The sequence below is a fragment of the Grammomys surdaster genome, unplaced genomic scaffold (genome assembly GCF_004785775.1).
Source record: "Grammomys surdaster isolate TR1022 unplaced genomic scaffold, NIH_TR_1.0 125889, whole genome shotgun sequence".
NCBI classification, from domain to species: Eukaryota; Metazoa; Chordata; class Mammalia; order Rodentia; family Muridae; genus Grammomys; species Grammomys surdaster.
In genome coordinates, this window is record NW_021620714.1 from 828,145 (window position 1) to 899,460 (window position 71,316).

At 42.7% G+C, this 71,316-nt stretch overlaps 4 protein-coding genes across 7 annotated transcripts in view; 1 reads left to right on the forward strand and 3 right to left on the reverse strand.

Moving 5' to 3' along the window:
- Positions 1-14,218: 14,218 nt before the first annotated feature.
- On the reverse strand, positions 14,219-34,059 carry Ccdc58 (coiled-coil domain containing 58). 3 transcript variants are annotated; one of them, XM_028752241.1, is made up of 5 exons: positions 33,465-34,059; positions 23,584-23,709; positions 21,246-21,392; positions 16,434-16,493; positions 14,219-14,498 (listed from the first exon to the last, which is right to left on the reverse strand). In XM_028752241.1, the coding sequence occupies exons 1-5, from the start codon at positions 33,513-33,515 to the stop codon at positions 14,448-14,450; spliced, it is 435 nt and encodes a 144-aa protein (XP_028608074.1). In that variant the 5' UTR covers positions 33,516-34,059; the 3' UTR covers positions 14,219-14,447. The 3 variants fall into 3 exon arrangements, with proteins under 3 accessions (XP_028608074.1, XP_028608075.1, XP_028608076.1); XM_028752242.1 differs by having other exon boundaries at positions 33,359-33,466; XM_028752243.1 differs by lacking the exon at positions 33,465-34,059 and adding an exon at positions 32,279-32,374.
- On the forward strand, positions 34,023-59,540 carry Fam162a (family with sequence similarity 162 member A). Of its 2 annotated transcripts, none has more exons than XM_028752240.1 (5): positions 34,023-34,129; positions 52,442-52,564; positions 53,918-54,026; positions 57,949-58,057; positions 59,281-59,540. In XM_028752240.1, the coding sequence occupies exons 1-5, from the start codon at positions 34,096-34,098 to the stop codon at positions 59,371-59,373; spliced, it is 468 nt and encodes a 155-aa protein (XP_028608073.1). In that variant the 5' UTR covers positions 34,023-34,095; the 3' UTR covers positions 59,374-59,540. The 2 variants fall into 2 exon arrangements, with proteins under 2 accessions (XP_028608073.1, XP_028608072.1); XM_028752239.1 differs by lacking the exon at positions 34,023-34,129 and adding an exon at positions 49,709-49,811.
- An 855-nt stretch (positions 59,541-60,395) lies between these two features.
- On the reverse strand, positions 60,396-62,252 carry Wdr5b (WD repeat domain 5B). Its single transcript, XM_028752238.1, has one exon. It carries the CDS (start codon positions 61,882-61,884, stop codon positions 60,898-60,900), a length of 987 nt encoding a protein of 328 aa, XP_028608071.1. The 5' UTR covers positions 61,885-62,252; the 3' UTR covers positions 60,396-60,897.
- A 4,699-nt stretch (positions 62,253-66,951) lies between these two features.
- Kpna1 (karyopherin subunit alpha 1) overlaps positions 66,952-71,316 on the reverse strand; it is a 54,689-nt gene continuing 50,324 nt past the window's right edge. Inside the window, exons 13-14 of the mRNA XM_028752245.1 lie at positions 70,699-70,877; positions 66,952-70,379 (exon numbers count right to left, since the gene is read on the reverse strand). Coding sequence (XP_028608078.1) covers positions 70,192-70,379; positions 70,699-70,877 — 367 coding nt within the window. The 3' untranslated portion in view covers positions 66,952-70,191. The remainder of the gene's footprint in view (positions 70,380-70,698; positions 70,878-71,316) is intronic.

Sequence of the window (71,316 nt, forward strand, 5' to 3'; positions counted from 1 at the left end):
TATTATCTACACTACTTTAGGAAATGAACTGGTCTTTCACAGCCAAGGCATCGGACATTCTGAGCTCTCACACTTTTAGCAATTGCCTGACCTATCATAGCAACATTGAATGCAGTAGGTCCAATATCTACAGTAGCTTTAATGCATTCATAAATACATGCAGATCTGGCCTTGGTCTAACAGCCTTTTTGAGTTCATCATTAGCTTTCTTAAAAGCCAAAGTCTCAATTAATCCTTCTCTTGCACCTGGATCTGATACTGCTCTAGCTACCATTGGAGTTAATCTTTGAAAAAACAACTAAAAACTTCATCTGAGCCCTGGGTTATCCTGGTAAATAATTCAGATTGTCTTCACTGTTGTTTAACCATGTCCCAAGCATTTAAAGCTCCTGTAAGACATTGCTCTAAGGTGACATCATCAAACAGAATCTGCATTTGTAACTCAACATACTCACCTTCCCCTAGCAACTGATCTTTGACAATATTAACCCGTCCAGTCTTATGATGTTGCCCCATGGTCAAAGCCTCCTCTGTCTACCATGTCAGCCACTGTAGATGAAGGTCAGATTCAAAGATAGCTGTTATTAAATCTTTCCAATCTATTGGAATTATACAATTATGCATGGCCCATTTATTCAGTGCCCATTTCACATATGTTGAGCACACACCATAGGCTACAATCACCTCTTTAAATCTCCTGAGATCTAGCATCTCTATGGACTGCCATCCAAATTCATCACAACCTTGTGGGTTACTCTTCTGTAGGCAAGTGTTTTACGGTAGCTGGAAAAATTATTGTAGCTTTTCTAATAGTCCTGTGTAATGGCAATTTTGAAAGGTGTCTAGTTTTTCTCTATCCTGGCTAGCTTCCAAATGAATGAGACTAACACTAATTTGAGGGAGAAGGACAAGGAGATTATATCCTTTCTTCTTTACTCTGATGTTTCTTAGCGAGGACAGAGAAAATGTGGTTAATATAATTAATTCTATGATGATAATTAAAATGAAACTATACAGAATCCAGATGTCCTCTGATATATTATTCTCCATTTTTAACACAGAAAATATTTTCTTTTTTTTAATCTCCCAAATTGTCACTTTGCTTTGAAGACTTTACTTTATTATATTTGAATTTAATATTTCTTTCTATGACTATTACTGTTTCTTTCCTTTTTACAGCATCTATGAAAATTTACAAAACATTTCTATTTATTTCTCTTTTACTGATTCAAAATATAATACTTATTTCAGTACCTAAGCTTCTCTAAACTGCCCTCTGGGGACTGTCCACTCTGAGCATTACTGACTCTGAGGTCTGGGATTTCAGCTTCTCTGACTCCAGCTGATATCTCTTCTCCATGCTGGATTCTGTCCTCTGGGTCTTCTGTCTGGAATTCATGTCTTTAGCCTGGATCTCATACCCTACATTGGTGTACCAGATACTGCAAGGCTTTCATGGGATCCTGTTTGAAATTTAATAAAGACATTTAAATTACATAGTTTAAGGCTGTTGGCCTTTTGCTGGGGCAGTCTCTCAGGTAGCCTCTAATTTAACCCAACTTCTCCACTACTGTGTCTCTCCACAAGGTTCTCATTATATACTTCTCAGCAATCTGTGTCTCCCTTCAGTGCTAAGGACCAGTCTCAGGTAGGTCCAGACTTCTGAGAGAAGGGTGTTTGGGAGCAGCTAAAAGAAATGACTCCAAGTCAAATCATGGGTCCAAGCTGATGGCCTCATTCCTGCTGAGATGGCTTTCCAGACTGTTCTCTCTCTCTCTCTCTCTCTCTCTCTCTCTCTCTCTCTCTCTCTCTTTCTCTCTCTCCTAGTAAAAAAAAATTCTAAAAGCTATCTGGATAGCTTATGTGTTTTCTGACCAAAGTCAGAAAGAAAAGCTGCTATAAAAAAATTCTTGGTGGCTTGGAGAGATGGCTCAGTGGTTAACAGCACTGGCTGCTCTTCCAGAGGTCCTTAGTTCAATTCCCAGCAACCACATGGTGGCTCACAGCCATCTGTAATGGGATCCGATGCCCTCTTTTGATGTGTCTGAAGACATCAACAGTGTACTCATATACATAACATAAATAAATTAATTTTTAAAAAATTCTTGGATTTTCTGACTAAGCCAGAAATACTTTTAGAAAAAGTCTAAAAGTAATTCTTGGGTTTTCTGATACAAATCAGAAATCCAGAAAAAAAAAATTTCTAAGAGAGCTATGTTGGCTCTTTAGACAGCTTTCTCTGGATAGCTACTACAAATCATTCTAAGAGCTGTATCAGCTCTCCAAGTAATTCTTGGGATTTCTGACCAAGAAATCCTGTTAGAAAAAAAATCTTGAAGAGCTCTTCTCACTCTCCAGAGATCTCCAGACAGTTCAGCTCTCACCAGAGAAAAATTCTAAAAAAGAACTGACTGCTATGGCTTTCTGCATCTCATGCAGACCAAAAGTCCAGATTTTTATTTACATATCTATCCAGTTATTTATTCGAAGTTCCCTTTTGATTATTATATGAATCAACATCCTGTGACCCGCCCCCCCCAGCCCCTTAAGCCTTAGGAGACAGCAAGCAAAAGTTTTCTTTTAACATTGCAAAAGAATCCAGAGAATTAAGCACAGATGCTAAACTAGCTGGGTGGAATCCTGTTCTATAATTACCATTTCTACCACACTTGAGCCTGGACTTGCAGTGTCTGAGACTGACCTTGAACTCAGGAACCTGCCTCCCTTTGTATCTGCCTGCCTTTGTATCTTTCTGACAAGCTGACTCATTAATGCACCTACCTCTGTTCCCTTAGATTCATGAAGCCCCTCATTCATATTTCATCCTTATTTTTTGCCCAGCTGAGAAATTATATATTTTCTAACTCATGTTTCCAGAGTTATTTCCCACAGCCTTAAGGCTGTCTTGAAGGTCTCAGCATTTACCATTTTGCTGAGACATTAGCCAAACCTTCGCCTCCCAGACTCATTCTGTCTCTTGCCTGAGCCTAATGGCTACCAAACTTGGGGAAACTTACATGATATCTATGTAAAACCAATGCTAATACCCTCACAAACTATACAATCCACTGAACAATTAAGTTGTTCAATAATCCCTTGTCTTCCTAGTCCCCACCCTTCATTATACCTCTGGCTTATGTTGTATTTTGTTTTGATACTCCCCACCCAACCCAAATTTTTCACTACAAATAACATAAAAGACAGACACCTCACCGTTATAAAAAGAAAAGGAGAAGCTGTGGGACAACACTAGGCTGAGCAGATTCAGAGTCCCTGGCACCTAGGCACCCACCTGAGATGGTAGGTGGCTCCCTTCTCCCTGACAGATTCCTGACCTGGAACACATGACCACACTCTCCATGTCAGACAAATAACCCAGAACAGAGTTCTCTATGTTAATGAGGTATCTAGAGGTCCTGAAAGTTTAACCAGTAAGCTTCCCTTCCTGGACATTCTTTCCTTTGAAAGGTATTTAACCTCTGGTCCACCCTGAGGAGTTAGTATGCATCTATTTTCCATGATGAACAGTCAGTAAACAGTATGGATAAACTTGAACTGTCTCTTCCATTGAAACCACCTTGAGGAACATGGAGAAGGCATTTTCCCTCGGAACTACAGCTTACGGCTCCTGTAGAGGGCCTCTCTATGTTTCCAGACAACTTTCACTAAGCTAAGGACGATTATCAATGGGTTAAGTTGGAGCTGCCATTTCCCCCAGGCCTGGGCTAGTTGCTGTTCTCAGCCTGTGAGCCCCCAATAATCCTGTCCTTGTCGCAGGCCTATGTACCCCTGATCCTTTGTTCCCAACTCCTCTATGCAGCACCCCAGTGGCAACTGGATTCCTGGGAGTCAAGGAACCCCAACTTCAGCCTGGCTCATCTTACACTGTGCTCTCCCAACCCTGAGCACTATCTTGGTCCTCCCCTAAAGCCCAGCACCCAATGGCAGCAGTACAGTGAGACACAGTCAAGCACTGAATCCAATAGAAGAGAAATTGAGAAAAAGCCTTGAACACATTTGCACAAGGTATAATTTCCTGAGCAGAACACCAACGGCTTAGGCTGTAAGATCAAGCCTACATCCAACAGAGAGCTAATATCCAAAATATACAAAGAACTCAGGAAATTAGACTCCAGAAAACCAAATAACCCAATTAAAAAATGGAGTACAGATCTAAAGAAAGAATTCTCAGCTGAGAACTCTTGAATGGCTGAGAAACTCCTAAAGAAATGCTGAACTTTCTTAGTCATGAGGGAAATGCAAATCAAAGTGACCCTGAGATTCCATCTTATACCAATCAGAATGGCTAAGATCAAAACTCAGGTGACAGCAGATGCTGGCAAGGATGTGGAGAAAGAGGAACACTCCTCTAATGCAAGCTGGTACAACCACTCTGGAAATCAATCTGGCAGTTCCTCAGAAAATTGGAAATAGCTCTACCTGAAGACCCAGCTATACCTCTCCTGGGCATATACCAAAAGATGCTCCAACATATAGCAAGGGCACATGCTCCACTGTGTTCACAGCAGCCTTATTTCCAATAGACAGAAGCTGGAAATAACCCAGGTGTCCCTCAGTGGAAGAATGGATACAGTGTCTCCTCCTCTACAGCCTTATTAACACTTACTGTGTGAGGAGACAGCTCACAGTCATTTTGATTAATGGGTTCAACCATAATTTTCATGTGTCTGTTAGGCACATGCACAGGGCCAGCTGTTCAGATCTCTTGCATATTCCTTCATTGGGCTATTTGTTTTACTAGAGGGTTGATTGAGTTCCTTATAAATTTTGCATATTAATCTCTTATTAGGTGTGTGTCTTGTAGACATTTTTTCTTAACCCATAGATGTCTGGCACTGAGAGGGACAACTTTAATATGTTCCAATTTGTATACTGCTTCTGTTGCCTGTGTTTTGGGGGGATCAAATCTAAACAATACCCCCCCAGGCCAAAGTTGTCATATGCATGTTTTGTTTTATTTTAACTTTGAGAAAGAGCCTCATTGAGTTTCCCAGACTATATTTGAATTCACTGTGTAGTCCAGCTGGTCTTAGACTTACAGTCCACCTGCCTTAACCTTCCAAGTAGTTGGTAATGAAAGCTTATGCCACCAGGTATGACTGATATTTTAATTTTGACAGATATTACATTCAACTTGTAGATATCTTTGGGCCACAAGACCATTGTGCCTCATTCGTGAGCCCAAGAGACCAACCAGGAGCAGATTCCAATGCAATCACATTAGGGTCTCTTTGTTACAAATTTGAGCATGGGCTTACTCACTGCCTTGGTGAAGCAGCCCTGAACTCTCATCAGGACAAGGATTTTTAGGAAATTGGAGCCAGTGAGGGGTGTCCATCCTGGCAAACAACTAATTGAATGAATATTGTAAGCTGACAGGCAGGTGCTCTGAAGCAAGACCATGAACATTCAAAAATGGTCTGAAAGTACATCTGAAACAATCAGACTAATCTTTAATTAACTGTTGCTAGGCAGTAGCTAGGGATAACTCTCATGTATGGTCCAAGGACAAGCCGTGGGGTCCTTCCTGATACTTGGGTGCAGCTTGGGTTCAGCTGTGGATCAAGTTCTCAGGTTTTCCTTTTCTTTTTTCTTTATTTCTTTCCTTTTTTTTTTTTCTAAGATGAAGTCTGGTCCCAAGATGGAATAGGTTTGGCCTTTCAAGACCATTTTAACATTAGTGCTTCGAATGTATGGATATTTATACATTCTTGCCCCTGCCTGTGGGGTCTTCAACAGGATACCCTAAGAGAGATAGGGAGAGAATGAAAGGGACAGGAGGCGCAAATAACGAGACCAAGACAAATATTTTGATCAAGGTCTGTCGAGCTGTATTTTCTCAGGCAATTTATACAGACAGAGAAGGGGATAATGTGTTTGGGGGAATTCACAGAAGCTGGGCGTTCTGCCACGGCAGATATCTTGCAACTGCTGATGTTTTTGTCTGGCTCAGGGCACAACTACTACTTTCCTTAGGCCGTAGTGACCATTGGCCACCTGCTTTCTCAGGAGTCGATAGCTGAGGAAAAACAAAGCCTAAAACTATTCTTTCAAAATGGAGTAAGGTTGGCTCCCGGCATAAACTATTCCGTTTTTTGTTTTGTTTTGTTTTGTTTTGTTTTGTTTTAATGTATCTCTTTAATTTTTTTATTCATGTTTTACAGGTTCAGGCAGCCTTATCTACCTGACCAAATTTACTCCTAAGGGTATGGAGGGGTGGGAAACCATTACAATGAGATTTTTCTCTTAATTTATCATTCAGACAAATCAAACACTACTGGTGCTTGTTTTGTTGTTGATTTTTCTTTTATGCATGGTCTGACTATGGATGGCTTGGACTTCACTGTGTAGAACACACTAGTTTATGGTGTAGACCAGGCTAGTTTGATGTAACTCAGGGTGAGGCCATCATGGCCAGGACTTTGCTTTTTATTCCTTAATTAATCTCCAGGTTCTTTTTTATTTACCTGTACAGATTTCCTATTTCCTCGTCATTTACTTGTGAGTAGGGTGTATGCGTCTGGAAATCCCTCCCAGGTTCTATTTGAGGCATACGATTGTTCAGAGTAGCACTGTACAGTGTTTGCGTTTCTGTGGTAGCAGCTACAATACCTCCACTTTGATTTGTAAGCTCACAATAGTCCTCAGGTTTTGCATTCGGTTTAGACAAAGCATGATTTACTCTTCAATCGTTTCAAACACTGACTTTGTTTTGCTTGTTTGCCGGTTTCTGTCTGTTTTTCTCCGGGTTCCTGTCATTCCCCTTCCTTCTGTTAACATGTGCTTGGCTCGACCCTTTCTACTCCAGACACAGCTCTCAGTAGTGTGATCATGGTTGCTCTTGGAGCGGCAAGTGATGCTGCCTACAAGTTTTAGAGTGTTCTCTTTTGGTTTTTGTTGCCTTCATTTTTATGGTTTTTTTTGTTTGTTTGTTTGTTTTTTTTTTTTTTTTTTTTTTTGGTAAAGCTCTGGCACATGTCGCCTCATTGTCCTGTGTTTGCAAATTTCCAAAATTCTTCCTGGTAGTGATTTCTACTTTTACAACGTTGTCCAAAAAAAAAGACATTTGCATGATATCAGTCTTCTTTAATTGCTAGGCTTGTCTTGTGATCTGGTATAGGACATGCTGGACAATGTTCTGTGTATTTTGTTAGGTCAACTTGGTCAAAATTGTGAAGTCCAGAGTTCTTTTATTGATTTGGTCTGGACAATCTGTCCAATATAAAAAATGGTACATGGAAGTCTCTTGCTATCACTGTATTTCTTTTGTTGATGTTGTTTTGAGACAGGGTCTCATTGTAGCCTGTGCTACCCCAGAACTCATGATCATTCTGCCTCTACCTCTGGGGTACTGGACAGATGTGTGTCACCAACCCCAGCACCTACTACTGTATCCTCATCTACCAACTCCCTCTAAATATTTTGATAAACATTTGCTTTATACATTTAAGTGCTTCGTGGGGTGGTACAGTTACTGAACCCTCTTGACGTACTGATCCCCTCTTTCATCACTTTAAACTTCAAGTCACTTTGTCCGAGACAAGCCTCAGCACCACTACTCTTGGTTTCAATTTTTGTGAAATACCTTCTTCTGTTCTCCCACTACCAGTCTTTATATGCCCTTAAAAGTTGACAGCTGTGGGGCTAGAGATGGTTTAGCAGTTAAGAGTACTGGCTGCTCTTCCAGATGATCAATTCCCAGCAACCACATGGTGGCTCACAATGATCTATAAGGAGAACTAATGCCCTCTTCCGGTGTGTTTTGAGAGAGCAACAGCATACTCACATACACAAAATAGATAAAGAAATCTTTTTAGAAAAAATTAATAACTGCTACAACATATGTTATAATTGAATCTTGGGGTTTTATATTCACATACACACATATATTCATTCAGTGTCTTTTCATTGGAGAATATAAGCCATTTACATTCAATGTAATTACTGACAGTAATGACTTGTATTACTATTGTGCCGTTTTCTGGTTGTTTTGTAGATATGCTGCATCTACAAGAAGGTGGAGGAAATGAAAACAGGACAGTCAGTACCTTCAGCCTATAAAAGACTGAGAAATCTCCCTGTAGGCTTATGCTTCTTCTTCAGAACTTTGATTCCTCCCCAGCTACAAGGGAAGCTAAGCACCCAGTAGATAGAGCTGGGGTCCTATCAGTAAAGGAGAAATGGGGTGTGGCACTAGCAGTATTCCACACATTCTGAAAACTGGGAAAGATCAGGGTTCACAAACAGAAGAGGAAAGTCAGCAAGTTAAGAGTACAGCCGAGACCCGATTGTGGGAGTACACAAAAGGGACACCTAAACTGAGAGGTAGGCATGGCTTAGTGAAGTGACAGCGGAGACAAAAGGTAAGAGTTGGTCAGGGGAGAGAGAGAGCAAGCTCAGACATTGGAAGTGACACTAGGTCTTGGCTAGGAGCAGAAGGCAGCTCAGTACTGGAGGGGAACAGAGGTCATTGCGCAGTGATGGTGGGAGGGAGCCAGGGCAGTGAGGACATTCAGAGCCATTTAAAGAAATCTTTTAGCTTTAAGGTAGTCAGCAATCATTGAGGGGCTTTATGTGGGACAGCTCTTGCTTGCTAGAGTTCAAAACTGGAGTGGAAACAATTCATTCAGTAGCAATTATTTCTCAGCACTAGTGGACTAGCTATCCACCCACCCCCCCCACATAGTGTTGGGAGGGAGATAGTCACTCAGGCCTTGTCCTCTCCCTTCCACAAGAGTACCCTCAAGTGGCCACTGCATCTAGAAGCTGACTGCTTAGATCCTCCCCTGCTTGAGAATTCTTATAAAATGTTGAAGGAAAAAATCAGAGTTTTCTTAGATTCTAGCAAACTTTATTTCTGCCTGGAGCAGTAGTTTTCAACCTGTGGATTTCAACCCCCAACCCTGTCACAGGGCTCACCTAAGACCATCTGCATATCAGATATTTACATTATGATTCATAACAGTAACAAAACTACAGTTATGAAGTAGCAATGAAAATAGTTTTATGGCTGTGGGTCACCACAACATGAGGAACTGCATTACAGGGTAAAAGCATTAGGAAGGTTGAGAACCACTGACCTAGAAGAACGTAACTTTAAACTGCTGTAAATACAACACTTTAGTTGATAAAAACAGGTGGTAACATGGTAAGACCAATAAAATGCAGAATGTAAAAATAATAAATTCTAAAACCTTATAATTAAAGCCTCAGGGGCTAAGGAGATGGCACAGCTAAAGGTGTTTGTTGTACAAGAAGAAAATCTGCTTGGTCCTCAACTGGGAATGTTAAAGCAGGACCCTAGGGCTTGCTTACAGCCTTTCTATCTGAATCAGTGAGCTCCAGGCTCAGTGAGGGACCCCGTCTCTGAACACTAAGGTGGAGACAGAGTGGAGAAGACACTAAACATCAACCTCTGGCCTCCACACAGATGCACACACAAACACACAGAAGAGCAAACCTTAAATGTTATTTTTGGGGCACCATAGTACTTATTTCTGAAAATCAAGGTAAAAAGGAGCACAGGGTGCACATGGTAAAGCACACTTTTAACCCCAATACTCAGGGACCTAGGCAGGAGGATCACTGCAAATCTGAGGCCAGCCTAGGCTGGTAAGACTCTTGAGTCACAGGAGCATAGCCTGGCATGGTGGATCATGCCTTTAATCCCAGCACTCGGGATGCAGAGGTCAGCCAGTCTCTTTGAGTGCAAAGTCGGCCTAGTCTATATAGTGAGATATAGGCCAACAACAAGGCATATATAATAAAACCACACTAAGTGTGTGTGTGTGTGTGTGTGTGTGTGTGTGTGTGTGTGTGTGTGTGCGTGTGCACGCGTGCGTGCATGCTCTAGTATACACATGCTCAATTCATCAAACTCCCAAGAGGATAAAAGTCCAAATCATAAGTTGTGTCACATCTTTACACAAAGTATGTATTTTCTAAATCAATTTTACTCGGTTTGTCTTTCTTCTTCTCCTTTCCCACACGGATAAAAATTGACCTCGCTAGAAATGATCATTTTCTATTTTCCTTATTTTTTTCAATGTTTATGCTTGGAATGAATTCTTCTAAAGGGTCGATAAAATTTAGAATATTCTGCAAGACTAATTAAGTATATATACAGAGATCACAAGTAGGCTGTCTGATTCCAATGCTTGATTAGACCCCCTAGCCCCAGGTAGCATGGACACTTTAAAATTGAAACGAATCTCCTGTTTACATGTTATTCCTGAATATGTGGGACATTAGCAGACTACTGAAATAACACTAGCACAAACCACTCCATTCCCAAATAGCTTTAAAGCACAACTTACATTAGAGACTAACATAACAGAATGTCCTTAATTACAGTACTAAATATGTTTCAATACCTAATTATATTGGCTCTTCTAATGCAGGTTATGTTCTGCAACCAGCAGTCATTTGCAATCCACTCACTTCCCTGACTTCCTGGTCTATATTTTTGCATAGAACTTGGTGTAAGTGTTCCTTCATGAGCCTGTCATCTGCCAAGTAAAAGCCAAACTCATCTCTGAATATTGGCACATTGTTTCTCTCAAGTAAAAGCAGCAAATCCAAATTGCTGTGAGGTAGTGATTGTGGACAGGGGTCTCAGCGAGCGAACCTACCTTCCAAAATAATAAAGGAATTTTATCTTTCAACCTGACGTTTTAAATGCTATTGACACAGGTTCAGTGTATTTGTTTATACTAATTCACTCCAGACTGAGGTAAGTGCTCAATTAATGTCACACTGGATTAATTTGGGCACCTAACATGACTAGATTAGCTAGAAGGCACTCTCATGGCAGGTATGACAGTCTGGAAGGCTCATACAATCTTAGCCAAGAATCTGAATGTCCCCAAGAATGTCATCCTAGCTGTATTTTCATTTACATCATCCAGACTTTTATCTCATGTCATTTAAAAATTGTTACAGACTAACTCTATAGGAAAGATTTTCAGTATTGTCTTTTAATTTCTTTTCTCATTGAAAAAGCTATATGGTAACTGTAACCAACTTTTTTGTCAGATAGGGTCTATGTGGCTCTGGAACTGACTATATAGACCAGACTGGCCTTGAACTCAGAATTTACCTGCCTCTACCTACCAAGTGCTGAGATTAAAGGTGTGTGCTGCCTTAATGTCTTTTCTTTTGGGGGGCAGGTGGGGAGGAGGCTGGAGATCAAATCTAGACTCTTTTATGTATTTTATAGGTAAGCACTCTCCTGAGCAAAGTCCCAAAAGGATATATCGGCATCTCCAACAAACACAGTAAACACTCCAAAAAGTTCTGTCAATGAAACAAGGAACTCTTCTGCCTCCATGGCTGACTTCCAGAAACATAATCTGATGATTATCATGCTGCATGTTCAGGCCTACCAGAAACTAGACAAGCCAGAGCCACATGCTTAATTTAAATCATGACTAACCAGAATCCAAACCGGCAGCACACGTCCTCCCTAATCACATCTGTGATTGCTACATTACAAAGCAGGAGTGCTACACAGATCAGCCAACTGCCTCAGTTAGAGAAAAGCAGCGTTATGGCAGAGCTAATAAAAACCTTTTGAATGCAGCTGGTCTGGCTTACAGTAGGAAAGGAAGTCAGAGAGACTGCAGAACCGTGACGACTTAAAACATCACAGCTAATGTGAAGATGGAGAAATAGGGTCCAAGTATTCAGAAATGCAGGTAGCCTCCAGGAATAGAAGGGGACTTTGTCATGCATCTAATTTCTGCCACCAAGCTCAATGAGCTCAGAAGCAGTCTTCCCTGGCTTCTGTGGACACAAAAGCCAGTCTCATTCCAAACTGCAATTCAGCTTTCACACACAGTCCAGTCTACCTGGACTTTGGAACCACAGGACTGTGACACAGCAGATATTACTAGGATGACACTAAGCAGTTAACCTGGGATGGTCCTGTCTGTGGCCACAGAAACCTAGTACCCTGCAGCACAAAGTACTTCACTGCTGGAATCCTCGAATCCAAGAGGGCTCTTGCTTTAGTCATTTACCCCTTTTCCTTTTCTAGAGCTTATGCTTCCCTGTCCCCGTGGAAAGCTGTCTAGGAAACACCAACAATCCCAACCTAAATTAGTTTTATATGTAAATGTAGGACCGTGAAAGGCAGCCTGGTTTCTGGTCAAGCACAGGCTAGAAACTTCGGGAGACCCCAAGTGATCGTAAGGGACAGCATACGTTTCGCCGGGCTCCCAGACTCCAGGTTCCTGACATAAATCTATGGAGACCACAGCCCTCCATAGATTTGTGTCCTTTAGTCACTTAGGGCAACACCCCTACTAGCCCCTCCACAGGTATAGGGCCTCAAGACATATCTCCATATTAATGAAGTACCTAAAGGCCAGAAGGGGTGTAGCCAATTAAGCATTCCTTCCCAGACACTCCTCCTTGTAAAAGGCCCACCGTTAGAAAACTGGGTTACAGTTTCCCATCTACTTTCCACCATGACAATAAACATCTTAAGACCATGAACTGTTTCTCTTCTTCAGGATCCTCCGTGGGGAACAGTGGAACAGGCCTTCACCTACAGAGCCGCCTCTAATTTCCTGCAGACCTCTCTGTGTTTCTAACCACGGTGACCACCAACCCAAGCAAGCCAAGAGAGCCACCGTGACCAAGCCAAGAACTCTCATCCCTGAGGGACTCAACGGAGCTTCTCCCCTTTCTCCCGTTTCAGCCGCGGACCAATCTAGCCCATACGCCTCCATTTCATTCTCGGCTTTTTTTTTTTGCTTTTTTGTTTTTGTTTGTTTTTCGAGACAGGGTTTCTCTGTGTAGTCCTGGCTGTCCTGGAACTCACTCTGTAGACTAGGCTGGCCTCAAACTCAGAAATCCGCCTGCCTCTGCCTCCCAAGTGCTGGGATTAAAGGCGTGTGCCACCACCGCCCGGCTTTTTTTTTTTTTTTTCCGAGACAGGGTTTCTCTGTGTACCCCTGGCTGTCCTGGAACTTACTCTGTAGACCAGGCTGGCCTTGAACTCAGAAATCCTCCTGCCTCTGCCTCCCTCTCGGCCCTTTCGAAGCTCCCAGAGGCCCAAGAGCCTGAGAACCAGCCGGTCCACGACCACCTTTTGGCCCGGGGACCCCCATCAACTCCAGCAGTCCCCAGGTACCTCAGACTATGCTCCCGATCCCTGGAGTGGGGTCCAGCAGCTTCCCATAGCCTCACGTCAGCCCAGCACTGGTGTGAGTAGAGTGCAGTTCCCGCACCTGTCTTCCCTAGTGGCCCTAGCCCTGTGGCTTAGCAGACTCAAAACACACCTTAACCCAACTCGTAAAAACAAGATAAATGTTTGAGACAGGGTTTCTCTATATAGTCCTGGCTGTCCTGGAACTCACTATGGCCGGCCTCAAACTCAAGAGATCCACCTGCCTCTGCCTCCCAAGAGCTGAGATTAAAGATGTACATCACCGGGCTAGAGAGATGGCTCACTGACTGCTCTTCTAGAGGTCCTGAGTTCAAATCCCAGCAACCACATGGTGGCTCACAACCATCCATAATGAGATTCGATGCCCTCTTCTGGTGTGTCTGAAGATAGCTACAGTGTACTCAAATAAAATAAATAAATTAAAAAAAAAAAAAAAAAAGATGTACATCACCACAGCCTGGCTCAAGATAACTGTTTCTTTTGTGAGACAGGTTCTTACTATGTAGCCCCAGATGGTCTCAAACCCGTAATCCTCCCATATCAGCTTTCTATGGTATTGGATTACAGGTATGAATCACCAAGCCCAGCTTTAAAAAGAAAAACAGTTATTTGTTTGGATAGAATCCAGCCTGATTTTGTTATTTTTTTTTCTCCATTTATTTTTATCTTATAAGTACAGATATTTTGCCTGAATGTATGTATCTGTGTCTACTTTCTACAAAGGCCAGAAGAGGGCATCAGCTCCCCTGGGAATAGACATTAGGCAGTTGTGAGCTGCCATGTAGATGCTGGGATGGAGCCTGTTCCCTGAAGAGCAGCTCTTAACCACTGATCATCTCTCCAGTCCGATTCTGCTCCTTTAAAATAAACCCACAATGACAACAGAGAAACTAACCTACAACCCCATCCAGACCAATAAACCTGTGAAACTCAGGCAGGCATAATGACATGAAAACTCTGTACAAATTCTTAGAGCACTGACTATCTCAACTTGCAAAGCCACCAAATAAATATGTACACAGAGTCAGAAAATTATTTTAATAGTTACAAAACATTTTTTACAGAATCAGTATAAAATAGCAATTGATTATTTTATAATTATGAGAATTAGACTTGAGGTCTTGGCTGAATGGGGCTGAACCAACCAAAGGCCTTGGCCTGCTGGCTCAGAGCCCACCCTCAGAAGCCGGCCCTGCTGACATCTGCTGTGCCAGGCGATGAGGTGACCCGGTCTTTTTAAAATATTCTCTCTCTACTCATTCTTTGGAGGCTTGAAGTGAATTCGGCAGCGTTCATTAAACACCTAAGATATTCAAACAGAAACAAAAGTCACCCAGATATCCTGTATAAATCAGGCCTGAATATAAGTTTAGATCAACAAATTCGGAGGATGTTACCATTTTTGATAGGGTTAGGAAACAGTAAGCACATCAAATTAAGCATAATGTATACCTTGGTAACATTCACTAGACAATTTCAGCGCCCATTTGCTGGCTGGACCTGTCTTCTGCTAAATTATGTATATTTATGTATTTCTTGTTTTGTTCACCTTGCTTCCTAAAATTTGAAACACATATCATAAATGTCGAGAATGCCTTATGACTAAATGGGGCTATGCTTCAGAAAGTTTTTGGTAGAAGGTAATTCAGAGAAGGTAAAGGTTTAAAAAGGGTACGGGAGCTGTTAACATTCTTATGTGAGAATACTTCTGACGTATGTTAAAGAAAACACACACATACATCATACTTCTGTTCTTTAACAAAGGAAATGCAATATAATGAGAAAGTCATGGGCATGTGAAAGCATGTCCCTCCCTCCATGGGGAAGACCTCATAGCAGAGGCAGATGCTCACTGTACACCCTTTAATGTTTTGAATTGGCACTTTGAGACAGAGTCTTGCTTTGTGGCTCATATTGGCCTTGAACTTACTATGTGGCTTGGCTTGACCTGAAACTCACAATCCTCCTGCTTTAGCCTCCTGAGTTATGGGCCACCAGGTCTGGCTAAATTTTGACTTTTCTGTGGGCTAATGACAGACTGAATACTATTCTCTCTCGATGCCTAAGTGCAGCCCACTGCTAAGTGTCTTGAGAACTCTTAGGGTTACTGGAGTGTAACCCCATTATACTGAAGAGCACCTGGGATATCACACCCAAAAGGTCTCACTCTATCACGCTTTCCATGTACCAAAATCCTCAGACAGGCTCTCAAAAGCCAGATATTCACCATAGCCTTCTCCCATCATAGTCCCAGAATAAATGATCACTTCTTCAGAGAATGTATGAATATCCAATCACTGCCAAAACCTTCGAGGCAGCACAGCCCTCACGCTGATATCAGCAAGGACAAGGTCAGGTTACATTTTGGCAAGGAAGACAGGATAAAGAAAGGCCACAAGACACTCAATTTAAAGTCTGTGATTTATTCATGTCTTCACATGCTGTGAGTCTTTTTAAATTTAATGACACAGTAAACAAGCTGGCTACAAGTAGGTAGAGGATGACTTCACTTACAACTTTGAAAACAGTTAACAAGCCTGGCCATGCATATAAAATCTGGAAGGTCATACACCAAGATAGCAATAGCATTCTGCTTAATGATTACATTGTTTGTTTGTTTGTGAACATTGTGAAACAAAATTCTTTCTGTAACCAAAGCTCCTGACGAGATGAGCAGTTATTAAATGCCTGAAGTTACTCAGTGCCCCGTGGCTAATATTTAACCCAAGGCAATCTAGCAGGAAAGTGGTGGAGCTAAGTCTACCTTTTCTTTCCTTCTCCTGGAACTTTTATCCAAGTGTCTCCTCTCCTTAATGTTCCCTGTGTAATTGCATTCAATGAGACTCAATGAATCTTAACTCACACAACTGCAGAATAATGCTTGCAACTTTGTTTTTATGAAAAGTAACTGCTCAAAAGGCAAATAACCTCTTTGAAAGTTCTCACTTAACTACAGTAAAAAATGCTGAATGTTAAACATGCAAAATTAGTGTTAGGAGATACAAAGAAATGTACCTAACCCCGCTCTGTAGGTCACAGAATACTCTGTGGCCAGTAAAGCCATTGTGCCTCCACACTCAAGGTAACAGCACCCACACCCTCAGCCATCGCTGGGGGTTCTCTGTTCTAGGAGCATGCCTGCACTGGCACTCCCCCCTCCCCCACACCCACCCCCGGTTGCTACCTGCTTGTTCAGTTTCTCTCCTATTTCTCTATAAAAATCAACATTGTTTCCTACCTTCCAGCTCCTGTCATTTACCACTTCTTCAACATTTAGTTCTGACTGCATCCATTTCAACTGCAAGAGAAAAATAGAAATTCTGAACTGTAAAGAGTTAAAACTATAGCCCCAGTGCTGGAGAGTGGTGATGGGGTGAGTACAGGCAGATCCTGGGGCCTGCTGGCCAGCCAAAATAGCAAAAACTGCAAGCTCCCAGGTCAGTGAGAGACCCTGCCTCAAAAAATAAGATGGAGAAGTGATTGAGGAAGGCATCCTGACACAACCTCTGGCCTCACACACAACAGCACAGGAGACCATACCCCCACATATGCACTCATATATAATATAAAGAGAAAGTAAATTTGTACAAAGCATATGTAATATGCATTAATTAATACAGTATCGTTTTTGTTTAAGCTCTCTGAGACACTGGCCCTAGAAGCATTGTCCCTCCACAGTTCAGACCCAAGCATGTCTGTCTCAAAGTGTCCTCCAAGGCCCTGTATCTAGGGATGAGCTGGCCCAACTCACTCTGTGATGGGGAGAAGAAGAGCAGCAAACCAGGCCAAGAGTAAAGTTTTCCTGAAAACAACCAGACAGTAAAGCATGTCTAGTGGATGTCACCACTGCTTCTATCCTGACAGAAACATGCCTCCAGTGGGAAGGAAGCCAGAAGTTCAGCTATGGAACTGCCAGCTGACCGCCCTTTTGTCAGCTCCTGCTGGGCTTTGAGGGCCCATCTGGTGAGGTCACCTCCACCTGTTAGAATCTGTTATCCCACCTGGAAGCTCACTGAGGGGACACTGGTCTGCCTGGACTCCTAGTGGAGAACGCTCCCCGGCCAATTCCTGCTAGATACTTCAAGAACCCAATTCAACGGTGTTCCACATAGGGTGGCAGTAAGACCCGTGATGGAGGAAGTGAGGATCTACCCAAGGAAACCGGGCCTCCCATGTGCCTACTGTTGATCAAGGAGAAGCAGCATCTTCTGTACCCGGCAATGGTTACAGGCTAGCACGAAGGCCAGCTCTCCTCTCTTCTCTACAAGGCACTGACTACTAAAGGTCACTGACGTCTGTAGGTGTCTGTCCAGATGTAAAATGTCTCTAATTCTCAATTCTATGTGACCTCTGCCACTGGAGCAGCAAGGTATAAAAATCCAAGATGTTAAGAAGTTTGCCAAAGACTTGTAACAGACAGAAAAGAAAAAAAAAACAAAACAGAAAATTGATACCAAAAGGGTACAGATAATCTTAATTTGCTACATCGTGCTGTGTGTATATAATTTGAATTCAGTTCTTATTTAAAGAAGAAATGCTAAGTAGGTAAGAAAGATGTTATGGAGGTGGAAAATATGAGGTAATTTTTGATAAGAAAAGTTAAAAAGAACTTTCTTTGTTCTCTTACTCTAACAACTCAATGAAACTGCTTACATGTTGGAACATGGAACCTGGGGCAATCTAGTTCGGCGGTCCCAGGCCATGGTCACTCACATTTGGTTCCAGAATAAGCCAGCTCATATTTGAAAATGGGGTGGGGGTAAGAATGAATATGTTTTAGATAAAAAGAATTTTATATAGTAAGAGATAAAATGCTTGGAATTTTCCAAATAGAAAAGATTTAAAAAACCAGAGCCCAAATATATAAAAGGCTGGAGTAGGTTATACAAGGTTTGTGAAGGATGAGACTTAAGATGCTATGCTTGGCAATTAAAAGTTATTAAAATGCCTAGCCACCTACTGGCTTGTGACTTCAGAGCTATCAGGTAGTGTCCCTGCATCCGCAGTGAATGAGGAAGGCCTGGAACATCTGAAGGACTCTTTCAGAGTCCAGAACCACACTTGGAAGATAAAACAGCTGTAGTATTTCCTCATCTGCTACAGCACAGTTGCCCTCACTGGCTCACATTAACTCGCTGCTTGCTTCCGATGCCCCACCCTGCAGCCTATGTGGCTGTGCCTTCCAGGTACAAAGGGCAAAGGGGCAGATCTGAGGGCTGAGCAAACAGTCACAATCACTCTAATACCAGGGCTTTGCTGGCCTCTGCACTTCACTAGCAACAGTAGCCAACTCTGACTTTTCAGTATGACTTGGCAGTCCTGGCCCACACCCTGTCAACACCGTTAACAAAGCCAGGAAGTAAGGGTAACATGGCTGCTGCATGTTCACTCCATTGCTGGTCAGGATCCATTGGGCTGATCTGGACAGCACAGCCTGTGACTTTCCTCCATCACTAGTGAAGCTAATGGATTAGCTGGAAAGGATGACCTTTCCTCATAGTGAAGGACAGGTTTGCATTCATGCTCTCAAGAAATAGAAAGCTCAGAGCTACTTAGAACCTGACCAATTGTACAAAGTAACCTACAAATGACCCTGAACATCAAGGGGAAGAACAAGGCCTATTTGAACACATCACCACCCGGAGACTCGGTCACTGCCTGATGAGTTAGCAAGTATGCAACAAAGACCTAAGCAGTACTCAGGGACCAAGAGACACAAACACAGGGAAACACCGAATTAGCAAAACAGCTGGAAAAGCACAGCAGCCTGGCCTACTCGCTGTGTGCCCCGGGCATCTGGTCACATCTGCTAAACAAACACCAAGCTCTACACTACTTACTATAAAAAAAAGTTCCATATTGCCTTTTTAGTCATCTGACACACAAGAAGTATAAGTTGCCCACTGTGCTATCTTAAACAGACAACTGTATTGATAACTGTATGGTGGCCATGTAAGAAAAGTCCCTGTTATTAAAAAATAACAAATGGGCTTGTGAGATGGCCAAATGGGTAAAGGTGCTTGCTGCCAAATCTGATGACCTGAGTTTAATCTCAGGAACTTGTGTGCAGAAAGAAAAAAGACCCAGCTCTCCAAGTGGTCTTCTGACCTACACACACACATATAAATAAATATAATGGAAAAATAAGAAAGTATCCATTTAAGGGTAGAAGGATACAACAAGCGCTTGGGATCCCTCTAGAGAAGAGCAGCATGAGCACACAGGAGAGAGACGGGAGGAAGAGGAAGAGACTGTGAAGCAGGGAAACAGAGGGAGCCGGGGAGAGCTCTGCATGGGAGATCTTTACATTGCTTTGCAACTTCTAAGTTTGGAATTACATAAAACTAAAATGATACCTAAACGATCCCTAAAAAAAGGATAGCAATGTATTCCATGTAACAAAATATAGCAAGCCCTCTCTCTGTATGATCTGTGAATTCAAGCAATTGGGGATCAAAAATATTTGGGGTGAAAACGTCACATGTACCAAACACAGACACTTGTATTAGCGGTGATCAGCAACTGCAGGTGACTTACAGTAAAAGGAGGCTGAGGAAGGAAGGTAAATGAAATGCTATGCCATTCACATATGGGAGCTGAGGTCACCCTTAGTGGGCTGAGGCCCCAGAACACCAACGCACAACTGTTTTCCTACAAGCCACAAACAGGGCCCAGCAGTGACTCTGCCGCATCAACTGTATTACATGAGGAAAAGCTTCCTTTCACAGACCCCTGAGTGAGCACCTGACTTTTCAATTGGATTTGTAATTTATTTAGTGTGTGTCTATCCATAGTGAGCATGTGTGGAGGTCAAAGGAAGATTTTTGGGAATTAGATCTCATCTTCCGCCATGTTGGTTTGAGATCAAACTCAGGTCTTCTTGGCAGCAGGCATCCTTATCTGTCACTTAGCTGGCCCACAATATTTTCTTAAGTAACAACACTGCAGACATGCTGTGTAGAAAAGGTATATAAAACCCCACAATGCCTACAGAGTAGGGTGGACATTACCCTGAGGAGTTGAGACTATCAACTATATTCAACCATACTATGTCTTTACGGCTGAAGAGTGCAACAGCTAGAATTTAAGGAATCTATATTATATTTCAGCAGATTCCTATACAATGAAAGGGGTAAATATTTTCAATACACAAATTTATGAAGAAATGTTTCAAGTAAGTAGATATTCTTTCCCAAAAAGTTTTTGATATGGTGTTGGTCAGTATTGATGTTTTGTCTTAAACTCTGGAAAACATCACAGGAAAAGAAATTAAATACAATACCATGTTAATTTTCCCCCAAGCTCCTATATTGCACTTGTTTATAAAATATGCATTCATTTACTATGCCACGTTTAAGCATAAACGTAAAACGTAAAAGCCCACCTGGCAATTAAGACACTACTCTTCTAGCCCTCCCCCCACCTCTCTCATGTGTGTGTTTTGTGCACTTGCACGTGTGAATGGAGGCCTGAAGTTTGTCATGTGTCTTTCTACACCACACTCTACTTTAGTTTACTGAGGCTGATCCTGGTACTAGCCAATTCTGGTGTGTCTAGCTAGCCAGCTCGCCCAGGGATCTCCTGTCTGCCTCTGGAATTCTTCAATTACAAGTGGCTGATAAGCCACCCAGGACTTTTGTTGTTGTTATTACTGTTGGTTTAATTGATTTGTTTGATTATTATTTGTTTAATGTATTTGTTTGACAGAAGCCAGCAAGAGAGATCAGATCCTCTAGCACTGGAGTTACAGACAGTTGTGAGCCTCCATTTGGGTGCTAGGAATCAAACCAAGATCCTCTGGAAGAGCAATCAGCATTCTGAATCACTGAGCCATCTCTCCAGACCCAACCACCCAGTGTTTCCAATGTCTTTTCAGTCCTCATACTTCATAGCAAACAATTTATCCACCGATTCATCCTCCTAACCCTGTACTGATCACTTTTTTAAAGTAATAACCATAACTTACTTGAAATTGTACATATTAAAACTCCATTTTGAAGGCTATATTTGGGAACCTTTGCCTTAGAAATATAAAGTCTGCTCAGCTTACCTTTGTCTGCTCTTTTCTAAGTTGCTTTAATAACGTTAAGTCATCCAGGTTCTTTTCTCTCTCTTCTCGGAGACTTTTTACTACTGCTGAGGTCTGGGCTATACAGTTCTTTATCACTCTGTCCCTACTGACATGAGCTGCCATCAACTAAAAGGACAAAAGAATGAAAAGAGGGAAAGAAATCACATTAATTTGTTATATTTTAGTATTAGAAAAAAAATTAAGACTTCAGGAATGTAATAGTTTTTAAAACAATTTTTTAAAATCTCTGCAAGAGAAAACTGTTGGATGGATTGCTTAAATCAGCTAAGAGGGAAAGCCTCAGAAGGTTCAGAGGATGAGGCTGCCTCCTTCCACAATCCAGGCCAGCATCTCCTGCTCCTCCTTCCCACAGTACCCAGGCGGGCTTGCCCTGCTTCATCCTGCCTGTCCTTGCTCTCCTCACCACCCGCTGCACTGCTCCTCTGCCTCACTGCTACCCGCCCTACCAGTGACGGTAGTCTCTCCTTTTTTGTCTTTCCTAGTTGGTTTCAGTCTCATGTTGTTAACAAGAGAAAGATGTTGTGAACAAAAGGATGTCAAGAGTATCTTACTTACATAAAGAAATGTTACATTTAACTATGCAGTCAGAGACCTTTTCAAAAATCTAAAGTACTGACACAGAGCAGTGGAGGCAGAGCTTAGTGGCTGCATCGACTGTGTACGTTGATTGCAAGGATAACCGACAGAATGATTCTCATAACCCTTCTTAGAGTAACCAGCAGGACAGCCTTCTCCACCTGTCCTGGCTAGGCAAGGTGTGATGGTCATGGTTCAAGCTACTCTTCCTATCACACCTGGGGGCGGGGGGTCCTCAGTGAAATTACTTAACTTTATTATGAGAAGCCTTTCAAGGTTAACTTTCTAAATGTATGCTTTAGCTCTCATGACCTTTTCTATAAAGAAATGTCACCATTAGGGAATGCAAATATGTCTTCACCAGCTATAAGCAACTTTGGATGTTCTCAACTCCTCAAAAACCGCAACACTCAAGAAGAGGTCTTAGTGGTTCTTACTGGCTGAGCACCTCACAGACCCAGTCTCTAGAACAAAGTTAGCTGAAATATAATAACCACTCTGGCAAGCATATTAATACATAGAACAATGCTTTCTTAGTTCACTAATCCTCTACAACACTATGAAACTGAGGTGAAGGGAGGGTATACAAAATGCTCAGTCAGCAACCTAGGAAGCAGCAGATGTGAGATCTGGTTTGGTCCTGGAAACCATATTGCTAAGCATGATACTATCAACCCCTATGCTAACAGAAGACTGGAAATGGGAAGAACTGAATAGTAGAGACCATACAGGTAGCAGGGAGGAGAGCAATACAGAGTGACCATACATTTCTAGTCAGAGATACCTGAAGACATAAATGCACTACCAAACATCCCATAGTATGATAGGACTTGGAGATCCTCCCACACATATTCGTCATGACTAAATCATAAAAACACCACACCTTCTAATTTTCTAAAACCAGTTATTTACCTGATGCTCAATAGAATAACAGATTTTAACTAAACAAAGAAAACCAGAACTATGATATCAGTAGGTAGTGTTCTGAATTTAATTGGTATGAGTAAGTTTACCAACAGAATGACTTTTTTCCACACCTACAATCTACAAAGTAACCTTGTGGTGGGAGAGTATAAAAAAGCACGTGCCATTTGAGCTTTATCTTCCAAATTAATAGAGGGGCATCAGTAGGGTCCAGCACAGCTGCACGTTTCCTTCTGCTTTTGCAAATTCAAAAGAAGACTCTAGCAGGTAAGGAGCAGTTCTACACTGGAGATGCCCAAGCGTCAGGCAGGGTGCTTTATTAAAACCTGCAGCTTTCTCTTCCCTTTCTAGCACACACTTCCTCCCCCCTTCCTGGTAATGGAAACAACAAAACAAAAGGCCTGCAAGGCCTTCACTCTTCTTGCCATTAGCTGCTTGGCCTCTTGGGACTGATCCATTCAGGATCCTCGATCTTGCTAACTCACTGCCTGGCCTGCTTCACGGTCCCTGTGCTCATCTCATGCACACTGTGTGTTTAAGCAGAAGGCCATGAGCACATAAGCCAGAACACGGCTACCCCATTCTCACAGCCGTCTCTCACAGACTTGTGCGCACACCACACAATGTCTGGAGCTGTAGAAACCATATTGAAATCAGTGTGCTCCACCTTCAGGTAAGTGGACACAAGATGCCCTGTGTTTTTCACAGTGTAGATATATAATTCAGTGTATTTTCCATTGTACCTGCAAAGAAAGGTATAAAAGAAGCACCAAAGAGAGACTTGAGATGAACTTACAGACTCATACAGCTGTTTACAGGTTTGGCTGGCATCGATTTTCCCTGCAAAGGAAGCTGTTGGAACCGTAGTGTTTAATTCATGTACTATTCTGTCATCAATTGTCCTCATCACCTTGAGTAATTCCTATATATATTTAAAATAAAAGAACAAAAGAATATAATCTCAAAGAAATGTTAAGTGATAAGTTAAATATTTAAGCAAAAGGAGAAAAGAACTTGGATATTTTACAACCCTTTTACATAAGAGGAAACAAGCAAACAGTACAATCAAATCTTTTTGTCTTTATCACAACAATGACAAGTGGGATATGTAACCGTGATTCTAGTTCTGTGGCTCAACAGTGAAATCCACTGTCCCGCACAATATTTAGCAAACTCTACCTTCTATCCAGCACATAGCCAGAGAGGACTCTCCAACCTCAATACCATGCGCTCTCCACAACCACTGGTGCCCTGTTCTAGCCTAACTTTGTAAATGCAGGGCTAGGGGATGGGACGGCAGGGCTGGTCAGCTCACAGATGCGAAGCCACACACCACCAGCCTTACCTTGCAGATCTTTGACTTCCTACTATGACTGTAGATACTTTTGTGATAAAAACAGAACAAATTTGCTACTAGAGAAGAAACATACTGGCCTTTTTATTCATTAAGCAGGTAGGAATTAGTCTAGCTTTTCTTTAGTAACCCTGGTTTACATTTCTCAAGGCTTGGCTTTCCTTCAAAGTCTCCAACTCACACAAACCCAATCCAAAGAAAAACAACATCACAAGTAATTTATTGTTGCTGAGTGGCTGGAGATGGGGCTCAGCAGTGGTGCACTTGCCTACCTCCTATGAGGGCCTCAGTTTCATCCCCAGGAACCTACTGCACTCCAAGAGAGAAAAGGACAAGGAGCTCATAGTGCACTGCACAGTGCAGATGCTCCCCACGCTGTGAGGTAGCTCTTCTCCTTCCTCAGTGCTCGCTAAAGAAAGGATGAGCTGCACTGTCCTCAGTTAACAGAAACTCTGGGCTGACTTTCTAACAGTATATCCACTTCCCTTTTTTAGATATATGTTCTTAAAATTGTAACACCTCCTATACTACCCCTCTCCACACAAAAAAACAGGGTCACTGAAAAGCCACTGAGAGAACAATCACATTACACTATAAACATCCAAGTTACCATTTGACCTTAACATGTATTAGAGCGAACTTCACTTGACTATCTCCCTCAACTTACCACACCTTCTTTTCCTTTGTCAAATTAAACCCAAGACTGGAAGCAATACTTTCATTCACCTCAGTTGTTACAAACGTCCCTGATCCTTAGAGTCAGTGCTGTCCGGCCTCAGTAGTCATGTATCTAGAACTGGGCTCCAGCTGGGCTACACAAGGGTTTCTGGTGGCTAAAAAGACGGCGTTCTCCAGAACCTTGTGAAATGGGTTTCCATCTGCCCAAAGGAGTCATTTCCCTTGCCTCTGGCAGAAGGGACAGGTTGTGTATGAAAGTCCATCAGTAGTCTCCAGGCTCCCTTTTTACTGCACCCCTCACATACACCTACCCTCCTTATACAAAATTTTGAAAATATTTAATTACCCAAAGTTAACCAGTAGCAATATAGTGACAATTTTTCTTATTACTTTTATACATATTTATGAAGTAACATTTTAAAAACGACATGCCATGAACATGTTGCCTGTGCTACCAAAAACACTGGACACCACCCCAGTGCTGGGAATCAAACCAAGGTCCTCATGCATGCTAAGCAAGTGCTCCACCACTAAGCCACTCCTGGTTTCCTTGAAGACATTTCTAATCATCCTATAAACACTCTGTCTGTGGAGGAGTCAAGTGTTGCCAACTGCAACCATTTTATCAGCGCAGGTAGGCTAAATTCTGTTCCTGCCACTCCATTCCCTTCACACTGCAGAGTACTTTAACCGTCTGCGCATGATCTCAATATGGAAACAGAGCAGCTTTCATAATTTCATAATTTAAACTAATAAATCACAGGCAAGGGCTTGTGAGAAGCCCAACAGATAAAGGCACTTGCTGCCAAGCCTGATGAGCTAAGTTCAACCCCCAGGCCCACATGGCAGAAGGAGAGAACCAGCTCCCACAGGCTCTCCTCAGACCTCCACTCACTTCAATATATTGCATTCTGTTCCCCAAATAAATATAACTTAATGAACACCTCAGGCAAGTAACACAAAGTTATTATCTTCTCTCTTTTTCCTGTGTTTATTTCTGTGGATAGTATTCTTTGCAGATCATAACTCTTAGGGGAAAATCTCAATATATTTCCAGGGCAACTACCACTTTAAATAGTATGTCATATAATGTAGAGTATATAAGGTCCACCAGTAGTAAATTCCAAACAACTGATGGCAGCACTTGGTGAGTCAGACGGAAAACAGTTGGGTGTGGTGGCACAAGCCTGTGATCTGAGCACTCAGGAGGCCGAGACAGGAGAACCATGGGCTGGAGGCCATGGTTCCATAGCAAGAGCCTATCTCTGGGAGGGGGAAAGACAGAGCCAGCCTAACCTACAACATGACTGCTTTTTCCCAAACCCCTTTAAAATTCTCCTTCCAATTCTGTTTCTCCTTTGTTCACAGTGAATTTATCTTCTGAGGCCAGATTTCAGTTGTGCCTCTTAGGTAGTTTTCCTTGGCCAGAAAAGCTCTCAGCAACTTTCTTCTTTGAACAGTATAACAAGAAGCAGAAGAGTGTATCCTTTTACTAACTCACACAGCAGTCAAACAACAGACGCTGATAGAGAAACACTGTGGGGAAGGGAAAGCTAATCCCATGAGTGGAATGTGACCGAGTTGGGGTTTGGGGCTATTTTGGGTGGGGAGATCAAGAAATGCCTCTGACAAACACTGGTTGTTCTCTCTCATATGCAGATTCTAGCCTCAAATCTTACAGCAGCCTGTTTGGCCAGGGGTGCTGCAAAGGCCTGAGAACTACAAAAGGGACATTTGAAAGAAGGAAAAAAATCTTCAGGAAGGTGGGACAGTAGACCACAAGCAAAATGGGGTTAGGCTAGAACAGGCCACAGGGCAGGCAGAGAAGGCAGGGTAGAGGGAAGTGTTAACTCAAAGAATTATGAAAAATCCCTAATGAAATCTACTTTGTAAGCTCTTAAAAATACAATCTGCTTTTTGAAAAGTTTGAAAAGAGGTGCCCTGCATGGGTGGATAATGGTCCTCCCAGAAGCCACACATTATATGAAAACCCCAATGCCAAGTATGGAATACCTCCCTACAAGTTACTAGTCAGTGAGACCTTAGAGCCCCCAAAACAATCCAAGTGACTGTCATTACTCTTGGTTGCCCACCAGACTACTTGGTAAGATCCAATTGCTGAAGACGCCATACATTTTGGTCACAGGACATAAAGACACCAAGATGAAACTAAGCAAGAAGCATCCTCCCTGGTGGCTAGCTTTCATACCGCCAAGAGGTGCTATGAGGCTCCTAGGGAAGAAAAGTCATGAATAGTCTTACCTAGCTGTGGGCACCATGAATTACAATAACGACCTGCCAGGCTAGAGGTAAGTAACCACTCCTGCAGCAGTGGCAAGACTGATGAAGATAACCAAGTATTTTCTGATTGGACTTGAGACCTGCTCCACAGTAAGAATACATACCTGGTATTATAAACCCAGTTGAGAAACCATGGCTGAACAGGTCATAGGTCCTACTATGGGAACCTACTACTGTTGTGTTTGCTAACAGACATGTCAAGATGCCTCTGAAATACTTATGCTTATACCCACAGATCAGTGCTGATCTCATCATCAGAGAAGCTTCTTTTTGCAGTGGATGGTAGTTAATGCAAAGATTCATAATTGGTCAAAGTGCTGATAAGTGACTATTGGTTGTTTGGCCCTAAAATCTCTGTCAGTCACTCCAAGGCTCAGGCACCACAGAGAAGATGGTGGGAAGAATGTAAAAATCCAAGGGTGGAGAAGGGCACTGCAAGACAGTTTTCTGGACATCATCAAGGCAGAAAAGAACAAGAAAAAGAAGAGAGAGGAGGAGGAAGAGGATGATGATGCATAAGTTGGTTCTAACGTGGTCTTTTCTTATCAATAAAGCATTTAACTTCCTGTATAAAACTCATTCCTTTTAAGGAAAATCAGTGAGATGTAAAACTGTGAAGATTTGATTTTAAGGTTAGAGAGGTATCTCAGTGGTTAAGAGCACTGGCTGCTCTTCCAGAGGATCCAGATTTGATTCCCAGCATCAACATAGTGGCTCACAACCATCAGAAACTCCAATTCCAAGGAACCTCATACCCTCTTCTAGGCTCTGAGGTCACTAGACATGTACACAGTGCACAGACATACATGCAAGCAAAACACATTGTTTTTAAACTGTACAGCATAATATTTTTGTACAGTTAACACACTACCAACTGACTTTAGGTAACCCTGTCCTGGTAGTATTGTCAACACCCACTAACCTTGCCTGGCACATTATGGGGACTGTGAATTGGCACTGGAATTCACTGAAGGTTCAATATCACTAAGAATTTTCAGGAATTGCAAGAATGCCCTTGATAAAAACCACCTTTTTGTTTTGTTTTGCTTTTCGTGACAGGGTTTCTGTGTGGTCCTGGCTGTCCTAGAACTCACACTGTAGACGAGGCTGGCCTCGAACTCAGAAATCCACCTGCCCCTGCCTCCCAAGTGCTGGGATTAAAGCCATGTGCCACCACTGCCTGGCTTGATAAAACCACTTAACCAGATGACTGAATGCATGAACACAGTGATATATTATAGGATTTTAATATTTTTTGAAAAGCACAGAAAATGGGTGAAATGCTCTAAGAATTGTGGTTATATGATCAGATTTGTGTTCTGAAATGGCTGCTAGAAAGTGGACTGGACATTAGCGTAGACAAGAGACTGACACAGCAATTCGGGCAAAAGATTACACAGCTTAACATTTGCTGAGCTTTTATTGACGCTGAACTTTAACCAGTTTTTGAGTCTGAATACCTGCTATAACTTTAATCATGATAAACAAATCCTCCCAATTAAACAATGTAAACACACTATTAAGGTCTTTACAGAGCAATGGGATTTGCCTGTACTAATTGAGTAATGAATCTAATTTTTAAAAAAATGCATTAGTGTGTGTGTGTGCACGTGCCATGGCATGCATGTACTCAGAGGACAACTTTGTGGGTTTGGTTTTCTCTTTCCAAGTTTGTATAGGTTCTGAGTATCAAACTCAGGTTGTAGTTAGGCTTGTGTGGCAACCACTTCTACTTGTCAAACCATATGGCTGTCCCTGGACTCACACACTACTTTTGTAGTCTTACCAACAGAATCTGTAAATGAGGTCTGCCAAATATACTATTTTCCTCCCTTTCCTGTGTACTAGTAGATTACCAACCTATGATCTAAAACTGGGCTTTACTACAGCAGACACTAGCATGCAAAGTTATTTAAGTTGAAATTCTCAATTTAAAACCTTCAGTTACCACGGCGTACTTATGCTGAAGAGCCACGTGTTAGCAGCCACTACGATAGGTATAGAGCACAAACATTTCTATCACCACAGGGAGTTCAACTACGTAGAGCCAAACAAGTGAAGCTGCATGTTACAGAACCCTGAGACCCTGAGTTCCATCCTAATCCACATAAAGGTGGAAGCAGAGAAACAAATCTTCAAATTGTCCTCTGGTCAGACATATGTCCAAATGTGTGTCCTGCACTCGCCCACTATCTATACAATAATAAAATTTTTAAAGAAATTATCTGTACTGATGCACACTTGTTCCAGGATTGTTGAGAATTATATGTTATTATTAAATTTCATAAGTAGATTACAAAAAAAGGCTAAATCTCTCAGCAGACCCATTTCCTTATAGTGGAAGAAGCATCGAGCCCTTATGTTAACTCTAGGAAGGCCTGGGATCAAGGCTAGGTAGCATAAACTCAACTCAAAATCAATTATCAATCAATACACCCAAATAAATATTCCTAATAGAAATTCAGAAATCCATTCTGGAAAGAAATAGTGACTTGATTTTGTTCAAGAGAAACACGACCTGGGTCTCAGCTGGGGGAAAGGGGAAGGTACTTCTGAGTGGCAGGCACAGGGAGGAAGCACTGAAAACAGGAGCATGTGCTGAGGAAAAAGTTAAGAGTAAGAAGGCAGAGGGTTCAAATACACACTAGATATGGAAAGGGTTGGGAAAGAGAAGCATTTGGAAGATTTTGTCCAGAGGCACTTTAAGATTTTGGTTGCGTTTTGTTTTCCAAGCCAGGTTTCTGTGTGTATAACCCTGGCTGTGCTAGAACTCACTATGTAGAGCAGACTGCCTCCGAACTCACAGAGATACAGCTGCCTCTGCCTCCCAGTTAAAAGCATGTACTACCACCGCCTGGCCTAGGGATGCCCACATGCCATGCCAAGTCCTCAGAGCTTAGATTCTAAATTCAAGAGGACACCAAAGTGACTAATGGAAGGAGACTTATCCTAAAGCTGCAAAACTCGCAAGTGCCACATGCCTCCTCTGACTCCTAAGTGTTGAGATCAAGCCCAATACATAATGTTTTTCTTGACCAGCCCTTGACTGTGTTCCCCAAGAGTCTAAGGGAGCCAAACTTTTCAAGATTTGTAATGCTGGCATAAAAAATATACACTGTGTTTACAGTCAGAAGTGTATCAAAGATCATCATATACAGAGTATACCTGACAATGGTAATAAATGATGGCTACTGGTTTATTTATCATGCTTTTCTTTCCATCATTACTTTAGCATTTTCCTCCTACTTAGAGCAGCTTCGTAAATCTCCTGTTTACTGCACCCCAATTGCATCAAGAAGCCGTGACAGGGATTGGCTTAAACCTAGATAAAGTTTAATTACTGTTCATATTTGCACAACATAAAATCACCTGTAATACATTTCTCAGAATATATCCCCATTATTAAGCAATGCATGACTGTACAGGAAATGTTTTGCCTGTGTGCAATTACCTCTGCCTAGAGTTCAACTGGTATTATCTAAGGCTCAACTCAATTATGACCTCACTTTCTTTCTTTTTGAGCTCTTCTGCACTAGCTCCAGATTCTTCTTCATGTTTTAATCCTCATTCAAAGCTCCTCATCTCACACCCTGTCCACCATAGTCTCTCCCAGAGCCCGGTAGCTGGTAGATACCTGGTAGTGACTAAATCGTTTACTCTGGAGTGCATGGGAAAGCCCTAAGTCCATGTAGGCAAGACTTTTGGGAATGGAAGTTAAATGGAGATCACAACCAAGCACACAAAATACAGTTTCAGCTACTTGAGAGGCTGTAGCAGGACTTCTTGAATCAGCTTGTTATTGGGGCCAGCCTCCACAACATAGTGAGATCTTGTCAAATACACACACATACACAGATACATAAACGGAGGTCAGCAGGGCAGGAACCCTAACTGCCACAACTGGGGTCCTCATTGGAAGAGGAAGAGATATTAGTGATAGTGCTCCAACTGCACAGACAGAAAAAAGGTGTGAAGACACTGTGAGAAAACACCCTGCACACCAAGAAAAGACCTCATCAGAAGCCAACCCCAACATAACCCTAATCTTGGACTTCTGGCTTCCAAAACTTTGGGAAACCACATATCTACCACTTACATCTGTAGTATTTAGTTATGTAGGCTCGAACAGGTTAAAAATGTACCCAATCAATTGTTAAATATATGATAAAATGAAACCAGAAGCGTTCAATTTTAAACTTTCTTTTTTGGGGGGAAGGATTCTATTTCACTTTGGAAATAGGGTATTTTCTGAAAATGCTACAATGAAGGTGGGGTACAAAACATTCTTTTAAAATCTTTTAAGCTTAAAATACATAGCTGTGTAAAAACAAAATCAGAATTACTAATAGGTGGAACTTGACAGAAAGTGACAGGGATTGCATAGGAAAGCCCACGAGAAAACTTTTGAAGATGAACACATCAATTTTGATGTTGACTTAAGTCTGCCTTACAAGAATATGTCTATGTTAAAACTAGGAGGGCCATTTGTAAATACCTGTCCACTACATCATATACAAAATAGTAAACAAGTCCTGAACTTTAGTTAATGATATGCATGCAACATATTTAAAAATACTCTTCATTTTTTTCAAGTGACTTTAAAACCTCCTTTCAAATTAAATGGTGGACAACAGATATAAGTAAGAGTCAGAGCAGGTATAGCAAATCACTGACCACAGAATTTTGATGGTGGCTACACACAACATTCACAGTACAATTCTTCCAACATCTCGTAATTATGGGGTAAAGTCCTACCTAATATTTACAGGAAAAAAAAAAAAAAGACATGACTTTCAGTTTCTTTCCTCTGGCGTTCAGTGCAGGCCTTTCCGTAGTTAGGATACCTACATACAAAGTGATCTAACAGCTCCTGAGAATGTTAATTTTGATTAGTAATTTGTGAGAATTCCAGTTAACCATATCTTATACCTTTACCAAATTCATCTAAATGTAAATGCCATACTAACATTTTACATTATTACAGGACCTTCATGTATGTTCTGGTCCTATCTGCGAAGGAGTGGGAACAAAAATTAATGCCTATTTACAAAATTTAAAAATATGCTAAAGCTAGTTCTGGGTAAACAGGCCTTTTGATTTGTTTAACTGAGATATTCATTAAATCTTTTAGCTAAGGGACTGGAGGAAATAAGAGTACCTGTCTATTCTTGCTGAGGACTCAGGTTCAATTCCTAGCACCCATATGGCAGCTTGCAGTAGTTTGTAACTTCAGTCCTAAGGGATACAATGTCTTCTCTGGGCATCTGTAGGTACTGCACAGATGTGGTGCACATACATACATGCTCACAAAACCCCAATGCCCATAAAAGAAAATGTTTAAAAAATCTTTTGGTTAAATTATTTACCAAATAAATCAATTTGGTGAGGTTGTCTTCAAGAATACCACTACATACAAGCTTCTCCAAGTATTAAGATTACTACAAATAGGGAAACAACATGTTTAACAAATTTTACTATCTTTACTTAAAATACATTTTTTTTTCCTTTTCGAGACAGGGTTTCTCTGTGTAGCCCTGGCTGTCCTGGAACTCACTCTGTAGACCAGGCTGGCCTCGAACTCAGAAATCCGCCTGCCTCTGCCTCCCAAGTCCTGGGATTAAAGGCATGTGCCACCACCGCCCGGCAAATCTTTACAGTTTTACATCTCACTGTTTTTCCACCGCCCAGCTTAAAATACATTTTTAAAGCTCATGTTTTCTTTAACTTCAACTCTCATTTAATAGTTGAACCGTCATTGTGAACTGGTCAACATCCGGATCGTTATTCTTGAATTCTTGGGTGAGTATTGGACCTTTGATATCCTTAGGTCAAAAAGACATACTTTACTTGTTACACCTCTCTTGGGATCAAGAAGGCAATAGCACTAACCAAGTATTTGGCTTAACTCTCCCTCCAAGCTTCCAAATACCCATTGTGTCTCGCCACAAAAAAGGCACTATGCCAAATACTTAATCAAGCACACAAGGTCTCTCTCACTTTTCTCCCACAAAATCTCAACTTAGAAGTGGAAGAGTATTGGTAGAAGCTGGGAACGAAGTTTAGGGAACTGCTGAATTGTTAACAATCCCTACCCACAGCTTGAGAACTCAGCTCTACCACTCCAGAATGACCCGGAGGGCCTCAGGCACCTCCCTGCACTGAGCACCTACGCTTCCCAAGGCCACCCCTAGCCCCCATGACCTCCAAGGTTTCCCCTGAAAAAAAAACTCTGAACAACCTGCTTTTTCTACAGTTCGTCTATCCTCCCTCCCAGACCAAAGCACCGACTAGGATCTGGGGACAAAAGGCTGGACAAGCTTGCCACGTGAGGAAAACCTCATCACCTGGAACTCGGCGAACTCTTCACAGTTCACACCGCCACTGGGCGCCGCCATATTGGACGAACGCGAGGACCCCGCAGCTGGCCAATCACCGTGGAGCAGAGGTGTCCGCAGTGCTGCCTGACTGCAAGTACTGAGAGCCCGGGAGCGGAGAGCCGGGCTTGCCTTCCTCTCTCTGATCCTAGAGCATAGGATTGTTAATGAGGAATGAGACCTCGAAGAAGCGTCGAGGAAATAGGGCGTTTGGGAAGGTGAGGGTGGGCAAGCGGTGAGAATGACTAGATGTTTTTTAAAACATAGCTAAGTGGAAAGCAGGCTTCGTTCTTGAAGCCAGGACGCCGGAGGGCCCTGGTCCCCGAGTCCCTCCGCGTGTGTGACTCGCTTGCACAGTCAGAAACACTACTCAGCGCTTCACAGTTGGCAGACATCGCCCTTCCTCCTCCGCCTTCATGCTCAGGCAGGCAGGGCGCTTGGCCGGGTCCTCGGCTCGTCGCGCACGTCCTGCACGCCCGCTGCGTCACGCCAGCACGCCCCGCCCACCCCGCCAGCGCCCTCCCCGCGCGGGCACTCGGTGACATTGAGCGCCAGCGCCCCGGCCACTGTGGGGTGCTGTGCGTCGGCGGAGCAGGCGGCCATGTGGAGCCTCCGCGGCCTGCGCCTGGCGGCTGGTGAGACGCGGGTCTGCGGGCGGCAGGAGGGGGCATCACCGGTGGGGGTGTCCTACTTACTGCGACCGTGTGAGGACCGCAGCGCCTTAGCAGACGCGGGGGCTGGCCGAGACCCTGGCATCTGGCGCTCATTCACGCAGCGCCCATCTTAAGTTAGTGCTTTGATGCCTCCACCTGGTCCCCATCCTCCTGTGAGCACCTGCTTGCTCAGAGTTATCCCTGGAAATAATGCTTTCCACCCTAAATTTCTCCTATCCGCTATTCTAGCTGTGCCTTCCTACTTGGCTGCTTGTAGGTGAGGGACTCAAAAGATCTCACAGAACACAAGTTATTGCTGTCTTAAGATGTGGGTGGTAGTACATACTTTTAAACAATAGTGCGATAAGTGCCTCAACTTTCTTAGGGGAAAGTGTTATGCTAATGTAAGGTCTGTAGCCTGTTTTCTCAGTAAACATTGGAGCGTGTGAGTGTTTAGGAGTCTGGTAAAGTGAACGTATCCCCGCCTCCGGGAGATCTAGAGAGCCTTGAATTATCAAGTTGAGAAATCAGAGGGTTTGCAGCTTGTACTTGGGTAGCTTACTCTTTTGATCATCTTTATGAACTTTAATGATATATCCTTTGTTCCATGTCATCAAGTCACTACAGGGTTGTTATATTTTTAAAGAAAGAATAGCCCCACGTTTTGCTACTGGAGTAATGTACATTGTAAGTGCGATTGAATCAATGCAAAAAAAAATAGTAAATGTAGGGTAGTTGCGTAATTCTGAACAGTAGTCAGTGGAGAGGTTAGATTTTACCGACTGGAAGACATGTTTCAATGGGTCAGCATTGCTTACATCTCTAAACACTAACATCCACTCTACTCTAGAAAAAAAAAGAGGCGGGGAGAAAGAAAAGAAAAAGCCCTCATTCTGTTACCGGTTTTGATTTATTATCAGTTAGGTGCTAATCATCTAAAATCTTTTGTGCGCATGTTTATTAAGTTTTATAAAGTTTTCAAAAGAGCAAGCAAAAGATTCAGCAATACTTACACACTGGCAGTAGTTACTTTTCTAGACTGTAGCACACGTCATGGAAACCTAAAGTACCTTGGAAGATTTCTGATGTTTTGGAACTTCACTGCCGGGCCTCTAACCAAGACAGAATTCCTTGCACAATTTAGCAACAATTTATTTTACTTCTGATGGGGAATGTTTTAATAGCCCACCAAGAATGTTGTGGGCAACTACTTCCAGGTGATCTGTGAGCGTCTGATGTGTTGTGAGCACTTTCCAGTGACTTCTCTTACTTTTACCTGTTTTATTAATAAAGGATTTTCTGATTTACATTATCTGATTTCTACAGCGGCCCCCTTGGGTCTTATTCCCTCCTGTCTTTATAAATAAACATAAGTCATGGGCTAAATAACTTGTGCAGCACTGCTTGGTGATAAATGTGAGTACCAAAGGGGCACAGTGATTTGTGTTCTCTGCATTCCTTGCTGCTGCTGGGGTATGTGCGTGTGTAAGTTAACTGTCATATGGCTTGTTGGAGCTTGTTTTGTTTTGTTTTGAGCCATTCACTATGTAATCTGGCTGCCCTGGACCTCACTATGTGGGCCAGGCTGGTCTCCCACTCACAGATACCCTCCCTGGTGCAGTTGGTGAACAGATGTAAAATCTGCACACATGAAGTGCAGATGTGTTTGTGAAGTGGACGTAGATTTTCACACACAAATGGACTTTCAAGAATCAACAGCGGTTTGGTAAATAACCTTGACCAACCCTGTGGTAGCTCAGTTAGAAATGTAATCTAGGCATTGTTTTCTTACCCAGGATATTATTCAGAATAAGGTACTGTTCTGGGTGAATAATGTTTTAGATACCCCAGTTCATTTTAAGCAGTAGATCTGTGCTTAACAGCTTCCTTTGGCACTCCTGGGTGGACTCCCTTTGTAAACGGTCTAGAGGGTTTATGGACTTTAGTTGCTTGTTGTATGAATGTAGTTAGATGTAGGTCAAAGTTGTTACAAAGTTGCCACAGGTGAGCGCCTCTGAAATCACGTTCTGACTTCTATGTTCATGTACTAGTAAGAGAGAGAACCGAAGCTTACATCCGTGTCCCAGCAGTGCAGGTTCTTTTAAGAAGCACAAATGTAAGACTCGCAGGCTAACCGGCTTCTCACTCACCATTAGCACCAAGATTAGCTTTGCCAAATAGTTACTAAATTCTCATCGTCTATAAATATCTGTTAGCACATATTGCTTTGATGGATGGACTCTAGGAAATACCTTGGAGTAAGCAAATGTAAGGTGAGTTTTCACATCTCTTCTCTCCTGAAAGTTGAATAAAATAGATACAACTTTTAAGATATTGTATCTTTTTATTTAGGGGTGTGTGTGTGTGTGTGTTGTATGTGAATGTCTGTGTACACATTTTGTACCCTTGTGAAGCCCAAGAAGGACATAAGGTATCTTGCTCCATCACTCTGCTTTATCCCCTTGCTGAGCCTGGAGTTAGGCCTGCAGCCAGCAAACCCCAGAGCTCCTCAGATCTCCACCCCTCACAGCGCTGCTCCTTATAGCTCTAAGTGGCCACACCTGGCTTTTTATGTAAGCGTATGGGAGGCAAACTCTTATCCACTGATCCACTCCTCAGCTCCAAGACCTTATATCTTTCAGTAGGATGATTGGGTCAAAAGAATGAATTAACTTAGCATAATATTCTTCATACCTTCGAGTTCTGTTGCCCTATGCTCCATTGACTTGCCGGCTTTTACAGTGACCTTTTCATTGCTGTCACCAGTGCAGAAAACCATGGACTTCTGTCTAACCCATATCCCGGAGCACTGAAGCCAAGCAGTATTAAAGAAGTCATCTAGCCCCTTAATGTATGTAAACGAAGGAACTTACACTACTTTTTGCTTCTTGAGACAGCATCTGTTATTTATCCCAGCTGCCCTGGAACCCTCAGCCTCCTAAGTACTGGGATGTGCAGTATGCACCACCACCCCTGGCTGAAACAAAGGATAGGAGGGAACTGGCTTGCTAAGGGCCACATAGGTTCAGTGCTGGGACATAACCAGTATCTGCCTCCCATTCTGATTTTATTTCCATTCCAGTTTGCTCTTTCATTGTTCTTTTATTTGTTTGCTAGCCAACCCTAAATGAGATCACATCCATTGAAACTACTACGATTTTGGCTTTGCTTATCATATTGCTCCAGGTGGTACCAGCAGGTTTCTATTTGAGCCTACACTGTGTGTCTCCTATACTGCCCATTTCCTAGGGCTTTTTATTGCAGTGTATAAACCAACCCATATAATACAGATAGAGAGCACACAGTATGTATTAGGGTCTAGGTTACAGAGCAAATTGTGAGTGCTGCTGAGCTGGCTCCTGCTGGCCTTGTACACATCCCACAACTTCAAAAATGGTAATGTCATATTGGCAGCTTGAAATCTGCTATGGTCACTGGGAAGCACTTGTAGGTCAGGGATTCCCTACCCCTTTCATTCTCCCAAGAGGCAGTACACTGTAGAATTTAGAGGAATGGAAGGGTTAATGAGACGGGATTATCAACCGAAGTCTCCATGGAAACAGGAAGTGTGGCAGTGATTTGAGCAAAGAAAAGAGGTAGGTCTGAGTCTGGAGAGGTGTGAATTGGGGAAAGGCAGCAAGGAAAAACTCAGGTTACCCTGGGGCAGAGGGAGAGAAAGTGTTAAGGAGTTTGAACCAGATGAATTTTGGCAACAAGAGAAGGCTTCAAAGCAGAAACATTTTTTGAAAAAAACTGGAGCACTAAAAAGGCAGCCGTGTGCAGGATGCATCCCTGTAACCTGGAGAGATTGTGATGTAATATGTGACGCCAATGACTCAGTGGTTAAGAATGCTTGCTGCCTTTGTAGAGCACTGGAGGACTGGAATTTGGTCCCAGCACCTATGTGGGGCAGCTTCCAGTTACCTGTAACTTCAGCTCCAAGGTTTCTGATTCCCTCTTCTGGGTTCTGCAGACACTTGCGCTCACATGCACACATGTACTTATAATTAAAAATTCTTTTTAAAGATAATACTTATTTTTATTTGCTGTGCAATGATGTTACTTGAATGTATGTCTGTTCACGCATGCAGTGCCTGTGGAGGCCAGAAGAGAGTGGTGGATCCCTTGGGACTGGAGTTACAGATGCCTGTGAGTTGCTATGTGGGACCTGAGGATTAAACCCAAGTCCTCTGAAAGAACAACCAGTGCTCTTAACACTGAGTTATCTCTTCAGCCTGTACAAAACACACACACAGAGTTGGGAGAGAGAGATAAGAAAGGAAAACAGTCAGGAATGCCGTGGAAGACCTGTTAGTTGGGCACAGTAGATGTACTAGTGTGTTGTAGGTATTAGTGGGTTATAGGTGATGATGAGATCTTTCAGTTAAAGACCTGCGGATCTAAGAGAAGAAAAATATAGAGGTCATTGTAGTGAAGTTAATTAGTGAAGCCATTTAGATTTGAGGAAAAGGAAAATGTGCTGGTTGAATTTTATCAAATTGACACAAACTAGAGTCACCCGGGAAGAGGAAACTTCAGTTGAGAATTTGCCTCTGTCAGACTGGCCTGTGGTCATGTCTATGGAACGTTTTCTTGATTACTGATTGATATGGGAAGGCCCACCCCACTGTGGGTGGTGCCAACCTTGGGCAGGTGGTCCTGGGTTGTATGGGAAAACAGGCTAAGCAAGACACAGGAAGCAAGCCAGTGTTTCATGGTTTCTGCCTCTGTTCCTGCTTGAATTCTTGCCCTGGTGCCCCTCAGTGATAGGCTGTGACGGGGGCGTGTGAGCCAACTATATCCTTTCCTCCCAAGTTGTTTTTGGTTAGTGTTTTTATCACAGCAACTGAAAGCAAAGTGGACAGAAGAACATGATCAGTAATGAGGGAGGGATTGAGTTCTTGAGGAAGGCTAAGATAGACTCCAAAGACAACGGTGGCAAGGGGAGGGAGAATGGGCTAATGACGGGATGGTAGGATGTATCGGTTTGAGCAGACGGGAGTCACGACACTTAAAGCATTTCAGTGAAGTAAAGGTAAGTACATGCCTCTTAGTCATTCATTGACCTGTGAAAGGAAGGTTAGTATTTTACTTATAGGACCTGTTGAAATGGTGAACCTTTTCTCCAAGATCAGGCACCCTCCATTTTACTGTGGTATGAGACAGGATCTGGCTGTCTACTTCTTGAACTATATAAATTGTTTCTGCCTTCCTGAAAGCGAATTGTTATATAAAGACCTTTAATTCTCCACCGTCTGGGTCTAGTTCTTAGAAGATGATCAGAAATATCACTAAGGATATTTATTGAGGAGGTTACAGTGGTTCAGAAGGCTGAGAACACGAGTTCAAGACCAGCATAGGCAATAGTGACTCCCCACTTCAGAGACAGACAGGCAGACTGGTTGGCTGACTGACTGGGTTTGACTAAATTCAGGTAAATCTGTGATGGATGTTATACATCTATCAGAGGTAGTTCTGATGTCCATAAATGGTATTGATAGCTTTGTGCCGTAATAAGGATACAGTGTCTGATTATGAAAAATAGGTTGTATGTGCATAAGAAAGTCTGGAAAGAAGCACAGCGGGCTCTCCCTGGGAGCTGTGGTGGGCAGCACCTTCACTTCTTTTTTTGTTTATTTGTTTTGTTTTTCGAGACAGAGTTTCTCTGTGTAGCCCTGGTTATCCTGGAACTCACTCTGTAGACCAGGCTGGCCTCGAACTCAGAAATCCTCCTGCCTCTGCCTCCCAAGTGCTGGGATTAAAGTCATGCACCACCACCACCTGGCTTTTTTGTTTTTTGTTTGTTTTTTTCTTTTTTTTTTGTAGCGCCTTCACTTCTACACTGTACCTTTATGTACCCTCCGAGTTTTCTGTGATGGGCAAGCATCGCCTTTACAATTTAAGTGTGGTTTTGTGGTGTTTTGTTCTTAAGGTGGGACAGTGGCAGAAATCAGACAGTGGACAGTAAGAATAGAGGCACAGACAGCTAGGCACAGTGTGGCTCAGGAGGCTCTCAGATGGAAGGGGTCACTAGTTCAGAAAGAGATTTGTGTTCTTCTGAGCCTGCTGGAAAGGATGAGAAAAACAGATGGGGTGCGGAGCCTGTTTGCTGTGATAAAGTAAAGGCCTTGAGTTTCACACAGCCACTGTTGGAGCGTGCAGGCTATGGGCTGGGGGATGGGCACCAAGGAATGACTCCATCTCGTTGTAGTTGAACCATGAGATTCTAGTAGCTTTTTAAAACCTTTATTAAAAAACTGGCTAGGTTCCAAAGATTTATTTATAAATTTGTTTTTTTTAATCTCAGAAAAATTTTCCCATGGAACTAATGTTACAAATGGTAATTAGGAGCCCAGCCAGCCTACAAAACTGTGTCAGTCTGTCCTCCAGTTCCCTCTGTCCTGCTTCTCAGCACCTGGTTCTTCCCGAAATCACAGCTCTCCTGTTTGCTGACCACTCAGGGCCGCAGTGTAGACATGCTTCCAGGATGGTTCCACATCATGTCCTCCCCTCCGGCTCCTCTGTCCAGTCCTGCCTTCACCTTGGGCCTGCCCTGCTTTCTCTCTCTCTCTCTCTCCTCCTAACTGCTTCGAATGTTTGGCACACTTTGGGGAGAGGGGGTTGTGCCAGATGAAAAGATTCTCAGCTGTTGGGGAGCACAGGGAGCCACAATAGCCTTAGCTAGAGTGACTTGATCAAGTATTGTCACTTTGCTTTGGAAAGCTTGTAGAGATGCTCTGGTGCCATTGGCATGGCCTGCCAAGCGGTTCCCCTCGTCAGTGCCACATACAAAAGCAGCGCAGACCAGTGTCTGCAGCCAGGAAGAATCCATCCCTTGTCAGAATATCTGCAGATGAGAATTTCCAAGCCATTGGGCCTGACTCTGAAAAGGCTCAGTACAAGGTAATAGATCTGGTTTGTTTGTTTTGTTGTAATGAGTGCCCAGGGCAGCTCAATTTGCTTCTAATATGGAAACCAAATCAGCGGCTCTGTTTTAAGTGAACTTTGTGGACCAGAATGCCAATCCATAAAAAGTGTAGTTGTTGTAACTTACTCATTCTTTTAGGTCTACTGAGCACTTATAAAATTTAACATAGAATTTCAATAAATTAAAAATATAGTATTGGGGCTGGTGAGATGGCTCAGTGGTTAAGAGCACTGACTGCTCTTCCAGAGGTCATGAGTTCAAATCCCAGCAACCACATGGTGGCTCACAACCATCTGTAAAGATATCTGATACCCTCTTGTGGGGTGTCTGAAGACAGCTACAGTGTACTTACATATAATAAATAAATAAAAATTAAAAAAAAAATAGTATTGATAAACTGATATATAGGGACTTGACCATCCCTGGAATACTGTATGTCTCCTTTTTCCTTTCAAGATTTAAAATCGGCTCTGATTCACGTGCTCACACACACACACACACACACACTTAGATCTGCCCTTTCCTGTCACAACTGTAATAGCATCAGCAATGCCCTTGTTTTCGTTTTAAAGGAATTAAACAGGCATTTGAGGACTAACGTGAGAACCACCTAGTTACTCACATATATCCTTAACCAGGCCATGGGAAAAGAACATTGCTGCCTCAGAAAGAGCTTCTTCCAGGCAAAGTCATGGCAGTTCCTGTCCTGGAACATGAGGGAAAAGAGAATGTGGTGGCTGGGCAATAGTGTCAGGCAGCAAAGCTAAGATAGTGACTCAGGAGTTAAGAGCACTTGGTCTTACTGAAGACTCAGGTTCAGTTCCTAGCACCAGCATGGTGGCTTGAAAGCTCTATAACGCCAGTTCCAGAAGATCTAATGTCTTCTTCTGACTCCCAAGAACATCAGGCACATGCATGGTGCACATGTATACATGCAGGCAAAATATTCAAACACATAAAATTTAAATACACACATCCGTTAGAAAACACTAAAAACAACTTAGGGGGAAATTTGGCTTACACACTTCCATTCCGGTCATTGAGAGAGAGGACAGGAACTGAAGACTATGAGGAGCACTGCTTACTGCCTGCTTCTTTTTCCAACCTAGAACCACCTATCGGGGATGTCACTGCCATAGTGATCTGGGTCCTCCCACATCCATCATTAATCAGGAAAATGCCCAGAGCCTTGCCTACCAGATCGGCTGATCTGGTGAATGCATTTTCTCAAATTAGGGTTCCCTTATCTCAGATGACCCTAGCCTGTATCATTCACAAAGCCTAGGGGTCAGCAGGACCCACAAATGGCGGTGGTGAAGAGGGACTATGTCCCATGAGAGCTACACATTAGGACAGCTCAGGAATCTTAAATCATTCAGAGTTCTGTAAGAGTCTGCATGCATCTCTGCATCTCTATGACACTCCTAGCTGAGCAACACTGCCCAGACTTAACAGTACAGAGCATTGGTTTCCAGGTGTCCATCACACAATGCGTCCTGAGCAGCTGTCTAAGTGGATATGGGTTGGGTGTCTGTTGGCATCTAAGAAGTAAACCTTCATACGAATGCATGTATCACATCCAGAGTGCAGATTTACATTGTATAGGTGTGGGCGGGAACTGGCTATCCTTCTAACAAGCTCCTTGAAGGTGCATCCACAGTTGGGAGCATCATGAGCTTAGACACGCGGTTCTCAACCTGTGGGTCTCGACCCTCATGGGTTGCATATCAGGTATTTTCATTACAATTCATAACTAGCAAAATTACAGTTATGAAGTAGCAATGAAATGATTTTATGGTTGTGGGTTACTATAGCACGAGGAACTGTATTTAAGAGTCCCAGTGTTGTGAAGGTTGAGAGCTTAGACTAACTAAACAGGTTCCATCCTAGAATTTTCTCCTTGCCACCAGGACACAGTAGTCATACTGGCCAGCTCATGCTCAGCCTTTTCTTTTCCTCTCCCATACCAGATGTATATTGGCATGTGAGTGAGATAACTTCCAATTCTCTGTAACTGTTTTCATATGCAGCATCAATATGTAAGTCTAAGGTAAACACAATACAATGTGACGAATACCCAAGTGCCTATGTTTTATATGCATATGGGTGTACACATATGCACATGCACACCTGCATGTATATGCATGTACATGTACTTGTGTGTATGCTTTTAGTATTTTTGTTGTTGTTTTTCAAGACAGGATTTCCCTGTGTAGCCCTGGCTGTTCTGAAATTTGCTTTGTAGACCAGGTTAGCCTTGAATTCAGAGATCTGCCTGACTCTGACTCCCTAGTGCTGGGAATAAAGGCGTGTGCCATGACCACCTGGATCCTAGAATATTTTTTACTTTGGGATAATTTTACCAAAAACTTATATAGATGGTACACAATTCTATTTGCCTCTCATCCAGTAACTTCCATAACCGTGGCATGTCTTCAAAAACAAGGAAATTAACATCGTTGATGTATTATACCAACCCAAGTGCAGCTTTCACTAGTCACGAGCGATGCTCACTTTCTGGTCTAGTATCTGGTCAGTCTGTGATCCTACGAGACATTTAGTTGTCGTGTGTCCTTAGTTTCATCTGGTTTGAGGAAGCATCTTGACATCTTTGGTTTTTATGACCTTGACAAATGTTTTATACAATGTCTTTCAATTTGACCTGATATTTTCTTTCTTTTTTTTTAACTTATTTTTATTTTTATGTGCTTTGGTTGGTGTTTGGCTTGCATGTATGTCAATGTGAGGTTATCGGATCCCCTGGAACTGGAGTTAGAAACAGCTGTGAGCTGCCATGTAGGTGCTGGGAACTAAAGCCAGGTCCTCTGGGAGAGTAGCCAGTGCTCTTAACGGAGACTGAGCTGTCTCTCCAGCCCTGAACTTGATACTTCTAGATGATGAGTGAAAATTGTAGGTTTTGGAGAAGAGTATCTCTGATACAGAGACAAAGTGTCTTTCTCTCCACACCATATTAGATATGGTGGGGACCCATGGAGCTTAGGACTGATGAATTTTTAACCTTGGCCAATTAGTTTCTCCCTGGAGGTTACTGTTCTTTTACTTTCTATAATCTGTTGGAGAGCAAATCACTACATCAAATCAGTGAGGCAGAGATCTACATACATTTAAATTTTCTGGAAGGAAAATAAATCCCTTTTCCCCATTTATTCATTCATCCTGCTACTTACATTAGTATGGACTAAGGAGTTACAGCTGATTGCCATATGTACTCTATGTTTCTAGCCGTGTGTTCTCTTAAATCAGTTCTTGTGTCTCTTGACATGTTCCTTTCCATTTGTTTGTTTTGTTTTCAAGACAGGGTCTCAACATGTAACTCTGACTGGCCTGAACTGACTATGTAGACCAGGCTAATCTTGAACACACAGAGAGAGATCTGTCTCTGTCTCCAAGTGCTGGGACTAAAGGTGTGCACCACCAAATGTGGCTCCATTTGTTTGGTTGTTTTTGTTGTTGTTTTATGTTGTGTGTTTTTTGAGCAGTTCCTTTCTTTTTGGAATGAAAGATGTCCTGAGTCCTTCTTGTGTACCCTGTGCCTTTGTGTAGATCTGCCATTGCTTTCCGGGGAGCCCTGATCCCTCGTGCTAGAGAGTGGTATTTAGGAAGCAAGCCCCGAGACAAGTATGCCCCTTGCTCCCTGAGGTGTTACTGATTCCAGCCTGTCAGGTGGTTAGCAGGAAAAAACATGGACATGGATCCCCGATGTCCTGGTTGATATTTAAGTTTTTGCTCTTTGTAATGTAGTTTTAGTAGTTTTGACAAGTGCTGTGGCTTTTTAAAGTAAACACTGTAAGACTTCATAGCCAGTGACAGATTTTGATACCGAGTAGAGGGACACTGTCAGATATCCTACAGGTCCCTTTATGGATGCTGACTGAACTCTCACCCGGCCTCACGGATCACTAGAGATTAGTCAGTCCCAGGCTGCCCTGTGGTGAGATATATCTCTAAGTAGATCTTTAAGGAAGGAGCCTTGAGACTCAAAAACCAAAGCAAAATTCTATCCATGTCATCCTGGGCTGAAGGAGATTTTCATGGAAAAGAACTACCAGAAGAGAAGTCAGTACCTCAGCCAGCCTCACCTCCCAGCCTCACCTCCCACCCCGTCCCAACCTCCTCCCCCTCCTCCACCCCAAACTCCACCCCCAGCCACCAGTTAACAACAACACTTGTGTGGTGGAGGTTTTCAAATTGTGAGTCCCCAGACAAGCTGTATCAGCTCTCTAGGACATGTTAGAGACATCCATTCTTAGACCCACCCATACCAACTGTGAGGAACATGGGCAGAAGAGTCCAGTAGTCTCTGACTCTGAGAGGCAGTTTGAGAACTTATATCTTCAAAGTAGCCAGCAGTTTGGTCAGCTTGGTCTGGTCAGAGCCTTACAGGCAGCCATGAGCCTTCATTTGGATTTCCTGCTAGGACTCTGGGGACCTAGCACTGACTGGCCAGCCAGGGACAGACAAGGCTTCAAGTGCACCCACAGGGTTAAAGAACTGTTTTTCTTTTGTTTTCTGTGTTTGTAATTTTGATCCACCAGAGAATGGAAAATTTCTGTCTTGGATATCTGGGGCAATGTGTTTTATCTCTTAGAGACCAAACAGGAAAGTTAATGAAATGTGGATTGCTTGTGCTCTCATTTCATTATAAAATCAAAATCACAAGCTCATCAAGTAGTTTGTGATTGTTTTCAGTAATAACACTTGAAAATTATTTGTATTCTCATCTGTTATTTTTCTAAGGTGCATAAATATCATATCTATGTATGTTTTAATCAGCATTTATCCTTTAGAGAGGTAGAAGTTATTATCGTACAGTATGGAGTGACAGCAGGAAATGTTGGGTGGTGTTTCTGATGTGGGTAAACATGTCTTCAAATCGCTAACTCCATTTGTGTCCCAGGTACATCTCTGACCTCATATTCTACTTCCCCTCATCATTTACACACTTCCAGTTTCGTAGCCTGTTTGTGATCCCTACACCTACAAGTGACATTCTCAAAGAGACACTCCTGACTAACTCTGAAATGTCATACATACTCATTCAGTTCATGTCCCAATGACCCCCTTCATTTATACTATGAGCTTCTGGGGGGTGTGGGGGTGTGGAGGTGTGGGGGTATGTTCACCCACACGCTTTCACACTTGATGCAAGTCAAAAAAGCACAGATTTTTATCTGCCCCTTATATTGCCAAAGTGTCCTGTACATATACATAGTAGACACTCAGTTCCTGTCTGCTGGGTGAGTGAATAAAGACCTCCACATGCATTTATGTGCCTGATGGCCACTGAACATTCTATAGGCTAGTATTTTTGCTTTCATTATCACTGCTGAAACTGAGCAAGTGTCGGTTTAACTTCTGTTCTCTTTGGAAGGGGGCCACTAAGGAAATAGTTACTGCCTTTACCCCATTCTCCATTTAGAGAGTGAGTCTGTCTCCAGAGCTCCAGTTAACCTTGCTCCTGTCTAGCCTTCCAGGGGTAGGGATGGGACAGCACTATATGGGCTGTGTCCTTGTGAGTCACTTTAAACCAGTGGCTTCTTGGTTTAGCACAGCCCCAGAGATGGCTGTTGTAATGGTAGAACAGCAGTATACGCAGTGAAGCTGGGTCAGGCACTTAACAGAGGTTGAAATGATAAGTGTTATATTATATCTAGTTCACCACCATTTGTGGGGATGAGTACTAGATTCTCACAGTGCAGTCTAGCCAGCCTGTTAGAAATGCACCTCACTCCTGCGTGTGATGGTTCATTCTGGTATCCCAGCAGTAGAGGGATTTCTGTAAGCTCAGAGCCAGCCTGGGATACATCATGAGGCCCTGGATGAAAAGAGGGAGGAGGAAGAGAGGAAAAGAGAAGAGTCACTAGAGGTCAGTAGCTTGTGGTGTGTTTCAGACAGGCCTGCAGCTCTCTGACACTAAGGTTTGAGGAGCTCCGTGTGTGCTTCTGTCTGTCCTGTGGAGAAGGACTGAGGAGTGTCTCTTCTCACACCCTCACAACCTGGTAACTACCTTTGTCCGGAATTCTGGCCCCTTGGGTCAGAGCTGCAGATTGCTCTAAAGATTACGTGTAAGTGACGTTGGAACATGAACCAAACAGTGGAGCCTGCCGAGAGTCACATCTGCCGACGCTGCCACTTGTGTTTCCAATTTGCCCTCAAATCAGATCAGCCCTGGTGCTGTAATACTGCATTACCACATTCAAAATCAGCAAGCAAGTGAGAGCAATTGCAGTTCGTCTCCTTTGACATGTGACACCTGGCTCCCTTGGGCGGTATCGATGTGGTCATGGTGCTGCCGTGATCACAGGCCTAGAAAGGGAAATAAGCAGGGTCATCGTTACCAGCGGTCACTGTAGGTGGCTTTACACCGAGGGCCAGACTCTCTTGTGTCAGTCAGTAAATGAAAGCTGCCAGGGTTTTGTAAGGCCTCGTGATCTGAGGAATATTTATTGAAGAAGACTGAGTGGTGTGGTAAGAACCCTGAGGCTTAGCAGCTCTAGCTTGGTTTGCTCCATTCTCCTGTCAGCTTCACAGCGCCTGGAACACCAGCTGCCTCAGTCTTAGTCATAGCAGGAGCTGAAAGACAGAGGGATTCACGGTTCCCCACCCGGACCCCAGTGGTTTCCCATCATTTGATCTGTGTAGCAGGTGGCAGGAACTTTCCACTCACGAAGCTCCTGTGTCACCTGATTCTAAGCTGTGCAAACAGCTTTGTCTCTGGATCATTTATGAAAAACTGTCTGTGGTGCTTGTTCAGCATGGTGCAGAGGTGGTGGCTAGGTAAACAAAAGCATCTATCTGTTAGAGTTTCTATTCCTGCACAAACATCATGACCAAGAAGTAACTTGGGGAGGAAAGGATTTATTCAGCTTACATTTCCACACTGCTGTTGATCACTAAAGGAAGTCAGAACTGGAACTCAAGCAGGTCAGGAAGCAGGAGCTGATGCAGAGGATGGAGGGATGCTACTTACTGGCTTGCTTCCTCTGCCTTGCTCAGCTTGCTTTCTTATAGAATCCAAGACTACCAGCCCAGGGATGGCATTACACACAAGGGGCCCTTCCCACCTTGATCACTAATTGAGAAAATGCTCCTGGAGGCATTTTTTCAACTGAGGCTTCTTTCTCTCTGATAACTCCAGCTTGTGTCAAGCTGACACACAGAACCAGCCAGTACAATCTAGAAGGAAAAGCTAGGTAAGGCATTCATTTTGACCTGACAAACTCCGGTGTGCTGCTGGGATGGAGTTGTTAATGTAATATTTTAAACAGCAGCACCTGATCTGTCTTGAGTTACAGAGCCGACATCTCTACTAGGCAAGGCCTGAGACCATGAGCGACTGTGTGTTCTCGCTGCTTCTGCAGCTCAGACTGCCGGCTCAGGTGGGCCAGAACACCGGCCCTGCACCCACGAGACACCAGCATGGGAGATGGCTCGGCCAATCTACCATGCTGTCTCCACAATGCTGGGCTAAGCCCGGTAGAAATGAGACTCTAATGTTTAAAGATTATCCAATAGCTTTATATATTTGGTAATGCTCAAATAATAAGATGCCCACACAATTGGAAGTATTAACCAGTTAACTAACCTAGATATAAGTTGTTACCCAGGACTTCTCTCGATACATGCGCGCCTCTCCATGGCTCCTCCAGCTCTCCTCTTCACTCCTCCTCTTCCTCCCCTTACTTCTCTCACGTTAGCTCCTCCAAAATTACCGGGTTTATGGTAAATGTTTCGGGGAGTGGGTGTGATATCCCACCACATGGAGTCAGGAAAGAGTATGTGCATCAGGAAAGGCCAAGGGAGACTTCAAAGCTGAGGGAGATGGGAGCTGCCTCCCTGGAGTTGAGACAGGCTTCATCCCCTCAGGGCTGGCAGCAAAGCTCCCAGGCTTATTAGTGGGAAATTCTGATTGTCAAGTGAATACTAAACTAAGCAGAAATTTCTGTGGCCAACCAAATACATGAAGAATACAAGATAATACTAAAAGTAATTAGATGCCCAAAATTATGTAATGTAGATGAAAAGGACATACCTAGAAAAAACAAAAATTACTGAAACTGAGCCAAAATGTTTTAAAACTCTGACCCAAACACTTAAGGAGAATTAGAACTAGTCCTTTACAACTCTCAAGGCAGAGTAAAGGGCTGGAGATGTAGCTCAATGTGATGTGTTTACCTAGTATGGCTAAGGATGTGGGTTGTGTCCCCAGTAAGGAAAAGGAAAAAAAAAAAGGAAAAAGGAAGGAAAGAAAAGACAAGACCTTCAAGCAGGTATTATATAGGTCTTATTATAGGTGTGATGGTATACGCATATAAACCCAATACTTGGCAACTGAGGCAGACGAGTTGGGAGTTTGAGGCCAACCTGGGCTACATAGTGAGATTCCCATTTCAAAACACTTGCCAATTCTTTTAATGAGGGTGTGTTATCTGGTACAAGCCCTTAAAAACATCAAAAGAAAACTACAGCCTCCCATCCCTTCTAAAGACAAATTTAGGAGACCACAGAAGCTACATTTAAAGCCTATTCCTCACTGCTCCAGTCTGAGGCTGTGAAACTCAGGGCAGACGCTCTGTCCTCTAGCAAATGCACGTGTGCCCATAGAGCTGTGAGCTCCAGTACAAAAGATGAGTCCATGGCCTTCCGTTTCTGTTTCCAGAGCATCAGCGTGCCGGGGCCCAGCTAGACCCATCACTTGCTCCTTCCTGCTCAGTGGTACGTCCTAGAGTCTCCCTCTTTCCTTTGACCCTGGACCTGGGCTCTTCTACAGTCCCCACTCTCAGAAGCCTGCTGTCTCATGCCATGTCCTCGACTCCCTGTTTTCCCACTCCCATGAAAACTTTCTGGATATCTCTCCTTTTAATTATGTTTAATCATTCATTGGTTAAATTATTCAGATAGAAGGTGAAAATTTCTGACTAAAATGTATTTCTTAAAAGTCTTCTTTAATGAAGGTATCTATTTCTTTGCTGGCTAGTTTTTTATTAATACACAAGCTAGAGTTATCTGGAAGAAAGAACCTCAATTGAGAAAATGTCTCCATAAGATGAAACTGTAGGCATTTTTCTTACTTAGTGGCTGATGGGGAAGGGCTCAGTCCCCATTTTGGTTGGGGTCACTGCTGGGCTGGTGGTCTTGGGTTCTGTAAGAAAGCAGGCTGAGCAAGCCTTGAGGAACAAGCCAGTAAGCAGCACCCCTCCATGGCTTCTGCATCTGCTCCTTCTTCTAGGTTCCTGCCTTGTTTGAGTTCCTGTCCTGATTTCCTTTGGTGATGGACTCCAGTGTGGAAGTATAAGCCAAATAAACCCTTTCCTCCCCAACTTGCTGTATGTAGGTTATGGTGTTTCATCACATCAATAGTAATCCTGAGACACTAGCCTTGTTCACCAAAAAGGCTTTGGAATGGTGACAAACCATGAATGTCCCTATGGGGTCTCTCAAACCATTCCCCAGATCCTTCTGGAGGAATGTGTAATTTCAAGTTAGGGGTGGGAACATTCAAAGTGGGTCTGGAACATGTTGTCAGAGAGGAAGGAAGCTGTCAGCAGCCACTTATCTCATGTGGAAGGAACTTGGGAGTCACCCAAAGGTCCCTCCAAACCAAAGATGGGAACATTTGAGGACTACCAGATAACAGAAGCTTTCCACGTCATGGTGCGGGCACTCCTTACAATGCTTTTAAATAGAAGGTCACCTACAGAGATTGTAAGAAGATGTGCATGTGTGCGTGCGTGTGTGCATGCATGCGTGCGTACATGTGTTTATTTGTGCAGGCATTTACCCCACAAACCTGTTGACACTGTACCTAAGGACCAAACAATGTGGAAAAGGGTGCTGCCTTCCTGTAATCTGTGATAAAATCAGTAGGAAGCAGTTACCTCTGTGAGCACACAAAGGAAAGGTGGGTGGGAAACTTTGTAAGGGTTAACCTGGGGTAACCTGGGCTGGTCAAGTCAGTATCACTAAATGACAAAATCAACATACAGGCCCTGGAATAGGGAAAGAAAGAGGCTTAGTACTTTTTGACAAAGTTTCAAGATTTCTTTCTTTCTCTCTTTCTCTCTTTCTCTCTTTCTTTCTTTCTTTCTTTCTAAAGATTTATTTATTTATTTATTTATTTATTTATTTATTTATTTCATACATGTGAGTACACTGTTGATCTCTTATGACACACCAGAAGAGCGCATCAGATCCCATTACAGATGGTTGTGAGCCACCATGTGTTCACTGGGACTTGAACTCAGGACCTCTAGAAAAGCAGTCAGTACTCTTAACCGCTGAGCCATCTCTCCAGCCCTCAAGATAGCTTTCAACTCATTATGTAGCAGAGAATGACCTGGAACTCAGGTTCCTCAGCCTCTGCTCCCCAAGTGCTGGGATTCCAGATAGGTGCCACCGTGTCCCATGACACCCAGGTCTCCGTGTGGTACAATAAGAAGTATACACAACCTTGCTAAAAACTCTAGCTTGATTCTTAACAAACTACAACTGCCTGTCTTTAAGAGACAGGAGTAATACTGCCATGCTGTCTTCATGACTAGACACATATGGAAAGTACCTGCATAGACTTTACTGATAAAATTTTATGCTATAAATTTCTAGTCTCTTAATCAGCAAAGTAATCGTATTTTAAAGCATAGTATCTTAGATATAGACATTTTTCCTCTATGTGTGTAGCTTGTATGCTTTACATATATTCTATTTTCTAAACAAGCTAACCTATATTTTCTTTTCTTTTTTTTGTTTTTGTTTTTTTGTTGTTGTTGTTTTTTTGAGACAGGGTTTCTCTGTGTAGCCCTGGCTGTCCTGGAACTCACTCTGTAGACCAGGCTGGCCTCGAACTTAGAAATCCACCTGCCTCTGCCTCCCAAGTGCTGGGATTACAGGCATGCGCCACCACTGCCCGGCTAACTTACATTTTCTAAGAGAGATGAGTTTTTATCTGTTTTCTTTGCTTATTTCTTCGAGATAGAGTAGCCCAGGCTCACCTTGAGCTCGCTATGGGACCCCAGCTGGCCTTGAATTTGAAATCCTCATGCCTCAGCCTTCCAAGGACCGTGTCACCACACCCAACTTTTATGAGTTCATTTGTGTTTTGTGTATATAAATAAAAACTTTCAGACTTGTCCTTTCTTCTGGAAGGGGAGGGGTGTAGTGTAAACAAGGTCTTCCTATATAGCTGACCTGAAACTCTGTGTAGCCCAGGCTAGCCTCAGACTTCTGATAATCCTCCTATCCCTCCTGCCCGCTGGAATTACAGGCCAGCACCACCATTCCTCATGCAGGAATTTCTCATCTTGAAAAAGCATCAGATTTTCTCTATAAACTATGTATCTCTCTTTTAGGACATTGTTTTAGGTTATATGAAAGAAATGCTTCCTCGTCTCTAAGGTTTACTAGAAACACTGACTTGAAGAGGATCACTGGATTCTGCACCAAGCCACAGGAGAGTCCCAAAGCTCCAACCCGTAAGTCTCTAGTGCTCTATCCATTCATGGAATAGGTAGCCCCACCCCTACCCCTTAGAATTATTTACAATCAAAAGAACCTGAAGAGGTAGGCCAGTGTTCCGACATCATGCTCAGTCATGTAGCTTTGCCTTTCTTACTGTCCATGTTATTGGTTGTGTTCACAATACACAATGGCGTGTGTGTGTGTGTGTGTGTGTGTGTGTGTGTGTGTATGTGTGTGTGTAAAACATCAGCTGTCTTTCTCAACCATTCTCACTTTAAGTTAAACTGCTTTGTACTCCTGGCAGGTTATGCTTCCAGCCATGCACCAGAGCCCTCTGGATTTGAGAATGAAAGACACGCACATGCACACGCACACACCCCAGTTATTTTTAATATGCCTTGACTAGCTCAGAGGCTGGGAAATTCTTATCCTTCTGCTAGCAAACACTGCCCTCCAGTACTTCTGAGTTAACATCTTAAAATCTATATATCTTTTTTTTAAGATTTATTTATTTATATATATATGAGTACACTGTTGCTGTCTTCAGGCGCACACCAGAAGAGGGCATCAGATCCCATTACAGATGGTTGTGAGCCACCATGTGGTTGCTGGGAATTGAACTCAGAACCTCTAGAAAAGCAGTCAGTGCCCTTAACCACTAAATTATCTCTCCATCCCTAAAATCTGTTTCATCTCTGCTATCCAAACATAACTGAGGAAGTGCCCATGTGGCCACTTTCCCTGACTGTCACACGGGCCTTTAGAGCTCTCTGGTCTTTCTTCTTCCTCGTCATGACAATCTCTTCTCTCTTCCAGTTCCTAGGCATACAAACCCAAAGGTCCTGCCTCAGTTTACCTGCCCAGCCATTGGTCATTGGCTCTTTATTGATGTATCAAACACTAATTGGGGACAAGGAACTTCAGTGTTGGAACATGCAGATTCCCACTTTTGGGGTCCAGATTAATTCAAAGAATTAGAACCAATCCCCAATACTTAGGAGACAGTGTCAAGCAGATCTTTTCCTTAGCTTGGGGTTGAAGGTCTTTTAATGTAATCTAAATGATACACCATTTTCTTATTGTCCTGGAGACAGGCAGGCCTTGCTGGCCATCTCAGCTCATCCTCTCCGTCCCATCTTCCCACTGGACAGTGGCTGGGGCTTCTTACCTTCTGCCTTAATCCACACGGTGTTGTGGAATGTCGCTTGGGAAATTCTGTGCAATCCTACTCTCATAACATGAAGCTCTGGAATGGCCTAAAGTCTCCTGGTGTTTGTGTTAAATGAATAACTGAAAGATTCAAACAGCATTTTTTTCATTGCTTGACTAAAGTCTCCAGCCAGATTCCTACCTGTTTTTCCCCACAGAGTCTTACAGACACAGAGTGCCGCTGCACAAGCCCACAGACTTCGAAAAGAAGATCCTGCTGTGGTCAGGCCGCTTCAAGAAGGAGGAAGAGATCCCAGAGACGATCTCGTGAGTGCTGAGCGGAGGATTGTATGTGGCCTGTGTTTCTCACTGGTCTGTCGAGGGAAAGGCAGAGTGCGTTTGAGTTCTGTGTAAAACCTGCTGACCAGATGTGGGAACATTCCTCATTCTCTGCATGTTCCCTCTTTGGAGTACCCAGAACAGTGTTGGGAAACTGTTTAGTGTGTTTCCTAGTGACTGAAGGATCTGTCGGGTACTGAAGTCAACTGACGTTTAGTTACATCTCCTAGCTCCAGAACAGTGCGAAATGGTAGCATATACTGTTTTAGTTTGTTTTCAAGCTTAGCATAATGATCATAACTACATCCTGCAAAATCCACAGGAGTGTCAGCCTTGGGAGTAAGACTGTTTTGATGTGACTGCTTTAGTTTGGCTCTTAAACATCTTCCAAATGCCCACAGGTGTTGGGTCTCTTAGGAAGTCATAGAAACATTAAGAGGTAAGGCCTAGGCAGGTGGTGGTAGCACATGCCTTTCGTCCTGGCACTTGGGAGGCAGGGACAGGTGGATTTCTGAGTTCAGGGCCAGCCTGGTTGGTTTATAGAGTAAGTTCCAGGACAGCCAGGACCACATACAAAAACTTTATCTCAAAACCAAAAAAGAGAGGGGCCAGGGTGAGGCCTCATGGGAAATCATCAGGGATCCTAACCTCCTCTTCAGCTCTTTTGCTTCCTTCAAGGTAAGTGCTGCCTGGCCCCCACCTCTCACACTTGAGCAGGGTATTCTGCCCTTGCACAGACCCAAAGCCATGGGTGCATTAATCATGAACTGTAACCTCAAAGACCCAAGCAAATTAAACCTTGCACTCATCCTACACTGATCACCTTGGGTCTCCCTCCCTAGTAACCAGGAAGGAGTTTCTTCTCCCTCCTGCCTCCTTAACTCTCAGCTGCAATTTAAGACTTTTTCAGAATTTCTAAGTGATATCTGCAGGTTCCCCCAAGACAGGGTTTTGCAGCCTTAGTTAGCACTGTTGACACTTTGAACTGGAGTATTTTGAGCTTTATGAATGACCATGTGTGCTGAAAGATATTTAACCACATCCCTGGCCTCTACCTCTTGATGCAGCAGTACTCTCTTGAAGAGTGTCTCCAGACATTGTCACACATCCCCTGGGGGCAAACCTGTCACAGGTGGAAGCATTGTTTAGCCTTGTGCTAAAGACCCTGACTAGCTAGCCAGTTGGCCAGGAGTGAAACTCTTTCCCCTGTGGCATTCTCTCCTCAAAGTAAGGGACTTAACTAAGTTCCCTGTCAACAAGAAACTATTCCTGGGCCTTCTGGCTCTGTTCTCAAGTCACAGTTCAAAGACCAGGGTTCAAGCAGCACATCCTGTCCAGATGGGCAGGATGTGTCTGCTTTGCGTTCATAGATCCCTGCTGCTCCTGATGGTTGAGTTAAGAGCTATAGAGAGAACATCATCGTCGCTGGACTGATTGCAGCAGGAAAGACTTAGTCCTCTTTACCCAGTTCTTGCTTGTGCGATCTACACCAGGGGGTGGGACATGAGGAAGGGCTGCTCTTCAGTGTTTGTTGGGCATACCTTGCCTTCCTTGTCTAGTTCAGAGATCTTCTCAGACCTGATACTATCTTGCCTTTCATTATTATCATTATCTGAGGATTTCATACGTACATAGAATGTGATTTGACTTAATTTAGCCACCTCTTCCTTTCCCTCCAGTTCCTACTACATTTTCCTTGCAAGTTCATGTGATCTTTTGTTTTCTTTAAACCAAACTTGTTCCTTTTGAGATGGGTGGCAACTGTCACGGCCATATTTAAATCTATTTATAAACGTGTAAGCTATGCTACTGTTTGGGAGGATCATAAGAATTAGTTGACCAATGACATAAAATGGTGTTGTGTCAATGCCTTTTCAGTTGCTTCTATAAAATACGATGACCAACCCAACTTCCAGGGGGTTAGGGTCCAGAAGGCTACAGACGTGAGACTGGAGGCATCAGACTGTAAGCAGGGATAGAGAGGGTGAACTAGGAAAGGCAGGTGACTTTTGAGACCTCAGAGCCTGCCTCCAGCTTCATCCTTCATCCAAGACTCCTAATCCTCCCCAAAAAATGCCACCTGCTAGAGATGAAGCCCTGATTAAAGGACAGAAAGAATGCTAGTTCTGTGTCCTTGCCCAGGAGTAGACATGACAAGGTTCTAGTCTCAGGCCAGGATCTCAAAAGACTTAAGGTTTTGGTTCCTGGGAACCTGCCTTTTCCCCTGAAGAAACTGGAATTGTCCGTCCCACAGTCACTGTATGCTTGATCTGTGACACACTTGAGATAGCCTAGGTTCCTTTCCTGCAGCTGCATTGCTTGATTATCTTCTTGCTGACTTCATCCCATTGTAGGACTCTGTCCCATCCCCCTCCACCCTCCTTGCAAACTCTATAACAGATTCTGTACTTTTTTTAAAATTTACTTATTTTATGTATGTGAGTACACTTTGTTCTCTTCAGACACACCAGAAGAGGGCATTAGATCCCATTACAGATGGTTGTGAGCCACCATGTGGTTGCTGGGAATTGAACTCAGGACCTCTGAAAGAGCAATCAGTCAGTGCTCTTAATTGCTGAGCCATTTCTCCAGCCCAATTCTGTACTTCTTAATAAACTTGCTTCGCATAAGCCATCAGCTTATGCAAGGCCTCCTGCTCCTGACTTTGAGTCTTCTTTATTTCCTCAGCCTCAATCCTCCCACTTAGGAACCATCACTGAAGAACAGCCTGCTGGTCCAGGTTTATTTGCTCTAGGCTGTGGGAAGGCATTCTCATTCAAATCACCATACCTGTTAAATGTTTATGTTTCTTATCACATTATGTTTTCAGGGTCCATCTCCCACCTGGGCCTCCTCCAAGGCAATATCCGAAAGCTGTTACTCTTGCTGATGCTCAGTGTTATATGTCCTGTCAGGGAAGGGCATAAAAAGCATTCCAACCCCATTATTTATGGGTAATATCACACTTGATGGGAAGACCCCCCCTTGGACTTCATGTGTCCTGCCTTGAAGTTCTTCTAGGGACCATACAGCAGGAGAGCCACAACCCCCTGCCTTCCTTCAGACTCACAAAGATAACTAGCCTTCTCCCATTTTATTGTAATTTAAGTATTTATTTAGTGTCTTGGGTGGTGCTTGTGATGGACCACCTGTGTCAAAGTCAGACAGCTTACACGAGTCCCTTCCACCATATGGGTCCTGGGAATCCAATTCAGGCTCCTTTACCTATGAGCCGTCTTGTGTACCAGCCTTCTCTTGAGACTCTTGCACATTAGGCCTTGTTGGTTTTGCCTGAGACATTGTCTGTTAAGGCATATAGGTCAGCAGTTGGAAGACAGGTTGTAGAAGCTACTTTCTAGGTATTTACCAAAGAGCACAGGCTCCACTGTCATTCTATTTTGGCAAACCCTTCATGACAAGATTAACATGAAGGGACCACTGGTAAGGGACTGTTTCACTGGCCAGGCAATCTCAGGTCTATTCAAGGCCAGCCTAGTCTCCAGTGTAAACTCCAGGACAGTCAGGGCTACCAGAGAAACCCTGTCTCAATACTCCACTCCCCCCAAATGTGAAAAACTGGAGTACAAAAAGGATATTAACTCCTCCACTTTTTTTTTTCTTTCTGAACTGTTTTTGCCTAAGCTCATAGCAGAGTTTTTGAGAGAAGAATTAGTTCAAGGCCAGCCTGTGCTATAAAGAAAGACCCTATCTCCAAGAACAACCAAAAAAAAAAAAAATAGTTGTGAACTCGGTCTACCCTTACCAGGGTGCTATGAGGTCTTTGGGTCCTACCTTCTTTTTTTCTATTTCACTGTCTGTAAATAGAAAAGGTTGTGATACGCAGAGTGTTTGGTCCTGCTACAAGTTCAGAAAGAGAAGGGTTAAGGCTGTTTTCTCATTCTGTTACTAGGTTTGAGATGCTTGATGCTGCAAAGAACAAGCTCCGGGTGAAGGTCAGCTATCTGATGATTGCCCTGACAGTGGCAGGATGCATCTACATGGTTATTGAGGGCAAGAAGGTGAGAGTGGGCTCCTCTCTGCCTGCCATGCTTTCCCCAAAGATAAAGGAAAGTGGTGATTGGCTCCTACATTTGCTCTAAGAAGGGAAATACATAGTATTAATTTACTGGCTCTAAGAATACTTTATATTAGTTTACTGACTGAATGCTTACTGCACTCCAGGCTCTTCTGAGTGGTGTCCTCATTTGCACCTCACAACAGCTTTGCTAGACAGATGCTACCACAAGAGAAGGAGACTGTAGCTTAGGATGCTCAAACAGAGGCCCAAGGCCCAAGTGCAGTCCCTTTATCCCAGTAGGTGGTAGAGACCCAACTCCTCAGACTCATCCTGCACGCTCCACATGCACTCTGTAGCACATGTGTGCCTGCACACGCGCAATAAAATAATAACTTTTAAATAAGTATTGGCATTTTGCCCAAAGCCAGACATCTCCCTAGTGACAGAATTTGAGCCTAGACATACTAGAGGTAAGACTAAAATAATTGCTGCTCCGTACGGAATGTGTTCTACAGCAGCAGCTGGTAAGCTCACTTACTGGATGTGAGAACCTGAGAGAGAAGCTTTCTCATCGACAGGCTTTATAATAAAGGAATCTTAATCTTACACATGCACCATACACCTTCCAAAACTCACATAGTAAGTAGGCAAAACCTTCACATGTGAAGTAACACAGATGTCAGAAAACCTCAGCTTCTGAGGCTGCTAGATTCACGTACTTAACATATATACTGGTCTGATTATGTTAACAGTTCCCTTTGAGGGAAGCCAAAGAAGTGGAAGGTACTCCCCTGCTGCCAGTTGCTCTGAAAGGGTGGAATTCTGGATTAGATAATTCTAGAAGTCATCGGGGGTAATACTTTGGTAAAGCCTGGGATTCCCAAAGCTCCATGTTTTGTTAAAAGAAGAAAAGGCTAGAAAGGCAGGAAAGTGTACACACAAGTTAGGGAAGCAGAAAAAAGAAGAGAGATCAAGTGTTGTATATTATAAAAGGCAGGAAGGATCTGAGAAAGACACAGGATTGGAGAGAGGAGCGGGAGCTGTGTTTCTCTCCTTGGATGGGCTGTTGGATTCTCAAGTCAGAGAGGGGTGGAAGGTGTGTAGCAGGCATGACTGTCCAGTGTCCAGGCAGCTGACCACTCCTGGCCTGTGCTGCACAGTCAGCACAAGGGAAGGACAGCCTTCCAAACCTGCCATCATCTCTTCAAATGTGTTTCCTTTTAGGCTGCGAAAAGACACGAGTCTTTAACAAGCTTGAACCTAGAAAGGAAAGCCCGTCTGAGAGAGGAGGCAGCTATGAAGGCCAAAACAGACTAGAAAGATTTGTTCCAGATTTGGCAAACCCAGGAGTAAGGTTGCAATAAGAAGCCTGCTTTAGAAAGGATGTGATCTGAGACCCACTTTGCAGACATGCGCTTTGCACAAACATATTCTACTTCCCTATTTCTGCTATAGAGGTACAAATAAATTTTCTTAAAGAGTGACTTGTCTGTGTTTTGTTGCTTTGACCCAAGTAAAACCTAGTGTCCCAACTTTGCAAAGTGAAAAAGAAGCAAATAGTTCCAAATTTAGTGTTATCTCTTCTTTGGAGCACCAGGGACATTAAGTAGCTTCTACTCACATACCAAAGGTGATGTATCCTGTGAGACACGGGTCTTAGAGATTTCTCTTCTGTATACCATGTCTGACAGGATAAGAAGCCAGGGTGACTTTGTGGAGTGGCTCCTCAGAGCCTTGAAAGAAGCCGGACCATGCACTGAACGGTCTATCATGCCAGTAGGCAGCGGCATTTTGAAGAGCCTTTGAGAAGGCCCTGGCAGAGGCCAAGAGCTTTGAGGGACTTACCATTCACCAAGGACTTGCAGGAGGCCAGCTGCTACCTCCTAGCTTATGGCTTGGCTCCTAATTAGTCCTTTCCTACTCTCGGGGAATTACATTTTGTACTTAGGAAAATGCCATGCCTGTTCTTGTTAGTGTTGGAAAGTAAACACTTATATCAGTACTTATATAGCCTTGTCCTTACGCCACCAAGGTGTCTGGTATTTAGGTAGCTTCTTCTGTAACACTTCACTGACACACCTGCCTAGTGCTAACAGATGACACGTCATTATAGCCACCAGTCACGATAGCTGTCTGAGTTGACAGCTATGACTTTAAAGGTATCACATGCCACTGTCTGGGAACTTAATGAGACACACATTTACGATGGAACTCTGCCTATGGCTTCAGAATCCAATAATCCTAATGCTGTCTATCGATACGTACTTTTTGCCTTTGATTCATTTTAGGTATCAAATGCTTTGATTTTTGTCACTTGCAAATTTATCATCAAAAAGCACTGTGTTTGTTGGATAGTTTATCATTCATAGAACAAACCAAACGGTGATTTATTGTCCCCAACTTGACAGATTAATTTGGTAATTTGATGCCCCATCATGTAGAATAACACCAAAAATATGCAAGTGACCTGTTGAACATCTCCAGTCCTCTCATTACCTCCCTAATGTCACTGCCCTTAGCGACCTCCCAAACCAGAGGCTACACGTCCCTCCTCCCCTCAGTCATCCTGTTGTATCACCTTTCCAGATATTCCAAAAACCTTCCTCCTCTGGGAAAGCTATTCAAAGAGAATGAAACACTGTCCAGGAATGAACACATGAGATTCCTAACAGGCCTCGAAATTAGGACTCACAAGCTCTAGATTTGTTTTTACAAGGGTCTTATTTTGCAAATTAAAAATGTCTCAAACAAAGACAATTTGTTAAGCTATGTCAGAATTCAGAGAAACCATCCTTTCGATTTTGTATCTAACTTGGCTTCCCTCATCGGCTGCCAGAGACTTCAGTAGTCGCTTGACCACACTTTAATTGTCTTGTCATTTTCTAATGCTGCTGATGCAATGATGTTTTCTGTGGGGTGACAGGCTGCTGAGATCACAACATCTGTGTGACCTTGTAACCTCTGTACAATTTCTTTAGTCTGAAGGTTCCAGATGTAAACCATGTTGTCCTCTGAACCAGACACAACCCACTTTCTACCAGTAACAGAGAAACTGGCAAATATACAGTATTTCTCATTCTTATGACCAGTGTATGTCTTCAGGCATCTGCCCCTGCTGTAATCCCACAGTTTAAGAGTATTGTCCAAAGTTGCAGTGAGAATGTATTTACCATTTGGAGAAAATTTTACAAAAGACACTGGAGGGTTACCTTCATGAGTAAGTGTTCTTAAACACTGGCCTGACGCAGCATCCCAAATTCTACAAAGTCCATCATAGCTCCCGGATACTATCAAGGACCCATTACAATGAAAATTTACAGCAGAAATGGGGTCCGAATGTGCAGACAAAGTCTTGAGGCACTTTCCTGTTTTCACTTCCCATATTTTCACACTCTCATCAAAAGATCCTGAAACGATGAGGTTGGATGGTGGGTTGAAATCACAGCAGAACACGAAATCGCCGTGCCCCTTCAGTGTTTTCAAACATTTTCCAGATCTCACATCCCATAACTTTAGCGTCTTATCGTCTGAGGCAGAAACGAGACGACTAGAATCTGAAGACCAGGCAACATCTGATATTTCCAGACTGTGACCATAGAGTGTTTTCTTACATTTCCCATCATATGCTCCCCAAATTATAATTAGTGCATCAGCTGCAGAACTTGCTAGCCATTCGCCATTAGGACTAAATTTAACTGATGATATGGCCGCCGAGTGCCCTGTAAGACTAAGTCTGAGAGCATAGTTGGGTTTCTGCGGCTCTTCCTCGCGCTGCGGGGCAGAGAGCAGCGACTGTGCTCTCTCTGCTGGCAGATGCTCGGTCGCCATGGATCCGGCTCTGCAATTTGCGCAGGCGTCTGCCCCGAACCTTACAGAAGTTAAAACTTGCGGTTGGAAGGCGGACGTTTTGATTGTAACATGACCTCGTCTTTAAGGTCCGTTCCCAGTCAGCAGCGAGGTTTGGACCACTCTTGCTTTCTTAACATCACAGATCACAGTAGTCCTGGGATCCGTACTCGTGCCCGGTGCTTTTAAAGGACTATGCCGACCGGCCGGGGTTGGGGGCTGCACCTCTTCCACGCCCTCCGCAGCTCCAAAAATGTATGGGAACCTTGAGCAACAGATGACGTCACACAAAACAGGATTTGAGAGGCTCAAGTAGAGCCCAGGAGGACGCAAGGTTCACATCCTGCCAGGCTGCGCACGCGCCGAAGAAAACAAGCATTTGCTTCCGGTTCTCCAGGACAGGAAGCTGACACTGAACCCGGTTTTTACCTTGAGAAGGTTGGATGTGCATGTTGAGGGGCCCTCTGCCCACACCCACCAACCGAATTTAGCTGCCACAAGGTCTGCTTTTGTGGCTAGGAGACTAAAGCAGAGCCAATGCACAGACCCTAGGAACACAAGATTATGATGGAAGCAATCAGCAAACCTTTGGTTTTTAGCCCAGAAAGTTTACGCTTCCACAGAAAATACACAGTAATCCAGGTTCTTGGTATGTCAAAGATCTGCCTTGTCAATAAAGCAAGACAGTGTGCGACTACCCTCGTTAGCACTACGGAAACATTTCAGTATTACTTATTACTGGTACTTTCTGATAGTCATGCCATAGTCGAACCTGAACTCATGGTCCTACTAACTCCCATTTCCAATGTACTGGGGTTGCAGGTGTGGACCCTCATTTCCATTCACAAGGGGGCAGGGACCAAGGTGTTGACCCAGGGTTTCGGGTTTCACTGAATCCAAGACTGGCTTAGAATCTAAAACAATCCTTCTGCCTGAACCTCCAGAGTCCTGGGATTACAGGATTGCCTCCATGCCCTGCCTGCCTGTGTCTGGCCTTTTCATTTTCGTTAAAAGTGTACGTGGGTGCTGGAAAGATGGAGTGAGTCCTCTGGAATAGCAGCAATCACTCTTACTGGCCGAGCTCCCTCTCCAGCTCCTTTGAAGAGGTGAGAAAAGGGAGAGGAGAGAAGAGGATGGCTTACTCTAGTTGATTAAGGTGTATGGTTTTATCTGCATGTACACGTGTACTTTGTGAATGCAATACCCTCAGTGTCAGAAGAGGCATCCCATCACCATGGAGTAACAGATAGTTGTGAACCGCATGTAGGTGCTAGGAACAGTCCAGGTCCTCTGAAGAGCAGCCAACGATCGGAACCACTGAGCTGCATCTAAAGCCTGGACTACTGCGACTTCTGATAGAGACTGTATTATCAATTCAAAACTTTCCGTTTTTAACTCACCTAAAGCACATTGCATAACAAATTTAGACTTTATTTCAAGTAAATATATATTTTTCTAATGACTAGAAAACCAAAAAGAAATAATGGGTACGACCTAGGAGCTAAACCAGGATGGTGCTAGATGTTTAGGTCACTACACACATGGCAAGCATGAGGGACAGCATCAGATTTGATGTTGGTAGGATTAAGACATAACTTACTTAACTTTGAAGAGTAAAACACACTTTGATGTGTAGAATACCTTGTTTATAAAAAGCATCAGGGACTTCCAGAAAAGGCCATGAATAATAGACTGTTCACCATTACTCATGTTCTAAATTAACTGTCCTAATAAATAACTAGGATTTGCTTAGCTCTTGGGAAGGAGTGAGCTTTGGTGACTGTGTTTAACGGAAATAGTACCCCTAAGGTGGTAGCAATCAGAGCAGTACCATGCCTATCCTCTTACAATAAACAAGCTACCCTTCTCGTAAGACAAGGTGACCTGTTTTCTTCACTGAAAAAAACTTGTTCCTTCTGAAACTCATTTTTTTTAAAAAAAAAAAAAAAAACATGTGCCAACCTTACATGGCCTTAGATTACTCCTTTCAGGACTGTTTTAACTGGTTTCCTTAAAGCAGTTCCCAAGCCTCTCCCCAACTGGAAAACCTATTCAGACTAAACAGGACTGAACATCGCCTATAATTGAGAAGCTTTTAAAAGCTGAAGAGGACACAAAAAATTAGGGTGTTTATTGGCCCATAAATTTAAAAGCACCATCTACAGCAAGTCAGAAATCATTGGTTTCTTCCCAAGACTACATGTGATAATCATGCTACCCTTGTAAACTCACATGCCTACAACTTGCTGCCCATGCCACTCCACCAAGCCCTGGACTATTTTGTCCCCAACACTGGTCTTTTGTGTTTTATTTTCTCTTTACCTATATAGTTGAAATTCTTGAAAGCCAGTGTCCCTTATTACAGTCCCTCTTCTGGACTCCACTGACTTCCTTGGACTAAGGGAGTATGGGTAGAGATGTGTAAAACATAACTTTATTCTTTGCAAAAAAAACAAAAACAAAAACACTACAATCACAAAGGAGCCTGTATACTTAGTAATTGTCAAACATGGGTCAAGTTGGAAATATGGATCAACAGGCAGAATACTTGCCTAGTATTCTCAAAGTTGCAAATTCAGCCCTCAGCACCACTCAGGAGTTGGGTGTGGTGGTGCCTACCTATAATTCCAGCACTCCAGCACTGGAAGCATGGGGCCCAGTTCAAAGTTACCAGCTACGAAGGAGTTAAAGTTAGCCTGGGCTTCATGAGACGCTTTCCTAAAAAACATTGTCCACACCCATATGTAGGTGAATAATGGGCAAAAATCATGCAAGCTTTGTAGTAAACCTGTATAGTCTATGATTCTGTATTGGGCATGAAACAACAGTTCACAGGAACTGAAGCTATGTTTTGATTTAAAGTTCTTTTCACAAAAACACCTGGCCAGTAAACCTCAAAAGGAGAACGAAACAGAGTAAAGAAAGACACAAACTTTGTTTTCATTTGTCTCATAAGCCTAGAGGAATAAAGAAAGCATTCTTTTACAATACACACAGCATATGTGTATATGAAAATGGGAAATCTCAACAGCCCAGCCACCTAAGGTGGATATATTAACAAAACTTCTAAAACTTTAAAATATGCCAGAACAGGTTGATAAGGTGCTATCTGCTATATATCAAATGCACTGGAGTATGTGTTACTTGCAGAATAAACCAGAAGCTTTTCCTCTTCCTCTTACTGATTTGATGTCAGACTTCTGGTGTGAAAAATGTTTCTTTTCATAAACTTCAGGTCCCTCTTTGTATCCCTAAAGGTAACTACAAATGAAACTACGTTGAGACATTTGCTTTAACAGTTGTCTATTCTGGTTTCAGACAACTGTGTGACAGAGTCCATCTGAATTTCCTATTGTAATCCAGCACCCATTACTATCACAGGTGTATATTCCTCATTCACTATTTATTGAAAATTGACCATGTGCAAAGCATTCACCCACGGCCTAGCAGAGTGCACTCAGTATAAAGAAACAATAGCCACTCCAGATCAAGTGTACAAACACTCTTGAGAAAGGGCACAGGATAGTCAAAATGTGTTGAGATAGGAAATAACCAATGAATAAACAAAAGGGATAGGTCTGCAGGGCAATCTAACATCACACCCATGGTGATGCTCCAAAGAGCAGTTACTCTGCAACCCTGTCTTCCTTCGTCAGTATCTCTGTTTTCACTTATGTCACTAAATTCACAACCAACTGCTTGAATTTCTTTTAAACCATTGTTGTATTTGTCTGACTATATATGATGTTAGTACTACAGAAGGGGAAAGATGGTTAGGAACAAGGGGGTCAATTCATCTATCTGAATATGCAAATTAATAGCAATTGTGATATATGAGATGGGGCCACTTAAAAGTATTGACAATAAGGAACAGTTGGGAAGAATGGTCCAATACAAACGGTTTGCCCACTGATGACTATTAAATCTAGCACAGGACTTCCTGGGTACAGAAATGTTGTATGACCATGAAAAACAGAACTTGCAGGGCTCTCTACTTTGGACAGCCACCACCTAAGAATTATGACACTGGAACTAAGTACTCCATTAAGTTTTGAACTTCCATCTATAATACAGTAATAATTATCAATCTTACGTATCAACTAGAGGACTAATTAAGGGAACGCACTTAGTCAATTAGCTGGAACAAAATAGCCACTAAATATGACTTTTTATTTGACCTGAAGGAAAACAGAAATGTCTCTACTCTTAGCTGGAAACAGAACCTTGACACCACTAATATTCCTTAACTCTTTCTTACCTCAAGCCTCCAGATGATCTTATGATCAACAGTAATTTGATATTTTGAAAAATTTAAGGTTTATTTTTATTTGTAAGTGCTTGCTCCTAGGTATGCATGTACACCATGTGTGCACGTGGTGCCTGAGAAAGCCAGAAGGTGGCTCCGGATCCACTGGAGCTGGAGTTACAAGCAGTATGAGCCACCCGATGTGGGTGCTGGGATCCACATTCCCCATCTTCTTCAAGGGCAGTGACTTCTCATAACAGATGATCTCTTAACACAAGAGCTATCTCTCCAATTCTAGTAATGAGATATTTTTAAAATATTAAACAACTACTTTATTAAACTTTATCCTGATGTCTTAGTACTCATTCTTATAAGCTGTCCTTTCCTAACAATAAAGAATATTATAGAATATCATTTATATTATAGGCAAATATTATACTTAGTCACATCTGGTCTCCAAGTACTTTTAACTAATTTTGAATGACAGGAAAAGGTAGACCAAAATATAGTGCTGTTTACCTCAAACAAAAGGAAATGGCTCTACTAATTTAAGATTTCACAATGAAACTGCAAGTGAGCGAAATTTTGGAATGTGGGAGGTAGCACACAGTATGTATGCAATCCCCCTCTCAAAAACCGACTCTTTTTTGTTGTGGGACATTACTGAACACACGTTCCAACTTAAATTTTAAAAAGCCTTAGCCCCTAAAAACAGCTAAAATGGCATGCTTATTGATATGAGAAAAAAATTCCCAAGTTTAATCAGAAATAAAATAAATCCCATAACCCAAGGAAACCTGTTGTACAATACAGCCCCATGTTTGGGGTCAGACAGCTGAAATGTTTATTTAGCACTACAGAAATCAATCAAAGTTGCCGGTAGGTAGTCATGTACAACAGAATTTGGTTGACAAATTATACTTACATATGTTTTCTTAGGCATAGTCAGCAGCAACTGGAATAACTCAGATTTATTATAGGACAGTAAGGCTGAAAACCACCGGGAGTCCAACAGCTTTGTCTGGTATGTGGAAGAAACAACCCTAGTGCAGCCAAGTTTCCAGCAGTGGGCTAATGAGGGCAATCTAAAGACGGCTTTGACTGGTGGCAAGAACAAGTGTCGCACAGACAAGTCTCCTAAATGCGTTCTATATCCAGCATCTGTACGTTCCGGGTTATTCCTCCACCCGATTGTACTGACCTTCTGGTGCCTACATCCCAAATTCTCTGAACGCTTTTTTTTTAATCAAAGTTTTCAGTATAAAATACATACTTGGAAAGTCTGGAGGGAGACAGGGAAGGAAAACAACAAAGCCACTTTGCCCTGATCACTATCTAAAATCCTTAAGAGGTTTTGTGTTATAAATACTAGCATGCTTCTGTAATAAGTAACACCTTTCTGATAAAAATATTCAAAAGATTAAACTAAATTAATAGATTTTGCCAGGTGAAAGACTAAAAATAGGATTTACAAGTACCCCCTAAAATTCCACTTGCATTAAAAAAACAAAAAAGTCTGCTTTGTAAGTACTCAGCTCCAGAACATCTGAATTTGCTGGGGTTTAACTAATGCCAATGTTTACACTTAAATAATCACTGTACTATAAAAACAAAGTTCAGGATATTTAAAGTTCATGAACCTCTGATCAGGCTTAAGATAACAGAGCTCACACTGATGAATGGATCTGAACTCACTGGGCCACCCTGATATTGCTACGAAAGTTCCAGCTGTATGCTCTTGGTAAGATGGGGTGACAACTCTGTGTGCTTTGTATTTCTTTTCATTCAAACTCCTTGATAAGATGCAAAGTTTTTAACTATGCAGTAGAAGGTACATAATTTAAAACATTCTATAGAAATAACATGTTACCAGTAATTTACAATTTAAAAAGAAATCAGCCACAAGAAAAGTCATAGCTAGAAACAAGGTTTTACTATGATCAGTGCTTCTATTACCCCTCTCAGGGAAGTGATATTGTGGTGTGATGTAAAGGCAACATTGAAAGTTCATCTTTAAATTAACCACCTAATTTATCCCCTAAAATTACAAGGAATCAGTCTTGTACAGGTCAAGTTCAGTAAACTAACATGTTCTCTCAGCACAAAGCAGCACTAGAAAACAACAGGACAGATGAGAGGTGACTAGTTTTGAAGTGTCTGCTCCATCAATAACAGACATCAGACGGCATCCATCCCAGAGCAGACACAAGTAAAGACTAGGGCAAGAATGCATCACATTCTTGGCTGAGAAATGTCCTTTGTCTCTGGAACTTTCTAGTTTGAATGAAACAGATTTTTCAAAGTAAATCAGGTCATATAAGTTGGCTGCTTCAATAACATCATGATGAGGTATGAACGCTCTGAATATTCCTTACATTCAGCAGGATTTACCAGAGATGTGCAAAAGCTTGTCAGGGCAACTTCTAGATAGCTTTTATTTATTTGGGGGTTATGATGAATTCTAGAAGAGTAGTCTAAAAAGATTTAAAAGGGTATGCTCTGAAACAGACATGAGCAACTTTTCCTTCAGAATTCATTTTGGAAAGAATATCATTTAAAAAAAGAAAGAAGAAAAAAGAAAGACTCCTCTCTGATAGTGTGTCCCAACATTGAGCCAAGATGGCCAACTAGCACCGAGAAGTCACATAGAACTCATTTGCAGTTCTCTTGGCAATTACCCTTTTTTCTTGTTTTTTTTCACCTTCTAGTCCAAGCACAAATGTGGGTCAGTGAACACAGTACTGGAAGCGCCATTTGCAGGTACATTACAGTCATCATTAAATAAGCAGGAGGTGGGCATATTCTTCCTAGGGGAGGTAGGGTACTAGTAGGAGATGAAATAAAATCAGGGGATACTGAGGTTATTCGATCACTGCCCTTTTAGTCTAGAGGTCACACTGAGGAGACTACTATGCTTTTAAAGATAAGGGCGCTGCACTGTAAGAGCATGTATGCAGCATTACATTAGAATTGAGCTGCACTCAACAAAGGAAAAAAAAATCCCTAAGTAACATTTAAATATGTGTTATCTGCCAGTCACAAATAGGAAAAGCACCTAGGGTGAACTCCAATTTACCAGGGCCTTGATCAGGACCACAAAGCCTGAGTATCTTTTGTAATGCAGAAACACAGCCTCTAGTCACACTGGTTTAAAGAAAGTGATGGGTTTTGTGTTCTTCTTACTCCTGAATTGAATTTTAGAACATGGTTTTACTTAAGGACTTTTAGCCTTCATACCAGCGTTAAAACTGAACCACTTCCAAATCCTAAGAAACAAAACCAAAGAGAAGCAAAAGCCATACAAACTAATATATGCTTCTCTCCTTCCTGCTTTAAGGAAATACGCCAACCTAGGATCACATTTAAAAGTCAAAGTGTTAATTCTTCAGCATTCCTGACAACTAGAAGCACATTCACTGAAGGCTGAAGGTGAGGGATTGGATGGTTTAACTTTAATATCTGAAGAAAATGACTCCATTAGAGGAAAGAAAACCATCCCATCTCAATAAAGATTAATGCAAATGTGGCTAGAAAAAGCCACCAGGTACTCCAAGGGTTGATTCACTGTGGAAGAACTCAAGAAGAGTACTCTGACGTATACACAAGTCTAAATATCTCCCTTGTCCAAGTAGTTGTGTAAAATTCAAGATAAAGGTTTTAGTTTTATCTTTTAATGTCATTTTTCCCCACTTTATGGAATGAGGAAGAGTCCTCTTTTTTCCCCCACAAAAAAGGGAGCCACATTAGTATGTGTATATATTCCCATGACTCTAATATAAGTGCGGATCTCCAAAGCTTAGGGATTTTTCCATAAGAGAGTGGGCCGTTCTGGTTTACCCTCATGATAAAAGGGTATTCCACCACAAAGAGCCAGAGGTTTTCCAGATGTGTGTAAGAGAGCAGGTGCGCAAGGCAAGCAAATGAGCGCAAACAGTATTATGGAAAACATTTGAGAGATTAGCTCCATGAGGACTGTGGGCTCCACAAGAGGACTTGACTGGGTAGCCTGGTCTGACACAGGAACAAGAAAGCAGAGGATTGCTTCAAAGCTGGAAGCCTTCCATAGGAGCCTCACACTGCTGGAAGATGTACTGCTGCTGGCTAAGGTCAACCTGGGGTGCGATGCTGCTGTCCTCATCTTCGGTCCCAAAGTAATGCTCAATAAGATCAAAAGCCTTTTGATAGATCTCCTGGTTTTCATGACTCTGTAAGAACTCAATTTTATCCAGACCTAAAATGAAGAAGAAAGAAGAATCTTTCTTGAAAATCTCAGGAAAAAAAAAAAATCTCAGTAACTACATTCTTAATTCTACTTTTTTGATGTAAAGATTCTCTATGTACATATCAGAAATGATTATTACTATTATATCCAAAAGCATATATTATAAAGTAACATCTTAAATTAAATGTACGTAGCAAGCTGTTTCTGGCTCAAGGAAGCAAAATTTAGCTAATGTTGTCAATGTGTCATCCAGTGCTCCCATATTCGTGTTTTTAAATGACTATTGTTCATTTCCTCATTTTCAGCCAAAAGCTGCCCAAAGTCTTACCATAGGCTTCCTCAATCAAAGCACAATAAGGATTAATGCCTGAGCCATTTCTTTTGGCTTCTTGTTCTCCAAGCCTCAGGATGTTTTCTAAGCCATTTAGGGCAACCTGTACAATTTTTGCATCCATGACAGTGAGGAGATCACAGAGTGGCTTGATACAACCCAATTCTACTAGGTACCTGAATCAACAAAAAAGGACAATTTAGTCATACAAAATATTTAATTGTTAGATTTTTATTGAACTGTGAAGCATCTTCAAGCTTGCGTTAAAAATAAAAATAAACTGTCAACTATGGAACTTAAGGGAGGACAGTGTTTATTTAGCCCACACATCTCAACTTCAGTCCGTTATTGAAGGAAACCTCCAACCGTCTGCAGAACAACCACTAAGCCATCCATCTCCCTCAGCTCCAACTAGAACACTGAGTTTTGATGAGTTAATGCTATCATTATCTCTACAAGTAGGCACACTTCTCAAATACACGTTGTGTGAGCTAAGACAAGAAGGAAACAAATGAAGGACTCTACAGATGTATGTTTTTTAACTCCACCAGGACTTAACATGCAACACAGACAGTCTAATGAATGAGACACAGACTGCACATTCATACGCTACAT

Bases quoted from the DNA above. Each gene is read 5' to 3' on its own strand.
- Ccdc58 (XM_028752241.1), bottom strand. From the start codon at position 33,515: ATGGCGGCGCCCAGTGGCGGTGTGAACTGTGAAGAGTTCGCCGAGTTC. The intron at 21,393-23,583 runs GTAAGTTCATCT...TTGTCCTTTTAG, and splicing joins GTAAACAGCTGTATGAGTCT to TTGATGGCAGCTCATGTCAG. The intron at 14,499-16,433 runs GTAGGAAACAAT...TGAATATCTTAG, and splicing joins TAAATGACAGGAGCTGGAAG to GTGTTTAATGAACGCTGCCG.
- Fam162a (XM_028752239.1), top strand. From the start codon at position 49,724: ATGAGTCCATGGCCTTCCGTTTCTGTTTCCAGAGCATCAGCGTGCCGG. The intron at 52,565-53,917 runs GTAAGTCTCTAG...TTTTCCCCACAG, and splicing joins GAGTCCCAAAGCTCCAACCC to AGTCTTACAGACACAGAGTG. The intron at 54,027-57,948 runs GTGAGTGCTGAG...TTCTGTTACTAG, and splicing joins GAGATCCCAGAGACGATCTC to GTTTGAGATGCTTGATGCTG.
- Wdr5b (XM_028752238.1), bottom strand. From the start codon at position 61,884: ATGGCGACCGAGCATCTGCCAGCAGAGAGAGCACAGTCGCTGCTCTCT.